This window comes from Chenopodium album, chromosome 8 (genome assembly GCF_948465745.1).
Source record: "Chenopodium album chromosome 8, dcCheAlbu1.1, whole genome shotgun sequence".
Taxonomy (NCBI): Eukaryota; Viridiplantae; Streptophyta; class Magnoliopsida; order Caryophyllales; family Amaranthaceae; genus Chenopodium; species Chenopodium album.
Window position 1 is genome coordinate 1,503,815 of NC_137841.1, and position 63,007 is coordinate 1,566,821.

At 34.8% G+C, this 63,007-nt stretch overlaps 5 protein-coding genes across 5 annotated transcripts; 1 reads left to right on the forward strand and 4 right to left on the reverse strand.

Annotated features, from left to right (window-relative positions):
• Positions 1–11,393: 11,393 nt before the first annotated feature.
• LOC145642555 (putative disease resistance protein RGA3) lies at positions 11,394–13,895 on the forward strand. The gene has a single exon (XM_081693757.1). It carries the CDS (start codon positions 11,394–11,396, stop codon positions 13,893–13,895), a length of 2,502 nt encoding a protein of 833 aa, XP_081549883.1.
• Positions 13,896–19,745: 5,850 nt separating this feature from the next.
• On the reverse strand, positions 19,746–29,121 carry LOC145642556 (uncharacterized). The gene is made up of 6 exons (XM_081693759.1): positions 29,074–29,121; positions 23,706–23,894; positions 22,708–22,848; positions 21,289–21,585; positions 20,993–21,109; positions 19,746–20,409 (listed from the first exon to the last, which is right to left on the reverse strand). Exons 1-6 carry the CDS (start codon positions 29,119–29,121, stop codon positions 20,320–20,322), a joined length of 882 nt encoding a protein of 293 aa, XP_081549885.1. The 3' UTR covers positions 19,746–20,319.
• Positions 29,122–35,529: 6,408 nt separating this feature from the next.
• On the reverse strand, positions 35,530–37,878 carry LOC145642557 (uncharacterized). The gene has a single exon (XM_081693760.1). It carries the CDS (start codon positions 37,876–37,878, stop codon positions 35,530–35,532), a length of 2,349 nt encoding a protein of 782 aa, XP_081549886.1.
• A 1,361-nt stretch (positions 37,879–39,239) lies between these two features.
• LOC145642558 (uncharacterized) lies at positions 39,240–40,498 on the reverse strand. Its single transcript, XM_081693761.1, has 2 exons — positions 39,778–40,498; positions 39,240–39,715 (listed from the first exon to the last, which is right to left on the reverse strand). Exons 1-2 carry the CDS (start codon positions 40,496–40,498, stop codon positions 39,240–39,242), a joined length of 1,197 nt encoding a protein of 398 aa, XP_081549887.1.
• A 9,401-nt stretch (positions 40,499–49,899) lies between these two features.
• On the reverse strand, positions 49,900–54,304 carry LOC145642559 (uncharacterized). Its single transcript, XM_081693762.1, has 6 exons — positions 53,345–54,304; positions 53,015–53,082; positions 51,930–52,641; positions 51,026–51,623; positions 50,011–50,317; positions 49,900–49,918 (listed from the first exon to the last, which is right to left on the reverse strand). Exons 1-6 carry the CDS (start codon positions 54,302–54,304, stop codon positions 49,900–49,902), a joined length of 2,664 nt encoding a protein of 887 aa, XP_081549888.1.
• Positions 54,305–63,007: the final 8,703 nt, after the last annotated feature.

Below are 63,007 nucleotides of genomic sequence, written 5' to 3' on the forward strand. Positions count from 1 at the left end.
TGCAACAATTTAGAAAAGAGGAGAGAGAAAATGGGTAGAGTAGAGTTATGGCTGTTGATGATGTGTGATTTGACTTGAAGAAATTAAAAAAGCTAAGAAAAGAGGAGAGAGAAATGAGTGGAGTAGAGATATGGTTGTTGGTGATGTGTGGTTTGGCTTGGAGAAGAAGCTAAGAAAAAAGGAGAGAGAAGAGTTGTAGTATTTAAAAAAAACAAATAAAAAATAAAAATTGTGGCTGGCCAGCCACATATAAAAATTTGTGAATATTTTAATGTATTGTTTTGTCAAAAAAGGAAATATATCACTTAAAAAAACACGGCCAAAAATGGAAAATGTATCACTTAAAAAAACACAGAGGGAGTAATTACAAAGTGACACATGACGTCGTAACCTATTAAAATCGGTTACCAACATATTAGGGACCAATAAAAGAAGATCCTATAAAAGTGGGATTAAAAACTAATAATCCAAAGGTGGAATTAACAGCAAACCGGGAAAAAGTGAGATTATTAGAATTAAATTTTACTTATTTTTATCGGGTTGGTCAATTAAGTAAATTTTAACACCTTAGGTGTAATAGATTCAGGCCAAATAAGATGAAAATAATGCATCTTTAAGTTGGTTGGCAATTTTGGCATCCATTCTTTGAAAAATTATACTGCAAGTTACGTACCAATCTTATATACTATAAAGTGGGCACGAAGGTTAGAAGAAGTTTATTACGGTAGTAGCATTGAGCAAGAGGGAAAAAGAGAGAAACTCGCCATAAATTTGAGAAATTTTATTCCCAAAAAAAAAAAAAAAAAAAAAAAAAGAAAAAAAAAAATGGAAGATTTGGTACGAATTAAGGACATTGTTCTTTGGGAGAATATGGAAAAACTAATTTATTACGACGGGAGCGTAGCATCTAGAATTAAGCTTGATGAGAATGGGCTGTTACATATGTTGGGATTTTTGGAAGGCAACCTTAATGCTGCTGAGTCGTCTACATTGCAATCAGCCGATTATGTGGACAAATACTTAGAACAAAAGGTTAAACATGTGCTATCTCGTTTGGCACCCTTTGTTCAAGGTAAGCTCACGAACAATAATTATAATTATATATTCAATTATAATCTTGTTATTGAGTGATTTGATGCTTGATTCCATGTTCGATTTTCTGTTTCTGAATGTATCAAGATATACATGTTAAAAAAGCCCTTCTTGAACTATCTTACTCGGTATAAAGCAAATATGCTAATAATAAAAAAAAAATGCGGAAAGACCATAAGGTAGAAAGGTAAAGAACATATAGCTATAGAGAAAAAAACATATCATTAAAATGTAATGAGCATATACTTAGAGTCAAAAGAACATATTTGCACCAAAAAAAGTGAAAATAACATATGTTCGTGTTCTTTGATTATCAGTGTAATGTACTTTATTTGTGACATAATGTTCATTATTTATTGTGCCATGTTGTTTGAATTGTATCTTTAAATTATGGTTGATATATATAAATAATGTTCATTACATAATAATATCATGTTCTTTATTAATATTACAGATATTCTTTAGATATACAAAAAACACATAAAATTGGATGTTTTTACAAAACGACTATATGTTATTTACACAACAGTTGTTTATTCTTTAGAAAATAGCTACATGTTCTTTCCACATTTTTTGTCTGTACCGAGCATGGTACAGACGCCTGTACCTTAAAATTTTTAAATAATCAAAGGTGCTCTTACAATTATGGAAGCTGGCAGTCAGATCACGCAATAAAAAGAATCCATAAGTTTTTCAAACCCTTAAAAAACAAATTACTCAAACTAACACACTAAACAACGCCGGATCACAAAATGTACTAGTCATACTTTTTTTTTTTTTTTTTAACTTGGATTAATGAAGCTAAAGTGTGTAAATTAAATTTTTTTTTTTTTTTTAATTTGCTATCGTTTATAGGTGATCAAATAAAAGGAAAGGCCAAGGTTTTCGAAGAGGAAAACGAAGAGAACCCAGAGAATATCGTCCTGGAACAATTTTTCAAGCTTTTAGAAGAAGAGGTTAGTGATGATGGTAACATTTTTCTTTCCCAAAAGTATATATATCGTACAAATACTTGATGTATGGTCGATTAAGCAATGATTATTAAGTTGGCCATTGAGTTTTTATTAGAGATGACAATGGGTTCTAGATCCCCTACCCTTCTATTCTATATATATGTGTAGACACGGGAATTTTGTTATGATTTACGTGTCAAACTTTTGTTTGTAACGGTGGTAGCATACAATATAATACTATATGTTAATGATCTTAGAACGATATTTCATCATATGTCCCTGAGTTTTTTGTTTATTCATCATATACCCATGAATTTTTTTAAATACGTTTTCATAAAAATACACTATATACCCTTAATGAATGATGATTGTTAATTATGAACTAAAATCTCCTTAAATACAATCCTGTACCCAGAAACCATCCACATTCCTTTTTTTTCTATCCCAAACTACCCTAAATTTCATTTTCTCATCCTCAAAATCAATTATATGGTTATGGTTATTTGGAGTAGAAGAGTGGTTTTTGGGATCAGGGGAGAGATTTAAGGTGGTTTCGATGTATAATTAACCAAATTCTACTCATCTTATTTTCATTAGCGATTTATGGTGAATTTTTGTAAAAAGTTAGGAGTAGATGGTGAATTTGAAAATTTTTATGGGTATATGGTGAATAAACAAAAAAACTCAAGAGTATGTGGTGAAAAAACTATAGAGAATATTTGATAGTTATATTTTTCTCCCACCTATGTCTCTCCGTAAATAAGGTCAATTCTAAGATCATTAGGCTCAGATGTATTAAGTCTCAATAGCCTTAGCTTCTACTTATGAGTTATGACCAAATAATCTAGGTGGATAGTATGAAATATGACGACAAAGCCCCTTACTACAAACACATATACGAAACTCTAGCCCTTTGAACGTTACAGTGAGGAATTGAATTAGGAGATCTACATGTTTAATTTCGCAAAATCGCCTCAAATTGAAGTGAATAATATTAATGATTTATAAGATTGTAAAAAAAAAATGGTATATATATATATATATATTTTGAATGGAAAAAAAATGGTATATATAAGGTTACAAGAGTATACCTTTTTTTTTTTTTTTTTTTTTTTTTTTTTTTTTTTTTTTTTGCAAAATAACAAAAAACTAAAAAACAACCACCAAGACTATCAAGGAGGCATTAGACGTGGAAAAGCCACACCTTGAATGTCCTCATTGATAATTCTACTAAGCTCCATAGGAGTACTACTAAAAATAAGAAGTCTATCCAGTTGAGTCACACCTCGATTAGCAAGCCAGTCAGCCGCACGATTCCCCTCCCGAAACACATGCGCTACCACAACCTCCCAATCATCTTTATTTTACAACTCGTGGCAAAAGTTGATCAAGTGAGCACACTCACCTCTTCCATGGTCATTCGATCTAAGAGCTTGCACACATGCTTGATTATCAAGTTAGATCTCTAGTTTGCTTATGTGAAGGTTGCGGGCTAGTTCCAACCCTCTTGCTAAAGCCATAACCTCAGCTCTATATGCAATGCAATGCCCATAGTTAGCCGAGAAAGCAGAGATAAACTTCCCTCTACAGTTGCGAATGATAGCTCCTCCACCTGCTGGTCCTAGAGAACCCTTCGCTGCACCATCTGAATTCAAGACAAACCAGCCCTGCTGTGGCCTAGACCATGCCACATTGCGCTCGATGCATGGTTGCTTTGTGATGTTCTTCCCCTGCACACAATCAGCCTTCAAACTTCGCCAGGTCTCTTCAAATCGAACCTTGAGGAAGGCTCCTATATCCACAGGATTGTCATTGCTACGACCAAAAACATTGTTGTTTCTCCATCTCCACAACCACCAAAGTGTTACCCCAAAGTATGTAGGCCATTCATCTTCTGCACCTTCATCAGCATACTCTAAATTCGAGGCTAGCCAATTCTGTAAGTCTGCTTAGATAAAAATCAGGAGCATTGCTAAGACCACCAATTTTCTTCCAAACACTCTTAGCAGCAGGACAGTCACGTAAGATGTGCAAACTTGATTCTTGCGCATTACCACAGACAAAGCAATTCGGACTAGCACATAAATTACGCTTAAATCGATTCAAATTACCTAGCAGCCGATCATGACAGGTAAGCCACAAGAAAGCTCTTATGCGTTGTTGAACCGAAGCATTCCAGATTATGCTCCAAATTTCTTCATCAAAATCAGAGCTCTCCTTGCGTATGATTTGAAGAGCAGATTTTATGAAAAATTCACCTTTCGAAGATTTACTCCAATAAAGAAGGTCCTCTACCTCAGGATTATCATTGATCTCATGAGCTTGAATCAGTTTTAGAGTATTCTGATCAAGTAGGTGCCCAAAAATATCCCATCTCCAACCTGTTCCTCTCTCCCACATCTCATCAACCGTGGCTCCTAGCAGCTCCTCTGATATAGGATGAATGGCAGACTCGACTAGAGGGGTCGAAGAAACCTTATTCAATAACTATTGAAAGATTTTTCAAAAATAAAAAATAAAAATAATACTCCATCCGTACGGAGTAATAACTATTGAAAGAATGCAATTGCTTAATTGCCTTTCACATTAGCAACGTGAGAGTTATATACGGATTACAAGAGCGATGTTAGCCTATGATTAAGGTAACAAACTTGGAAAAGATATACATCATATATTCTCTTAACTAATTTAAATTAGAAACATATACAAAATCTGAATATATTGTGAATATATTCTAACACGCCGTCGCGAACGAAATGGGAGGATCATGAACGCTAAAACTGGCTCGGAAATCTTCAAATAATATACGAGGAAGCCATTTCGTAAAGAAGTCTGCAATTTGACATCGGGAAGGAACATGAAGGACTTGTACCTCGCCTTTATTAGCAACTTTTTCCCTGAAAAATAAAATGTCCATTTTAATATGCTTGGTACGTTGATATTGTACCGGATCCTCTAATCAGTAAATGACACTCACATTTTCACAATAAACCAAAGTAGCTTTATGAATAGGAAAATGTAACTCAAGCCATTATAAATTCCGGATCCAACAAGAATTCGATATGACATTAGCTACTCCTCGATATTCAGCTTCAGTACTGGAACGTGACAAAGTTGGTTATCTTTTGGACACCCAAGAAATTGTCACCTAGAAAAACATAATATCCAGACATGTAGCATCTTGTATCCGATCATCCTCCCCAATCAGCATCTGTATAAGATAAGAGCTTGTACTGTTGATGGAGGATTTATACAAGTGTAGACCATTAGATAAAGTACCTGGCCTGCAAGTAGCATAAGATACGCTTAAGAGCACTCATATGCTCGTTCCTGGGATCATGCATGTGAAGACAAATCTGCTAAACAACTAGGAAATGTCAGGTCTAGTACTAGTAAAAGTAAGATACTGTAGTGCACCTGCCAAAATGCTATACTTCGTAGGATCCTCATAAGGGGAATCCTTTGCGGCTATTCAATAAGCTTTGGGTTGGTGTCGAATAGAGTGGGACAAGAGCTACAATTAGCCATTCCAAATCTCTCTATGTTCTCTATGGCATGTTGTTTCTTAGACAAGAAGTGACCATTAGCATTGCGGGACACAACAATCCCCAAAAAGAAATAAAGAGGGCCAATATCCTTCATAGCGAACTCAACACCTAAGAGAGCCATGATGAGGCTGTAAAATTTGAACAATTGCCTGTGTTTCAACTATTCTAGATGGACCAGGGTGTATAAAAAACTTACGGACAAGTCCTGTAATGTGATAGTGTCGAGTGGGCTAGCTTGAGGAAGGAGGCCCAAGAGAAGAGGAAGGAGGTATGACTGGGCATGTAAAAGTTGGCCCAGCAGAAAGGGAAGGGACCATGAAATATATAGGCCATACCTAGTAAAAGCTTTATCTAATAGATCCATTGGAATACTCTATCAAAAGGGAATGATTCTGCTGTGTCATTTTTTTTAAAAAGACACCATAACATGCTGACGTGACATGCTATGATTGGTCAATTTTTCATTTTTTTAATAAATCAAATTATACATGTATTTTGTAAAGAATACAAAACTATAGTATTTTAATTTTGGGTTTTTCTTCTTGGTACCCCTGAGTTCTTGCTAATTCTACATTGTGCCCTTCTAAATCAGGAATTCTATACGGTGCCCTTGAGTTTAGTCGTAGTTGTAAATTGTACCCTTAATTTTAACAATTTAAAAACATAAGTTAACGCATGGTTAAATATTAACCACACTCCCTATAATACAGCTCCTCAACCTTAGTTTGAGAATTAATTCTAACAACTCATCAACATAATAATACTAATTATTAGCACTGGTGAATTTTGTTGGCTCAACTTTATAAGCTCACTTCTTACACATTCCATGAATTTGTCCCTTATTTCATAGATTTAGGTTCTCTCCCACTTTCTGCAGTAATTAAGTTTGCAATGCAAACGAATTATGATCAAAATATAAAGGGAACCAAATCTTATAGTATTATGAACTGCATACTCTTTTCCAGGACTTGGACAAAATGGAAGTTCTTACTGCATCTTTTATGGGAAGAAATGACACTATGTAGTGCATGTTATTGTCTCGTAATTGCGAAATCTGGTTCATTTGCACTTTGTTGTTAAGAGTGTTGCCCACTGCACTTCAAATCCAATTTATTATAGGGAGTGTGGTTATTATATAACCATGCTTTAGCTAATATTTCTAATGCTGAAATTAAGGGTACAATTTACAAAAATGATTGAACTCATGGGCACCGTATAGAATATTTTATTTAGAAGGGCACAACGTAGAATTGGTAATAACTCATGAACGATTGAACGCACCTTCATGATCCTCAATTGGAGCACAATTCGGAGTTGTTTCTGCTATTGGAGGTCGGAGTTGCTGTAATTGGGTAGCTAATTGTTGTAATTGATGGTGAATTGGAGGTTCTAATTGTCGCAATTACTGTTATGTTTTGGTATTGTTGATAAAGTGTGGATGGAAGAAGGTGGTTATTGTTGCGATTGAAGGCTGGAATTGTGTTATTAGATAGCCAATTGCTATAATTGATGGTGGATTGGACGTTCTAAAGGTCGCAATTAATGTTGCCTTTTGGTGTTGTTTAAAGCGTAGATTGAAGATGGCGGTGGTTGCAGGTTGGTGACGGAGAATGGTGCTATTGCGCGTATGCGAGCAGGGCGGATTTATTGCGGTGGACTGGTGATTGATTGCGGCAGGCTGGTGGTTGTAATAGTGCGGTGGTGGGAGTGGCGAGAGGGCTACTGGTAGTTGATGTGCTGTCCGACGGTTGGAGGTGGTTGTTCTGCCACTAGGTGGTGCAACAGTGAGTTGCTGGCCTAGGTATAGTAGTACTGTTATAGGCGATTGGTAGTCTATGGTTTGGGAGTTGATGTTGGTGCGGTGAAACGGCGGGGGTACAAAGAGATTTTCATAATTTATGATTATGTATTTAAAAAAATACATGTATTAAAAAATACTTAATATAAATACAAATTTAATACATCATGAATATTAAAAATAATTCAAAATTATAATCAAAGTATCAAATACGAGCCAATTAAGTTTCGCCACGTCAACATATTGTGGTACCTTTTTTAAAGAATGACATTGTAGAATTTTTAATCAAAAGGGGAAAAAAAAAGTGTTTTTAATTAGATAAACATTTGCTATTGGAGTAATTAAAAAGTCTTTCAGTTACTATGTCTTTTACCTTCATTCTTTTTTTTTTTCTTTCTTTATTTATTTATTTATTTATTTTCTTTTTTTTTTTGTGAAGAGTTTACCTTCATTCTCAATTGCAATAATAAGTTAGTGCTACTATGAAGTACAAGGTTTTAAGCTCATGATCTATAAAATAATGGAAAAATAATACTCCGTGTAAAAAAAAACGTTTAATCACCTATTAATCAAATATTACGTCATTGTTTATATATGTGCCAAAATATATACTAAGATCTTACTGATAGATTTTTTTGACATATGTATTTATATCATCTTACACGTTATTTATGTCTAAACTAAATGTTCAAAAGTATTGCTACTAAATGTTCAAAAGTACACCAATTAGATGTTGGTGTAGTGGTGATTGAGACTACGCTTGGTAGGAAGGACCCGTGGTCGATCTCCCGCAGTAACAATTGGGAGGAGACTGGAACCTAACCATTCAGAACTGATCCCCGAATCCAGATTAGCCCAAAAAATGAAACGGGTAGAACACCAAAAAAAAAAAAAATGTTCATTCAAAAGTATTATCAAAAAACTTTATGGGGCATGTGACAATTTCCTTTCATGTAATAGCTCAATAGTCAATATCCATTTCATCTACTTCTGAATTAAAGAAATTAGTATTGCTACTACAAGGTTTCATTTTATCTCAAAAGTATATGACAATCAATCAGAGGGATGATCCTTTTGTTAGTTGATGAATTCAAACTTAGTTGGAGTATTTTTAGGATTATTGTTTTAGTGTTTTGGTTATGTAAGTAGTGGAGTATTTAGTTGTTGTTAGTGGGTCAAATATAGTTACATGGAAATAGGATATGGTGAATTATGCTTCCATCATTTTAGCTTAATTAGTGGTTTATCATTTATTCTCTATTTTTGTAGTAGTGCAGTACGTTAGTTTTTGGGTGTGAATGTGAATAGATCGAATTAAAAGTTTGAGTTTCTAATTATAGCTTCCGTGCATTATTCTTTTCGTTCCTCTTAAAAATATCAAACATGGTATCAGAGCTTCAGGTTAGGTCCGGAAAGGGAGAAAAATGATAAAAAAGAAAATTCGTGAGTGAAACTAAAAATATCAGTCGTGTTCGTTGTTAGTAAAAGTGTCGTGAGTTTCATCGGGGAAAAAAATAATTAGTCGTATTTCATTATTTATTAGTGTTTGTGAGTGAGTAAGCATGTCAAATGGTGGTATAAACTCATCGTCGAGGTATGGGAAGTCGTGGTCGTGTTGATGGTAGTCGTAGTTATGGCCGAGGTGGTCGTGGTCGTGGTCGTTACAGGTGTTGAAGAAGGTGGAAGTCGTGGTATGAGTAGCATTCAATGCTATTATTATTGCAAGAGGTAAGTCACAAAAATATCGTTTTTGGGATAAGCGAAGAGACGAGCAAGGTGGTGAACAAAACAACTATGCTCAAAAGGTAGAAGAAAAAAAGAGCAAGCTCTTCTAAAATCTAGTCAAATGTGCAGTTACAAGTCGTGTTGAGATTTGAAGTGTCGAATTAAAGTCAAGAGTTTTTTTTTTTTTTTTTTTTTTGTGTTGTGTTCAAGTCGTGTTTGCATGTTCATGGTCGTGGTTGTGTAACTTGTATCTTGGTAGTCCGTAGTCTCCATAAGTTTGAATCAAGGTGGTGTGTTGGTTGATTAATTCAAACTTAGTTGGAGTATTTTTAGGAATATTGTTTTTAGTGTTTTGGTTATTTACGTAGTGGAGTATTTAGTTGTTGTTAGTGGGTCAAATCTTCTATCTATCTATACTTATATACTAAAGTAATCCCCGTAGTTATCCCCTAAGTACACGTGTCATCACCATATAAAAAATTTTCCCGCCAAAATATTTTGTTACTTTTTTCTTTTTTATTTTTTTATTTTATTTTTATTTTTATTTTTATTGATATAAGTTTGTTACTAAATCTAAAGGAGAAGTTTTTGTCTTATATTTAGGGAGTGATATCCAACAATAATAATTTAAATAAAATTAAAAAATATAGTGGTATTGAATGAAATGTTAGGTAAAATTATAAAATACGAGTACTATTAGGATATCATCAAAGAGTTTTTTTTTTTTTTTTTTTTTTTTTTTTTTTTTTTTTTTTTTTTTTTTTTGGTTATCAACCAAAATAACATGAATAATTAGTAATTTTTTTTTTATTAAGAAAAGAGTAGCTTTCATATTACAAATACTAAAATCTAATTAATTCTTCCGTCTCACAATGAGATTAATCTTATGGTATATCACAATGTTTATTGTACTTTTTTATACTACGTATTTTTTTTTTTTTGTACTTCTAATGATTCGTTTTGTACAGTTTCTAATAAACAAATAGTAAAATATTATTGTAAAACCGTGCATAGCACGGGTTTTGAACTAGTATTTAAACTAAATTAAAGTAGCAACCGCTGATGTCATATTTCCCCCAAACCTGTACACGTGTCGACTTATTATGAAAAATTTTCCCGCCCAATTGTATGGCTTATTTTAGAAAAAAATAATAAAAAAAAAATTATCATTAAAGTTACAGCAATAAACTATTATTTCCTAAAATAATGGGATTTGAATTGGTATAGTTGTTTTTGTATCTATCCCAAGTTACTATACATTTTACATAATCAATAATTTAAATTACAAGCAATAAAATAAATTGACTACTATTTTCCTAAAAGGTAGGGATATTAACGGATAGTTGTTTTTCTACTTCGAATTCATATTAATGATTGGTTTGCTTTTAGATAATGATAAATCATATTGCTGGGTTGCTTCTTAATACAAGAATTTTGATTTTTTTTTTATTCAAATCAGAATATTTTTTTAATACAAATTTTTTTATTTTATTTTTTGAAACACTTAATAATACAATAATTTTGTTTTTGTGTGTGTGTGTTTTTTTTTTTTTTTTTTTTTTTTTTAGAAATCATCCACCTTAATATTTTGACATATTATTGAACATTGTTGATGATACTTTTTTTTTCTTTTAAAGTTTGATAAATTGAACTTTGTAATATTTCTCTGTATTTGATAATTTGGGTGTTGTTTCATTTAATTTTAAGTTGGTCACTACAAGTTAATTATATTGAAAGAGTTGATTGTATTGTTAGTAGTATATCACTTAACAACATAGGCTTATGATTCTATCTATGGAGAAAATGTGGAAATATTAAAGTGAAATTAACATTAATTATCCGATTGATGTGTGATTTTGTCATGCTTTACAAACTTAATACGGAGTACTATTTTAAGTAATATATTAATTAGTTATGTAACGTCTCACTCGAGAAGATTATTTGTAGAGTATATGCGAGTTCAACACTACGGAGTACAATTTTATTTCTTAAAACCGTGCATCGCACGGGGCTAATCTAGTATAGTTACATGGAAATAGTATATGGTGAATTATGCTTCCATCATGATTTATCATTTATTCTCTATTTAAATACTAGTGTAGTACGTTAGTTTTGGGTGTGAAAGTGAATAGATCGAATTATAAGTTTGAGTTTCTGTTTTATAGCTTCCGTGCATTATTCTGTTCTTTTTTTTTTTTTTTTTGCTTCGTTAAACTTACCATTACCAATTTATTTAATTTTTAACAGATACCCATTGCAAAGAATCAAGCTCCACCCATGGAAAAGGATGAACAAATGGAGTTGACTATGTTCAAACAAAAGGCATTCACTAATGAAGAAAAGGAATTCAGTAATAATAAGATTTTGCTGGAGATTGCTACAGAACTTTATGCCCGGTACCATAATGATCCACCCCTCTTAAAGAATGTAGCTGCGCTTTTTTCGACGAAACATACAGTACAGGAATGGGAGAACCGTTGTGATACTGTACAGATAAGCATGGGAGATGTATCAAAAACCAATCTGTTCAACATGAAACTTAGTAGCTATGAGCAATTACAGCCAGACATTCAAAAGTGTGTGTGTTATTGTTCATTGTTTCCGAAGGATTATATGTTCAATAAGACCGATCTGATACATCTGTGGGCTTCTCAAGAGCAATTTTTAAATGCGTCAATAAATCCAGAGTCTCTTGGCAATGAATATTTTGCGAAGTTATTGGAAGAAGGGTATTTCTTTGAAATCATTCAAAGAGAAGGGACCGGTGACATAGTTGGCTACAAGATGCACTACATAGTGAACGAGTTTCTCAAGGAAACAGCAAAACCCAACTTTTGTTTAGTTGATGAATCTCCTTGTGAAATCGATGTTGACAATATTTTGCATTTAAGTTTCGTTGTTGACTCTTCTTGGAAATTACCATCATGGATTCTTACTACCAAGAGGTTGCGTTCTCTTCTTTTCTTGCCAATTAGTATATATGAGGATTTGGTTGAAGTTTTTGTCATGGAAGAAATCTTTAGAAGTTGTACCTGCTTACGAGCATTGGATATGGTAGCAGTAAATTGTGAAAGCATTATGATGTGTTCCTTGGGAGAGCTGAAGGATTTAAGGTACCTTAGAGTGGGTTCCTTGGGAAAGCTGCCTGAGAGCGTCACAAGGTTGGAAAATTTGCAGACATTGGACCTCCGGTACTCTAGCGTAATAGAAATGCCACAAAATGTTCACACTTTAAGGCATCTGAGGCACTTGTATGTTGGGAGTACATTGATTGATATGTCATCTCAAATTTGGAAATTAGGATCTCTCAACATATTAGACGAGTTGGTAGTTGGAGATGATAAGGGGTTAGATGTACTACGTCGCCTAAAGCTTGTTGAGAAGTTGACAGTTCGTTTTGGAAAGAAAAATATCCATCATGAAGCATTAAAGGATAACAACTTAATAACTGACTTGTCATTGATATGGTCGTCTTCTTATGAAAAACAAGCTACTGTTGATGATATGTACAATTTCTTACAGCTGCCTACTAGTCTTGAGAACCTAAAAATTCGCGGTTGGAAGGGAGGAAGGTTCGGGGATTTCGCTATCCTCAAGAACCTTGTCTCTTTATGTATTGAAGACTGCAACAGTTGCAAATATCTACCTCACTTGAGTAGTTTGCGTAATCTGAGGTCTCTTCAACTGAGTGATCTTAAGTCCTTGGAGTACATCGATAATAGCGATTGTAGCAGTGAAGATTCTTATTCATACTTTCCATCCTTGAAGTATGTGATGTTGGCTAATTTACAAGAACTCAAGGGTTGGTCGAGTCGAAACAAGGAAGATGAAATCCGATCTAATAGTTTTCATCTTAGAATAAAAGATTGCCCAAAGATGATGTCAATGCCCCGAATTCCAAATCTGGAATCTCTCGATACACATAACATCCATAAGAAGCTGCTCAAATTTCTCATAACAACATCTTTGGAGGCACAAAATTCTTGCATTAATTGGTGGAGGCGAGTTCCTATCCCGCAATTCAAGGCACAAAAATCCATCTATAGTGGGTGGTTTTGGTTGGAACCATTCTCATCATCACTAACTACCACTAGACTGCAGAATGTGGAAATTGTGTCAATTATCGACCTTGATTCGACTCTCACGGTCAGTGGTATCATGAAGTCATTGACAATCAAACGATGTTCAAAACTGAAAAAATTGTACTTCAAACCTGATATGAATTTGCTCCAACAACTTGTGATTCATGACTGCAATGGGCTGCAAGACATTACTAGTGCACTACAACTTTCTTCCCTGAAGAAATTGGAAATCAAGCGTTGTGAAAAGTTGAACTTGGGGGACGACAGCATGAGAGTAGCATGGGAAGGTCTCAAGAGCCTCCAAAACTTGAACTTGATAGGTATCTCCAACTTGGAATCCCTCGAAAACAGCCTCATTTCTCTGAATAAACTTGAGGTACTTTCGCTGAATTCATTTTATGAAGTGAAAACCCTCCCGGAGTGGATTGGGAAACTCACCCACCTTCACCGCCTTTCGATTCAAAACTGTCCATACTTAATGACACTTCCTGAGTCACTTGGTGACCTATCTGCTTTACAAAGGCTTGAGATTCAATGTTGCCCACTGCTCAAACCATTTTCCAATTCTTTAGGTCGCATGGAGTCTTTAAAACATCTTAAGGTTCAACAATGTCCAAAGTTATTTAAAAGATGGAGGACAGATGGTGAGGATTCTTCTATCATACGAAAGGTCCCTAATCTAAATTTTAAAGACTGATGTATGATGTATAGCCTTTTATTTCTATGGAATGTTGTTTTTTTTTTTTTTTTTTTTTTTTTTTTTTTTTTTTTTTTTTTTTTAGTATAATTGTACAATTTTTGGTTTTAGATTACTAATTTCTCAGTTTCTGAATGCCTATGTGGTGTACTCGTGTTTATGTATGATGTAACTCATTTTATATTGGTTTATATGAATAAGCTAATATTACTAGCATACCTCCCTTGCCCAACAATGTTAAAAAATTGTCAATATCACCGGCGTGTTTGACGACTATGCTTTAAAAAATCAATTAACTAGATTAGTACTTTTGGGGTTGCACGATGGCTGGTGATCAATACTTATTCCCAATTTTATATTTCGCAGTTGATGATGACTTTGTTAAGTCACTTGGCTTAGCTTGCTTTATTTTTTCTAAAATGTTTTTTTATATAGTTTTTTTTATTTTATTATTATTATTATTATTATTATTATTATTATTATTATTATTATTATTATTATTATTATTATTATTATTATTATTATTATTATTATTATTATTATTATTATTATTATTATTATATTATTATTATTATTATTATTATTATTATTATTAGATAGATGGTGTCTCTTTTAAATGGTTATTAATTGATAATGTATCATAATATTTTATATTTACCATATATTACCAAAAATATATATGTTAAATTGGTGGTTAGAAAAAAATAAATAAATATAATGATGATGTATTATCTACTGAGATAAGCAAATGTCTTTAATAAGCTATCAATATCTATAAATACTGCTTTATAGGGAATAATCAAAAGTAGTACAATATAAAATTCAACAATATTAATGCCAAAAGCCAAGCTTCTTATTTTTATTTTCATAACTACTTGGTCCTAATTTCTAGATAGCTAGTAAAAGAAAAGGTAGAAAAAAACTGGAAACATATGTGAAATTGGAGGGAAAGTAAGTAGGGTACACAAAAGGCAGTCTTTAGAAAATAAGTTTATATAAGACGAGATCAAATAAAATGGGTAAACCTAAAGAAAATTGAGACAAAATAAAATGAATCAAAAGCCTTAAACTGATCATTTGCAACTGACCATTGACAATAAATTCGATTCTATTGCAATTTCTAATTTGATGCTTAGCTTGTTATACTATATTGGGAATGTAATATGTTAGATTGCAGTCGGTAATATAGAGTAATGTGTAAAGGCTCTCTCCTAGCTGTGAAAAACCTAAGTACGTTATTTTATTTTTCCTGAACAAACCTAAGTAGATTATAAGTGGCTTTATATTTACAGAAAAGTATGTAAATCACAATTACGTAGAAGGATAATTTAATGAGCATATAAACTAAGGGCATGTTCACATATACTGAACTGAGCTGAACTTAACTAAACTGAACTGATTGGAGCTGAATTGAACTGAACTAAACAGATTGGAGATAAACTGAACTGAATAGAGCTGAAATGAATTGTTTATGAGAGAAGGAAATTATAAGCTGAACTGAAGTGAAATGATTGGAGCCGAACTGAACTTGAATTAACCTGAAGTGAACATGCTCTAATTTTAAATTTCAATCGTAAGTTTAAAGTTGTTACTAAGATGATTCTTTAACATGATATCAGAGCCAATATGACATGAATAAAGGTCATGGGTTCAAATCTCATTCTCTCCTCTTACTGTTGTTTACGCGCTATATATGAAGAGGCCATGTTGCATCCACATTTCAAATCAAACATGCTCTCTTGTTGGAGGGCATCAACGAACTTTGCATTTAAATGTGTGGTTCCTATAGACGTGAGTACCTTGCATTATACAGACGTTTCGCAAAAAGAACATATGATACATATGTAAATAACATACAACTGTACTAAAAAGAACACACTATTAAAATATAACGAGCATGTACCAAAAGTAAAATGAACATATTTGCACCAAAAAAAATAGTGAAAAGAACATGTTTTTATGTTCTTTGATTGTCAGTGTAACACCCCGTCCTTTCGGAACTGGAAGCGTTAGCGGAATTACGCTTGAACGGGAGGCTACTTAACTTCGATTAGAAAAGTCAAGCTTAACCTAGGTCTAAAAGTCAAATTTATCTTATTCACACATCCAAATTAAGTTGTTTAAGCTAAGCGCAAACTATGTGAACAAAAGAAAATAGCAAACAAACTTTAACATGGACAAATCAATTACATTCAAAAGCCAAGGGCAGAACAACCCTTCGGCCAAACTAGACTAAATTCAAAATAATGAAACAGTCAACTAACAACAAAGGCATACAAGCCTAAAAGTTAGGTTCTAAACTCTCAATCCCCAACCCAGTGTCACATATATCAAGTAAACAAATGAAACCTGCAAATTATAACAACGTTCTACAATCAGTGGGGAGCAACTAGCAGTTCTCCCTCAAATCAGAAATAGAAGATCTTAGACTTAAATTAAGAGAAAGAAACCATAACAACAATCAACTTGAAAACTCAAATGAAATCACTTTAAACCATACAAACAATGAAATATTTCAAAATAAACTTAAAACAGAAATATCAATATTAAATCACTCAATTTCAATCATAATAATATATAGACTTCAAATAAGTAATAATTTAATAATATAAATATTTCAAACCCAAAACCTTCAAAACAGTAGAACTGACATGGAGGGAACGCTAGTGGCCTTGCAATCCACTTCCTAAGGTTTGTCAAGACGAACCCCCGGTCATCTCACAGAGACCGTGTCTAAGATTGGCCAACTCCCGGTTATGGGTAGATGCCTATAAGGTCTTACACACCCCCGGACGACAACAATTAACCCAGGTTGAGCTACCTAAGACTCGCAATCCAGGTAGTTAGCATGTTCATTAACCATCGGGAAGCAACTCGGCCTCACACCCGATTATGGCCCCACACACAATTCAAAAATCACTTAAAATAGATAACACAATATATTTCACTCAGAAATCTGCAGAGAAGCCAAAAATGGTCTTACACTCAATTCAAACTGCATAAGAAAATCATATTTCTTAAATTCAATTGAAACTCCCTTTCAAAACACACTTCAACTTAATAAAACACAAAAGGTATCGTCTGAGTTTGGGAATATAATTAATTATCGAAATTCAACAATTAAGTGCATTCACAACTCTTGGCGAAGTGATGCTAAAGACAGTGTTATCCTTCTCTAAAGCATTACGATGTCGACAATACAATTACAACCCATACATATTCAAACACACATAGAAATATTTCACTTTAGGGTTTATAATACCCAAAAATTCACACATCACTTATTAACATATAAATTCAACTAACATATAATAGTTATAATAAAAATACCATAAATTCATTTTATTAAACAACAAATCCAAACTAGAATTTCATAAAACAACCAAAACAGGACAGCAACAAGTAACTCCGAAAATCATCATAAAAACCCAACCAAACATGCTTAAAATGCAAAATAAAAATTTAGGCATATACATACACTCATTAGGCATCATATAAAACCATTTTAGACTTAAAATTCAAAAGAGAACATGCCAAATTAAAGTCATATTTACAGCAGCCCCTACACTAATGTACAGCAGTATCAATTATACCAAATCACCCAAAACCCCACCTTAAACATGAAACTAAGCTTAGCCCATTTTAGTACACACTCTAAAAACACAATAGGCCATATTAAACATGCATTTGCGCTTAGAAATCAAGGAATACACAATTGAAAATCACCATCCTTCACACGCCTAGCAGATTAGGGGCAGCAGCTATGTTGCACTAATTTAGGCACTTTAAACTATCTTAAATTATATAAAATCATGCTATATCAATTTAGGGAATATCCTAACATGATGCTAATTCAAATTAGGCAATAAAATAAATCAAGATAATTAATTTAAGACCTTAGAAGATATACTAAACATGCTGTCAGCAATCCAAGAGTTTAGAATATACATGCTCATAAAAAGATAGAATTTTGCATATAAACATGGAATTTTGCTATGATATAAACTCCTCAATAATCCTAACATGATAACCTAGAAGATATATTCAATTGGTCACAAATATAAGATATATACATGCTCATAAGCTCAATCTAACATCACGTTCTTAATTCCCGTTGGCAGCACAACTTGTCTCACAAAATCAGTCATTTGGAGGCCTTAAACACCTCCGAATTTTACCCATAATATATCAAATCGATCGTAAAACAATCCTCTACAATAATATGAAACATAGTCATTGAAATTAAGGCTTAACCACGACCAAAAAGAACTACAGAAACAGCAGTCTCACACATACACATCAGTCACGTACTTCATACTTGTAAGCCCCAAAATCATGTTATAACTTGATTAAAACACATCAAAAACATCATAAAACAATTAGGGATTGATAGTAAATCAAACTAGGCATGAAATTCATGTGTTAAACACATAAAATAAGGCCAAATCCATTCCGAAACCAGACATACTCACTACATACGAAAATTGAAACCATTCCTAACCCTAACATGATTTCCACCCATCAATTCAACCCTAAAACCTAGCATTTCTAATCTAAGGGAAGAAAGGCTAGTTACCTTGATGTATAAGCCACTAAAACAAGAAGAAAAGGATAGCACTACCAAGCACAAACAGCAGCAACAAAACGCACAAACACCAACCCAAGCAACCCTCTTGGAGCCCTTAAAGTTCTTCGGTTTTGACACTTTGAAAGAGGAGGTTTGACCACAAATTGGAGTTTGATGAAGCAGCAAATTAGGCTTAGATTTCCCCCTTGATTTTCCTTTGAAACTCACGAAAAAGATGAAGAGAGAGGAGAGTATATGAAGCGTTTTTTTTTGTGAAGAAAAAGTGATGAAGCTAGCATATAATGTACACGTAAAAAAAAGGAAGGAGAAGTGGAGAAATTGGGCAGCCAAAATTAGGTGTTATTACAATTGATTAGAGGAGGTTACTTAGGGTAAAATTATCAGCCACTAATCCCTCAAAGCTGCTGCAAAAATCAGCCTAAAATAGGCTCAAATGAAGCTCACAAACAAGCCTCATAATACATCGGTCAAAGGTTTTTTTTTTGGGCTTGATTGAATAATTAGTTGAGGCTTAAAAATGGGATAAGGAAAGCTAAACAAAAAGTCTATATTAATCTATTTAGTCATGAAAGTGTTAAGGCGATACCCGACTAATAAACAAAGTCTAATTGGCCCAAAACTAGACTAGGAAAGTGACACTACAAGAAAAAGGGTAATTAGCGACGGCCAATGTAGTCGCAAATCCGTCGCAAAAATGGATTTGCGACTGATTTGCGACTACTTTGGTTCGTTGCTAAAGACCTCGTCGCAAATCCTTTTTTGCGACTAATTTTTGGACAGTCGCAAATTTAGCGACGGATTTGCAACGCCTTTGCAACTACCATTTAGCAACTAACTTTCAAATTTTAGCAACTAAATTATTGTCTGTCGTAAACTATTTGCGATGGATTAGCAACTACTTAGACCAATGTTTTAGGACTACTTTTGCGACGGATTAGCGACTACAAGACCAAACTTTTGCGACTACGAGACTAAACTTTTGCGACTACGGAGACTAGTTTAATTGCGATGGATTTGCGACTACTGAGACTAATGTTTTTTGCGACGGATTAGCAACTACTTACGAAACAAATGTTTGCGACTACAAAACTAATTATTTGTGACAAATTAGCGACTACTGAGACTAATGATTTTGCAACTAACGAATCAGTCTCTAAACCAAATTTGCAGTCGCTAAATATTTGCGACTGGCGATCAATATTTGAGACCATAATTTAGCGACAACCAATATCAATCACAAAAAAAAGGTACCCACGCATAAATTCAAATAACCAAAATGTTAATTTTATTCAAATATCCAAAATATAATCAATTTTGTATCAATGTATTAAAAAACAATATTTAACTCATATGACTAATTGTTCCAAAAGTCACCTCCCATATAAAAAAAAGCTGCTTCAAATAAGAACTAATGACAATGTAAAAGACCAGTTGTTCATAAAATTACCACCAATAAAATAAAAATCACTTAGTTGTATCACGAGAGCGGGTGACTGCAGGCGTAGGAGGCTTATAAGGACGGTAAACTTGTTTTACAAGTGATGCCATTTCCTGCAATGTTTTTTGCATAGCTAATTTTTCCTTCTTCCATGTAGCTTTTTCGATCTCATGATTTTCGACGAATTCCTTAGCACATTTTAAGCTCTCTGCCGCTATTTTTTGGCTTTCTTCCACCTTGTTATGGTTTTCTTTCACCATCTTCTTTAGTTCTTCAACTTGAGAACTTAATTGAGAAATCATGGAAGGAGTGGAAGATGATGCAGTAGATTGAGAAGTAGGATCGCTCTTGTAATACATTTGTGAAGCACTCCCTAAACCGTAGACTTTTCCTTTCTTTTACCCACCTACAACCTCCAAGTAGACTTTGTCGGGGTTTATCTCAATTCCTTTGTTCTTATATTCCTCAAGTTTTTCCATATATTCTCCCTGCATTAAGATATGTATTAGTAACTATGATCTCAAATGTTAAAACTTAAATAAACTAAATACATTTTTAAAATAAAACAACTATAATAAAAATACAAGCAATGACTCGGGACATCGTCCGGGATAAAAACTTGTTTGGACTTCTAAAACACAATTTAATTTAATTGTTATCTTATAGTCTTTCATTTTGGACATCAGATCAGTACATAGCTGTAAAAACTTGCCTTTAGATACCATCTGATTTATTTAGATACCATCAGATTTTGGTTACAAAGTGAAAAGTTAGGTGATGGTCTAAGCAAATGGTATTGATGGCAGTGAGGGTCCAAGCAGTTATTAGTAAAAATTTCGGCAGAGTCTCCTTTGTAAATTGAAGAATTCCCTCCTATAGGGTATGACTTCAAAATAAACCTGTTTCAATTCACATTATGCCATACCACATTAATCATATGATTAATGCCGGCAAATCATTCTCATCCTCCAACTCAATCACACAAACAAATAAACAATCCATTATATCTCCAAACATTAACTACCATATATCTTTTTGTAATCTTAGAAAAATATAGAAGTATACTCATACCATGACTTTTTGAGACTTGTCACCCATCAATTCAACTTCATCATTGCCCACACAAACAGAATGAGTGCTCTCATAGACTTCAGCAGCAGTTGGTGAAATTCCATCCTTTTTCTTTGCCTTGTATTAGAAGAAGTTGTTAGCACTTAAATAAAACAACAAAAAATAGGGGGACATAGACTACAGAGCAATTGTAATAAAGACCAGTTATAGTCATCTATATTAGTGGCTAAAAAGTTTCTACTTGCTTCAATCTTATATTAAAAATCATAAGTTTGCTGCTAAAATCATACACTTACCATTTTTTTAACCACTTGAGGAGTAGATATGCTACCTTGGCGATGGCCAGGGTCAAACTTCTCTAATGTTTGGCCAGATAACCGATTATCTCTTGCTTGGTTAGAACGTTTCACAAAATCACGATGCTTACGCTTATTTATGAATTCAGCTCGAACAGTGTCTGTCATGAAACTAACTTGCTTATGGAGAACCATTTTGAAAACTTGGTTCAATGTACCCCTAAGTCGGTCCCCAGCTTTTTTGTCAAATTCTCTCCTAGCCTTAGCATCGAACTCAGCTCTCCAAGTATATGTACGCTGCACATAATTAACAAGTAAAGTAGATTATTTTAACTCAAAATAGCATATTATACATTAATAATTTTATTTCTGATTTATTTAACATAAAGCAACCCAACTTCAGATTGTTCATTTGGTGGGACAACATATATATAGAGAAACCAAAAAAAGAAACTTAATAGGAACAAAAAAAAAAAAAACTCAATTAACATACTGTTATTCTAGCCCCTAACTTGCTGCCCCACACAACTCAATTACCTAACACCTTATTACAAGAGCGTAATAAGGAATAACTTGCTGCCCCACAACTCAAATTAGGAGCAAACTCAATTAACATACTGTTATTCTAGCCCCTAAGTTGCTCTGATTTTATTATGTTTTTGAGCCTAATTTGCATTGTGGTTATCCTCATCTAATGGTATCCTCATCTAATGGCCAAGGTTGATGTCACATAGATGTTGGGAAATAAAACCGAATTTGACAATGACAACAATACAGTGAATACACCTTATTCAACCCAGATAAGAAGATGAGGGTAGTGGGAAATGTGAAGATATCAAAATCAACATACGTAGTATGTAATTAACACTATTAAAAGTTTCTTAGTCAAGTTAACAGTGAATGACCAAGAAACTTGCATGCTTAATTACAAGTTCTTCACCCCTGACTCCCTGAGTCCTTACCCAAGTAGTTTGCACAACTCACACCAGCTATATGTTCACTAAGAAACCTGAAGTTGAAATGCATAACTCCAGCACCAATTCGCTTTAATGATTTGTTAATATATTTAACTTCATAATAACTCCAAACACATTTCCAATCCAAAAGCAACTCCAATTCTACAAATAAGTGATTCATGATTACACATTATATAGAGGTGAAGTGAATTCAATTCAGACCAAGCAGATACTCAGAAAACAGAATGAGTGAATGCATTTATGCATTCGATGCCGAGTCAAGGTAAATTTTTATATCCAACAAACACTTGATGAATTTAAATTCATCACCTAAAATAAAACCAAATTGAACCACCCCTTGCGTCCTTACCTAGTCATCCCCTGAAAGGAAGAAAAACTCAAAGACAAGGCTTGAAGCTTGACAATCCAGTACAATCTATCTTATATTCTTAGTAATCAGTACATCAATCTGCATAACACCACGAAACCAGCTGATAATATTCAACCCAGAATACATACTAGCAGTTGATAGCAAATTCAGCAACACACATTCCTCATTTATCTCGACAATCCACGTCTTTTTCCTAAGGCAAATAGGGGTACTCTAAGACACAAAAACCATGCTTTACCTTCACATTATCACCCCAACACAACACCACGAAACGGGTTGCATTTCGGATTCCACCCATCAATCATAGTTGAAAGCACTCTAGTAAAACTAATTTCTTACCTTTCCAATAAACAACAGAAATCAATAATCCCAATTTACAACACAACACAGTTATATCAAATTCAAATTCCTAAAACCCTAACAAACTAAATCAAAAGGGTATTACCAGAAATCATCAAAAATCACTAAAATTAGAAATAAATTGAAAAGAATAGCAAACTAACCATGAAAAAATGAAGAAGAAGATGGCACAAGTAGTGGACCCACCAACAAGACCTTTCCCAAAACAGAGACACTTAGTAACACCATTAAAAATCAAATGACTAATCAACAGCAAAAAAATCGCAGCAACTCCGTACAACGTCGAAGCATCAGACCGTACTTAAATTAGGAGCAAACTCAATTAACATACTGTTATTCTAGCAACCACCCACAACCGTTGCCATGACAACCAACCAGCAGCAAATTAGGCTAAAAAACATGATAAAATCAGAGCAAACAAGAATTCAATTATAACTAGCGAGCCTCAATACCCTCTAATGAACAGGAATTCAGAGCAAAACGAGAATTCAATTAACAACAAACCATTCGGGATTTTTACATTGAAAATCATTCGGGATTTTTGCATACTCAATCAATTTTGATTGATTTTTAATTAATTGACTTCAATTAGACCATGGAAACCAAATTAAAATCAATAATTGGACCCAAAAAAAAAAAATCAATGATAACCCTAAAATTCATAGTCGACAAATTACAATAAGCGAAGGGTGGAAGGCATTTAAACTTACCTGGGAAGAGACGTGATGGCGCAGCGGAGCTAAGGAAGGTGAAGAACGACGGTGAGGGGCTGAGGGTTGATTCTCTTTGAAAAACCCTTCTGCGTGTATAAACCCGTACCCTTTCGACTTCCCGGAGATCTTATCGGTAACCGCCTTACAATCCTCGATATCGCCGTACTGCGAAAACGCACTCCTCAACTAACAACACACACAAGGTGAAGAACGACGGTGAGGGCTGAGGGTTGATTCTCTTTGAAAAACTCTTCTGCGTGTATCTTGAGACTTGAGTGATTAATTCTTTTTTTTTCTTTTTTTTGTTTTAAATGATTAAGGATTTTTTTTATTTAGGAAGAGTATGATAGTTCTTGTTTTTGACGGTGAATAAGAGTATAAGACTGATTGATAATTCTTATTTTTTTGGCGGCAATAACCTTTTTTTCCGTTTTTTTTAGGAATAAGGGGTTTTTTTATTTATTTTTTTTATTATACTAAGGGTTTTTTTTTTAATTTCTTTAATAAATATTTAAAATAATAGTAGCGACTACCATGTTAGTTGCAAATTATTACAAGAGCGTCGCAGATTAGCGACCGCATAGCAACTATTATAAATTCGGTTGCAAATTTGTGACTACTCGTCTTTTTCCGTCGCAAAAATATTTTTTGCAACTGATTATTATAGTAGTCGCAAAAATCAGTCGCTAATTAACGACCGCATAGCAACTACTGCAAATTCGGTTGCAAAATTTGCGACTACTCGTCTTTTTCAGTCGCTAAAATTATTTTTGCAACTAATTATTATGGTAGTCGCAAAATTCCGTTGCTAATTCACCTTTTTCTTGTAGTGTGATGTAACGAGAAGCGATTTGAAAGTATGTTTTTTCAATTAAAAAAACAATAATATAGATTACATTATTGATAACTCAATAATAATATAAATAGTAATTACAATAATAATAATGAAAACAATAATTTAAATCATGAAACAAAAAAATATATAAAGTTCATATTTTACAGAAAAGCAATATAAAGAGGCGATATACGAAACCAATAATATTATTAATTTATAATGACCCAATTAATAAAAGGAAATTATAATGAGTTTTATAAATATAAATTAAAGAATAGTTCGTAAACAATATCAAGTCGATAATCAAGTCGACGGAATCACCCAATACAACTTTATACATCGATATTGATACGATTGAACGTAAAACATCTTTAAAATCATAGAATCATTTTATACCTATCAAATTGGCACTTCAGTCAAGGAATCACCCAGGATGACCCGTATTAATTGTGATAAGTTAAATATTGAAATTACATAATTTTTTTAGAAACACTTACTGAATTGATGCTTAAGCTTAAGGAATCACCCTTTAAAGCTAATATCAATTCAGATAAGTCAAATACAATTTGAAATGATTAAAACTCAAATATAGAACCCTTTTAAATAATAACTTTCAAACGTCTTGTCAAAATATTATAATTAGGGTTTCAAAAGCTTGGGATTACCCTTATATTAAAATAACGAAATCAACATTTCAATTTAGAAATTGATATTTAAATTAGAAATTAGGTTTACTAGGTTTAAATGCACATAAAATAATGGTTCAAAAATACGGGGTGTTACAGTCAGTGTAATGTAATTTTATTTCTGATATAATGTTCATTGTTTATTGCGAAATGTTATTTGAATTTTGTCTTAAAATTATGATCGATATATATACATAAAGTTCATAACATAATAATATCATGTTCTTTATTAATATTACATATATTCTTTAGATTTAAAAAAAAATAGCATAAAATTGGATTTTCTTTACTAGATGGTTTTATATTCTTTACAAAATAGCAACATGTTCTTTCCACGTCAAGCAACGTACAGAATGTTGTACCTTAAAATTTTCATCTCTTTTCGGTATCTCATATGGTTACAAAAGTAAGATTCTTATATTACAATGACACGGTAAAAGGAAATTATTGCCAAGAAGCTTAGTATCAGAAGCTTTTAAAACAAAGGTCTGAATTTTGGTCACTTTGCCTTTATTCTCCAACATGAATTGAAGGTAATTGTCACTCAACAAATTGAGTAGAACTTAATGTCTAACTTGTTGAGCAGCTTTCCTATGCTTTTCCACTGAAAATTAAAGTATTAGTTCCTAAAGTGCGTGGTAAGCAATGAATTGAATGAAACATAATCAAAATAATAACTTGCCCAAGTTCATTTTGCATAAATGCTTTTTAAGAAAGATAAAGGTTGTCAAGAATAAATGTTAAAAGATTGATCGGAGCAAGAAATATGTAAACAAAGAATAAACATTAGTTATTAATATTATCCGGTAGATTTTTTTATAAAATTCTTTTACAAAACTTGAGGCATTTCTTCAAAAGAATAGACCTAATTTAATGTTTTGAAAGATCAAGTGTAGTCCCAATTTATAAACAAAATTAACTAGTGTATAAGCCGAGTGTTGTCCCGGCTTGCTACTTTTTTTTAGTTTTCCAACTACTAATTTTTTTAAAGACATTTAATAGTTTAAACTTCCTCCGTTTTTATTTTATTGCACCATTAGGGCTGTTACACTATTCACTTAATCTTTTTTTTATTATTATTTACCATCATTTGTGATTTATCCATTAGGAAAAATAGATTCATGTAGGACCTAGTTAGATTCGTCTCGAAATCTTCTTTTCAAATATCAAATTTTTATAATTTTTTACAAAAGTTTAATAGAAGATATTAATAGCTAAAGTAATGTATTGGAAAGCGTGAAATCCCTCATGGTGCAATAAAAAAACGGAAATTTCATGAAATGCCCCTGAGTTATTTTTTTATTCACCAAATACCCATCAAAACTTTCAAATTCACCAAATACTCCTGAGTTTAAGAAAAATGTCATCAAATGCCCTTAATGACTAACGGCGGTTAACACCGTTAGTCATTAATGACAAATATGCCACGTGGCAGCCTCTAAGTGGTTGTTGTAATATTAATTAATTAATTATTAAAAAAACTTTTAAAATAAATAAAAAAAACTTTTAAAATAGAAAAAAAATTATAAAAAAAAAAAAAATTACCCTTACCACCCAAGACCCACCCCACCCCCAACGGCTGACCACCGGCCACCACCCCCAGACCCTGCGCCGGTGGTCCATTTTCGCCGGCGACGGCAGCCCCCCACCCCCCGACACCCCCCTCCCCTACCCCAGCCCCTTCTCCCTCCGTTTCCCCTCCCCTTAAACCCTTCCCCCACCTCGAAAAACCCCCCTCCCTTCACGGCTGGCGCCCAAACCCCACCCCGGCGCCGGCGAACCAATTTCGCCCCACCCCCTTTCCCCCCTAAACCACCACCTAAAAAACCAAAAAACCCTTTAATCGAAAAAACCCCAAATCGAAATCTAGGGTTTCGATTTGGGGGGTTTTCGGTTTTTAAGGTGGTGGTTTAGGGGGAAAAGGGGGTGGGGGTGGGGATGGCGGGGGTTGGGGCGAAAAAGGTTCGCCGGCGCCGGGGAGGGGGTTTGGACGCCGGCCGCGAAGGGGGGGGGTTTCGAGGGATGGGGAGGGGTTTAAGGGGAGGGGAAACGGAGGGAGAGGGGGTTGGGGGTAGGGGAGGGGGTGTCGGCGTCGCCGGCGACCGGTTCCGGCTGGGAGATGGCGGCCGGCGCCGGCGCCGTCTGCAGGGGTGGTGGGGCGGGGCGGGTCTAGGGGGTGGTGGCCGGTGGGGGTATTTTTTTTAAAAAAATTTAAGTTTTTTTTTTTTTTTTTAAAAGTTTTTTTAATAATTTATTTATTTATATTACAACAACCAATTGGATGCTGCCACGTGGCGTATTAGTCATTAATGACTAACGGTGTTAACCGCCGTTAGTCATTAAGGGCATTTGGTGAAATTTTTTTAAACTCAGGAGTATTTGGTGAATTTGAAAGTTTTGATGGGTATTTGGTGAATAAAAAAATAACTCAGGGCATTTCATGAAATTTCCGATAAAAAAATAAAATAAAAAAATAAAAAAGAATGGGGGAAGCACGTGATTTCAATACTTTTGTAGTATAACATTAATTTGTGTGCAAGATTATAACGTAAGTAACAATTAGTTAGACGGTTAAACAATGACTTTTCTTCTAAAAGGTTGAGTGTTCAAACCTTTTTATCCAAAATTTTTTTAATTTAGTTGAGGCATCATATAGTGTAATTGTTGGTCACGTGGGTGATGTGACATATTGAGGAATTGAGTATATGACGTGGCGCAATGAGAAGCCAACGTGGCATATATACGTTTTTATGAACGCTTTTTAATATATTAGTATAGATATGTATGTCTAACATCTAAGATCGCTACTTGGTAGTGATTGTTGACATCATATTAGTATATATATGTATGTGTAACGTCTAAGATCGCTACTTGTTGTGATCGTTGACATTGAAATTTTGTTAATTTTTCGGTGTAAAATCTATGTAAATGTTCCAATATTTGTTTAGATGAGGATAGGTTGGCGGGGTGTAATCAAGGATGGAATTGTCCTTGAACCAAATTAACCGGTCCGATCTATGGATTGAACTTTTTTTTTTTATTTTCTTCGGTGTTCAATCCAATCAAGTGTCCAAAAACCCTCCAAAATTCAGTTTTGGAACGGACTAGTTTTTTTATTAAAATTTTACATAAATTCCTTAAATAAAATTAAATTATCTTCTACTAAGTTATTTTTAATTTTATGAGCTTTTTATATTAGACTAACTAAAAAAAATATTAAAAAGTTATTTATTAATTATTTAGCAAAATTCCTATGTAACTATATTTTTCTCAATGCATCAATCACAAAAAGACGATTAAATGATTTTGTGAATATATAGTGCAAAATTACAAATGTTGCGATTAAAAATGAATGGAGTAAGTGCGAAATTATGGAATATGTAGATTTTGTTATATACACTGGGGTGCACCGTACATCCAATTAAACCAAAATTAGTTTTTGCTTTTCATTTAATGATTAAATGAAAAACAATCATCAAAATGAGAACAAATACTTAGGAGTGTATATAACAATCTCTCAAAATACGGAGTATCAATTTGGCAACTCTTTCATGACATCAGACATCCTTTATCTTAAGTAAAGAAAAAAGGGCCTTGTAAATTGTGATTTTCTTGAAGTCTACTTTACTTCCTTTGCCAAAATAAAGAAATTCATTCCTCCTTGCTCAAATTTCATTATTATCCTTATTTCAAGTTCAAATCCTATTCTCTATTTCACGACCAATTCTGTTTTAATTTGATCAGTTGCTCCATTTTCTATATTTAATTACATTTTATTTGGCCTTTTGTTCTGTTTCTTTTTTTCTATTTTACAAAAAACATACAAAAATATAAACAACCTAACCATCTTGTTTGGGTCTAGTTTCTTCAATACTAGATTAAATCCAGCCATGTCATCATCGTCGAAGTCATCTTCGTACGTACCGGCTGAACGTCTTAATTTCCTAGTGAAATATGGTTCGAGTTTAGCGGCAGTCCTACGGCAGCGTAGGAAGGAGAAAAAGTTAAAGACTAGGACAATTAATGATCCTAATAATAAAGCTGTTGAAGACATAAAAAGGTTGAAGGAAGAACTAAAGACTGCGAAACAAAGCCTAGTACCACCTTCTTACTCCTTGGATGAGAGGGGTGGTAAAAGAGTCATTGAAAAAGTTGAAGGTATGATTAAAGAATTGATTGATGTTGACAGTGAACATGAGCAGTCCTACAAGGACTTGCTTGATGAGCTTGACGAGATGAAGGATAATCGCCGTATTAATCTCGATTCTGAAAAGGCGCAGGCCTTTGGTGGTACTGGCTCTGGGTTGTCGTATTTGGATCAACTGCTGCCGTTTGATGACAATAGTAGTCGTTTTGAGGAAGCATTTAATAAGCTTTCTAATGAAGAAAGAAGATTTTTGATACTTTGCAAATATATTGCGAAACTGTTCATTAGTGATTTACCGCAGAATATGGAGGTCAGCAAAGGAGTAGTAATTAAATGGTCGATTTGGTTAGGTCCATTGTATTTAGGAATATTACCAAAGGATTCCGTGATTGTAGAACAATTTCTGAATGATCTTATAGCAAAGCCTTCATTCAACCTGATGCGCGCTAGCAGAAGTAGCAGGATTATAATAAGCAAAGACTTTGTCAAGTCATTATCATCACTTGGTATTCCCGTTGATTCAATCCGGCTCAGTATTATAAAAGTACCCGAACTCAAAAGGCAAAAACTACAATCATTCTGCATGGTGATCAACAATAGCACATGCAAGTTGAATGAGCAGGTGTTCAATATAATTGATGAAGCCGGCTTTATTGTTAAGATTCAGCATAAGACTAGTGGTGTAATTGGGGTACATCTCGGTAATTTTCAGCGTGGCATGGGCCATGTTGTGGTGGAAGACACCTTTATAAGTGAATTCGATGATTTCTTGAAGAAGGAGAAACATATTATGTTTCTGAGCCTTCAAGGGATATCCAGAATTCATGAGCTGCCAGAATCAGTTTGCAAGCTTGGAGAGCTCAGGGTATTGGATCTCAGATCATGTCAAGACTTAAAGTCACTTCCCAAAGATATTGGGAATTTAAACAGCCTTATATTTTTGGACTTATCCGAGTGTTATCAGTTGGATCACATTCCCAAGGGAATCACCAAACTGACCAGGCTTAAAATACTCCTGGGCTTCATAATTGTTTCTGATAACCCGCCGCAGCCTAAAGATCCAAATCATCATTTTGGTGAATTCGACGATTTAAAACACTTGACAATGCTCATCAAATTGACCATTCGCACTCGAAGAATGAGCTTTCCCACAAACCAAGATCTCCAGACTCTCAACTCAATGCCAGAGCTCAGGAAATTGAAAGTCACTTGGGTGAAAAGCATTGTAGTCCAATCGAATCCTACTGCTGACGAGTCAAGAAGCGACGAGGATATTATTTACACAGAGGGACTCCCCAAAACTTTGCAGAAACTAGAGCTCCAGGCTGCTCCTGACTCCACAGCTTCACGACTGCTAAGCCTAATTAGTAAGAGAAGCCATTATCGTAACCTCGAAAAGCTCTACATCAGAGGAGGTACTCTTCAAACGAAGCTGTACCCCAATCATTATTGCTTCCCTCATGTTAAGATATTGCGTCTTCGGTATTTGCCTCTTCTTCATATGAATTGGCATGATTTTCAGCTTTCGTTTCCAAACTTGAGTTACCTTCAGGTTGTTGAATGTCCCAACCTTATCTTCTTCCCATGCGACCAATATGGTGATTGGATTCAGTCGGAGTCATCTTGGTAATCAAGGTACATAATGATACTCCATTTTATTCCATACTATCTTTAAGGCTTGTTTTCGCTTATCGATGACAAGTAATTTCTCACTCGCTCTCATGCGTATATTACAATCAATAGCTAAATAAGGTTTTTTCTTGTATTATATATATTTCATAACAATAAAAGCATGTTTAAATTACTAATTTGTACTCTGTATTATATATACTGTATTAATTTCATCAATTTATGTTGCTTGTTTTTTCCCTTATTCTATATTCGTGTACGTTAGAGTAAATTACTCTTGAATAATCTCTTTGTATTTTATTATTTGCTACATTTCTTTATACGCGGAGTTGTAGTAGGAATAGAAAAAAATAATAAAATATAGAAAAATTACACTTTAATTATCCCCACTATTGACGATATAATTTTAATAATCCCAACTATGCTGTGAGTTTGCCTCCAATGGTTCCAATAACTGGAAACCTGCCGAAGAGTTTTTTTTGGGTTTTAATAACCACGTGTCAACACGTGATTTGTCAAATAAAGTAAAATATAAAAACTTAAAAAAAAAAAAAATCTAACCACCTTCCCCCATTGCCAAACCCTAACCCCAACCCTAAACACGCAAGAAATCGTCCAACCACCTCCCTAGGGCCTGTTCTGATTTACTGAATTGAGATTAACTAAATTGAACTGAAGTGAACTGAACTCAACTGAGCTGCACTGATGAATTGTTTATTAGAGAAAGAAACTAGGAACTGAACTTAACTGAAATTAAGCTGAAAAGATCGATCAGGTCCTTAGTCACCGAAAGTCCGAAATCGGCCAGCCGACCTTCTACCACCCAATCTGACCTACCCTCGACCCCCAAAACCACATATTGCTGACTGCACGTATCCAAGAAACACCGCAACATTAACATTCAACACGAGCAGACCCCTCAATCTTCCCTCTCACTGTCGGTGATCGTGATTTGCTTTGTGCTTGCGGATTATTGTTGATGCTTGTGCACCCTACCCTCGTCGCGCGAGCTCACAACGAGGTTAGGTCAAAATTGGGGCTACTATGCGAATTATATTGTGGTTGCGATTGGTGGTCGCCAAAATTACTGGGCTGCAATTTTGGTATAGTTTTGGTGCGGCTATGACAGTGGAGTTGATTTAGTGGCCAGATTGGTGATAGACAAGTAACGGCAGCAGTTTGGTGGTTGGGCATGTGGTCAACTACTGCTGGGTGGTGATTATAGTGGTTTTGGTGTTGTCGTGGCAGTTGTTGTAGAGCGCTGGTGGCGTTGTTTGGATTGGGGAAGGTGGTTCAGGGAAAGGGGAGGGTTTGGGTGGTCAAGACGGTGCCGCCAGCACCAGGTAGTGGGTGGTGATGGCGTTGCTGCCGGCAGGGGGGAGGGTTTTTTTCCGTTTTTTTAATGTTTTGTTTAATTTGGACCAATCATGTTTTAACACATGTCATGATAATCTGTTATAACATGTGGTTGACTAGGTCTTGACCGGTTGAAACTATTGGAGGCAAACATATAGCATACTTAGAATTATTATATAATAAATCTTAGTTGAGATGATTAGAAGTAAATCATTCATAGTTGAGATTATTAAAGTGTATTTATCCTAAGATATAATGTAAGTGGGTAAAGTTATTGAAAAATAAAAAAAAATCTAAAAAATGAAATTGAGTATAAATTTAAATTTAGCATAGAGTAAGCAGAGAACAATTAAGATTACTTGCGCAATTTTTTTAATAAATTATACGACCATCGTTTTGATCTGTAATAGTGTTAGTGGTTAACAATAAATTAATGTGAATAGATATTTTAAAGCCTAAATGAACATGGTTCACACAATTTTGTTGTGGACAACTAATATTAGAGACACTATATATGGTTGATTTTTTTTTTTTTTTTTTTGATGAAAAAAGGTCACTATATTAAATTCAAAGTTATTATGGTGAAATAAAAGTCATTGTGGCGTTATAAAAGCTATAAGAGGTTAAATTTTATTTTTTAAATGAATTTTTTTAAGTACTAGTCTATCTGGTCAATATGAATAATAAAGGTTACTATCAAGGTTATTAAAATCGGGATTCTACTTTGAATCGGAAGGGCCTCCCAGAATCGAATCGTAAAATTAAATCGTAGAGTCGTACGATTCTACGGACGTGCATAATCAAAACGTTATATCAAAATTTTATTGAAAAATATTTAAATCCTTAGTTTAAAACCTAATTTTAATAGAAAGTAGTTGTTTATCCACTAATTAAGCAACCAATAATTAACAATATATACTTATAAATAACTTTGTAGGCATGTTTTAAACTTGTAAGGTTGTTGCTAGTTAAGAGAAAAATGTAAAATCGGGTAGAATCGTAAATCGAATTGTATGACATACGTAAATCGTAAAATCGTAAGATTCTAAGATAAAAATGGGGTTAAATTTAGGATCACTATAAATTCAATATAATGTCATACTTTAGGTTCTCAATAAAATTTAAGGTCATACAAGTTTAAATAAGAAAAGTTAATATGTCAAATTATAGGTTCCTACATTAAAATTAGGGTCACTATATTCAATGTAACAACAATTGCGTGCATATAGACTTCAGGTAGACGGAAGTTTTTTTCATAAACAACTGTTCAACTTGATGAACAACTTTCCTAATATTTTTAACTGTATATCAAAGTATTAATCCCTAAAGTACATGGTAAGCAATGAAATGAATGAAAGATATAATAACCTCTCCAAGTTATCTTTACAAAAGAAGATAAAGGTTGTAAAGAATAAAATTTAATTTTAGCATAAAGTAAGCTGAGAATAATTAAGATTACTTGCGCAATTTTTTGTGTGTTTCAAGCTTTAAGCTTTTCCTTAGCTTCAGTGAGAATGATCAAGCGTCGGTGGCCGTATACCCATGGCTAAAAGATAACCATGTTATTATTGCAGGTAGCATTGTCAAAATGGTTTGACATTTCAGTTTGAAAACGGTTCAAGTGACCTAGGGTTGTTTTCAATTTGGTTCAAATTATTATTGATTTGGTATGGTTTCGTTTATTTTTGTGCGGTTTTAATTTGGGCTGGCTTGTAACGATTCGGGTAGTACACAGTTCGCAGCAAGCGAGTTGCAGTTTGTAACAATTCGAGTAAACGATTTTTAATCCAACTCAAATGGTTTTGGGTTAACAATGGTTCAGTTCTTTTTCGATTAGGTGTTTATCGGGGTCGATTCTCATATGGTTTAACATTATTCGGATCAGGTCAAATTTTAGTTTACTAAATATATGATTTGGAGTTTCAAATTATTGTTTTTTAATCAATAAGATTCTCATTTAATTGGATCGTTCAATTTCGGGTAGTTAAACCATACTGAAGTAATAATGTACTTCGTAGTAAATTAGCGTGGATGGTTAACTTTCATTTAAAATTTCTTTGAACGTGATTTTTAATCTTCCTTTTAAAGTTCATACGTTTAAAATAAGATGATAAGATAAATTCTACCGAGACTACCTATTTAAAAAAGTAAGCAGTTTGTAAAACAATTTTGTATATTAGCGGTTCGAATTATTTTAACTGTTCGATTTGTAAATGCTTCGGTTGGTAAGCAATTCGGTTTGTAAAAGTTTGGTTTATAAACGATTCGGTGTAAAAGGTTTTTAACCTAACTCAAACAATTCCGGGTTAGAAACAGTTCGGTTCTTTTTCAGTTTGATTCTATTTCAATTTGGTTTAAAACATGTACGGTTCCTATACATTTCAATATTATTTGGATCAGTTCAGTTTTGGATTAACTAAACTATGGTATAGATTGATTATCAGTTTCAAATAATCAGTTCTGTTCTCATTTGGATTGCTCGGTTTTGAACAGTTAAACGGTTTTGATTTAAAATTTGACATTGCTAAGATATAAAGATAGAGGAATACCCAGTCAATTCTCCAGATAAACAAAATTTGTTTATCTGAGGGTATAATTGTCTTTTCAAGTAGTAGTGGAGGAGTATATGCGTCTTTTCATGTACTAGCTGAGGGGTACATGTGTAATTTCCTCACCAAACAGTAAAAGCAAAAGACAAATAGTAATTGGACAACTCACCAAAAGTACTGAATAAATGACCCTGCTTTTTCAATATATTTACAAAAATGCCATCAGATTAACAAAAATTCGTTTATCTGGCAGATTAACTTGTATTTTCCCATAAAGATATAGGTTTTTTTTTATTATTATTATTATTAAAGGGAGCAGTAACTCGTAACACTATTGCTCATAAGCCAATGCAATGTTACAAATTGTTGTCATCTCATTCGCATCATTATACATAACAAACAGCAAACAAGTATGAATAATGTATACTGGAATACAATCGAAAGCATAATATGACCTATAATGGAGGATATATATAATTGTGTTGTATACTTGTACATAAATCCTACATATTAGTAAAATTTATTTAGCAATGCCTCTAGATAGGGAAATAGATTATCAAGCAATAAACTCACTAACAATAATTAAACGAATATGCATGTATATGTGAGGGTACAAATCTCACTTGTCGATGATAAGTTTAGCAGAGCGTAAACCTTTTTTCTCAGGGAGTGGGAGGCGAAAACCAAGATGACTCATGAAAAGCCACACCAATGTTATAAGCTCTCCGCCTTTGCTCAAACTGGCAAAGTTGTATCTAGGCGAGGATCGTATGGCAGCGTAGCACAACATTTCTACCCAAACTTTGCTTATTATCTCCCACTTGTTGTCTCCAAACATCATCAATTGCTTAGCTAAGCAACACGCTTCATCGAATACAGATTGGCTGTCGTTGGACTTGGATACTTGAGCTGCAATTCTATCGTCTAATTTTTCATGAACCACATAATTACAAAAATTTTGCATTAGATCTCGAGTTATTTTACTTGCTTTATCAAATGCACTGGTTACATCCTTTACCGTGCTTTTATACTGAACATCAGACTTACTCACTAGCTGTGGCACCAAATCCTGACGTCTTAATAAAATGTAAACCATGTAGTCAGAGAGTTGCTTACTAAGTCTGCGACGTGGCTCGCACGTGTCAGACTCTATCCAGTAGCAGATATCAGTAGCAAGGTGCCAAGTTAGCACGCTTTCGCTATAATCTTCAACATCTGTAGTCCAAGGACGCAAGTACTCGGATACGAGGCAGTATTCCTCTTCCAATACCAAATTACCTCTAGCTGAACATACTTCTTTTATACCCTTATTATCTCCTCTGACTAGTTTGGCCTTCTGTTGTAGCTCTGTGAAGATGAATTCGAGATAAGAAACCTTAATTGGACTTCTTTCCACGTATAGCCAGTCAATCAAGCAATCTTTGATCTGCTTTATATAAATCAAATCGAGGAATATATCAAGGGCTTTCCACCTGAAGCTGCAGCTCAACAAGTTGTAGTTTAATGTGGATCGACACCACCTTTTAGCATCGCAGTCTCTGCACCGAGTTGACCAATTCAGCAAAACTAGCAAACATTTTCTGAGCAGTCGGTTAACTAGTATTGATGGATTGGCCGGCATAAGATTTGTCACCTTGATGATGAACCAATCGGAATGTATGAACCTAAGAAGGGAGACTATGTCGAGAAATATGGCACCCCCGAGTAAGGTAAAGGACACTCCAACATCAACGCGCTTGTAATTTTGATTACTACGATGGATAGCCAAGAAGAACAAAAAGGATGCCAAAATTAATGAGAAGAAGCAAACAAGGCGCAACAAACCTCGTTTCTTGTTTATTAAATACACCTTTGTATGCAAGATATCATAAATCAAATTGAGCTCAGCTGCTATGATCTTGATACTTATAAGGATATATTGCTCGACAAAGAGTTGCTCAACAAGCTTTTCATCATCCTTTAGGTTCAAGACATCATCTGCTAGCATGCCTTTAAAATTATCATACAGTTTAAAGGCATAATTGACAATATCCTCAACATTATAGGATGACTTATCGTGATCCGAATTGGCCTCATTGTGAACCGAATTATCACGATTGATGTTGGTACGATTGACACTACCATCCGTATTGGCCTCAATGTCACGATTTACACTCTCTTCCGTATTTATCTCATTGTGATCCAAGACACTACCATCCGTATTGGCCTCATTGTCACGATTGACACTCTCTTCGGCATTTATCTCATTGTGATCCAAGACACCATTGACAATCTCTGCATCAGCAGTGGCCTCATTGTGATCCGAGGCACAATCGACAATCTCTTCATCAGTAGTGGCGGCCTCATTCTGATTCGAATCACCAACATAGGCAACTTCAAATCTAGACGGAATATAAGAAGCTTCAGCGGAGTAATACTCATCAGCCCATTTATTGATGGAAGTAATTGGTTCTTCCCCAAGATTGGCTCTAATACCTTCTTTGCTGGCAAGATACAAAGCACATGTTCGCTCAGCGTACTTGATAAACCCGTCGATAAACATCAAGGCCATGGGAAGCCAAAGACGATTATGTCTACCTCTAGTCATAGACAAGACAAAGACATAAATAGTGACCGCCGTTTGGGAGACCAGCTGAAGTGCGTGGCGATGCCACAGCTCGTTGTCTTCGAGAGCCAGAGCAGTGATCGTGTCTGGCCCTCCAAGGTGCAGCAGAAGAAAGGGTGCCCAAAATGCTAGGATGTCTGCTCTCGAATCATTATCATCACTTTGGTGGCTACGACTGATGAGTCCAATGACTAAGAGCGCGACCGAATCAGCACACAAATAAAGCAGCCAAAGGAACTTCAATAGAAATCCGTTTGCGCTGCTTTTTCTTAGGGGTGCAAGAAATGCGAGTAATGCCTGGATAACCAAACTTACAAGCATCAATGTCGGGACTTCCAGCTTTTCCCATGTGTTTTGCGTCATCTTCTTCCCTGCCAAAGTACCACGTAGTACTGTAGTTGCTAAGAACTCTTAGTAGTAAGAGCTTTAAGTGGTGCAAAGTGAAAAATTTAGTGTTTTATATTATGTTTTTGGCGTAAATGTTTGGGTGCTTTGTGGATATGAACTCCTAAACCTATTTTTTACAGAGTAATTGGTTAAGCTCAATAGTTTTAATAATTTGTTTAATTCAATTTTTGACACATTGCTTTACATTTATTAGCTTAGCTTACCCCCTTTTCTCCCAACCATTACCCAATCTCTTTGATTTTATTTTTTTTCTTTTGTTACACTCAACCCCATTATTTAATAGTATTAGTAAGTTTTGTGCATGGTGGTGTGGCCAAGTTGATTTATAAGAGAATCTTAATTCATTTGTATGAATGACCTCTATTTTTGCTAAGAATAACCTCATTTTGTAAAGTAACTCAAATTTAATATACGTAAACGAGTAATGTCAACTAACTAAATTAAAAATTCATTTGTTCGTTGGCTGGAATACCCTATTATTTAAATTTGTTTTTAGTTATGATAAAATAACTTCATATATTTAAAATTGTAATCTCATTTTACCATTAAAGTATCCTCATATACGTTAAGGTAACCTCGTTTAGGTTCTGTTCACATATACTGAACTGAGTTGAACTGAACTGAATTGATTGGAGTCAAGCTAAAATGAACTGAACTAAACTGAATTGATTGGAGTTGAACTGAATTAAACTAAACTGGACTAAACTGAGCTAAAATGAATATTTTATAAGAGAAGGAAATTAGGAGCAGAACTGAACTAAACTGAACTGATTGAAGCTAAACTGAACTGAAATTAAGCTAAAGTGAACATGCCCTTATTCATGATCATTTAGCCTCCTAATTCAATTAATTACATTACATGTGAATTAACATCATATGACTAGGTATATATAATTTGTCACTTTTTAAGATATGATGTACTACACTGTGAATAAATGACGTTACTCATATAGGAGTAGCTCCTTAATTTTACAAAATATTTAAATCTCTCAACTCTTAATGACATGAAACACTTACATGTGTTATTCAAATTGCTATAAAACACATATGGTAAGTCCATTATGTGTAATCATGTACATAGGAAAAAAAATCAATGTCGGCACTACCGATCTCTTCGTTATAGAAGCAATAAATACTTCACAAAATGTCTTTAAGTTCCTACAAATAATGGTGTCTCATTATTTTTATTTTTATTTTACAAGAAGAACTACAAAAGAACACAGAAAACCTAAAAACCAAGAAACAAGCTAAAAGCACCAAAACAGAAAACGACGACGGCGAGCTTGAACCGCCAACCAGTGCGCAGGAGCGACCCACTAACGAGGAACTTTCCGAAGTTCACAAGAAACAAAATTCTGAATAGTTGATCGGATATCTTGAAGCATCCATAGACTATGAATATCCCCGCCCCTTCCATCCTGCAGGAGGGAAAACAAAGGCATGCAATCCGTGTAAATCAACAGCTTCCTAAAACCTCGTCGATTAGCCGCTCGAAGACCCCAAAGACAAGCCTTTAATTCAGAATGGAGTGGCGAACTTGAAAGAAAATCTCTACAACTTCCACCCCAAATCAGGGCAGAGTCAGTTCCGCGAAAAATCCAACCTGCCCCGGCTGTGCAATCTTGAACCCTACAGGCCCCGTCAAACACAAGGCAAACATCATAGGAAGAGGGGGTAGAACCACGGAGGCAACAAGAAACAACTTTCCCCCTTGATCTCGAGAAAGGACGGCTAACCGAAGAATGCGTCAAAGATCGAAACTCCTGCGCCAAAAGACTCCTAGAAATCCAATCTGCATGAAATGCAGTACAAGAGCCGGAGATAAAACAGCTTGACGAAAGATTTTATGATTACGAGCCAACCAAATAGCCCAAAAGAAAGCCACCAGGTGAACTAATCCTTCCCAATTCCTTGAACTACGAAAGCCTAAAGCCAAATCAACAAACTCTTCAGTGAAAGGTTTGTCGTGCCGACAAAGAAGAGAAGAACCAATTTGAGTGGAATTCCAAATAGTACAAACAAAGGAACAATCTCGAAACAAATGATCCAACGTTTCCGGATCCCTGTAACAGAAAACACATGTTGGATTTATCGAAATTCCCTTAGTCTGAAGAACACTCGAAAGAGGCAAAGAATTATTGAGAAGCTTCCAAGCAAAACAAAAAAGTTTCGAAAGAATAAGCAGACTCCAAAAGTGTCTCCACCAAGAACCCGGACTAGAAGAAGAATTACCCGAACTAATAGGCTGATTAAACAACGTAGCATAAGCAGACTTGGTTGAGAAATGACCATCCCGAGAAAATTTCCAATACACGAAATCATCCATTGGTCTAGAAGGCCGTTCCAGAGCCAGAATGCGAGTAGCAGTAGACGCCTCAAAAAGTCTATGAATCGCATTTGAGTCCCACGCGTAGGTACGCGGATTAATGATAGAAGAAACATGAGACGGGAGGTCCGTCTCACCAGAGATCCTACGAAAAACCGGAGGATCACCAGGAAGCCAAGAGTCCTGAAGAATATGAACCCGAGATCCCGATCTAACCTTCCAAGCTACGCCATTAGCCAAAACAGACATGCCTGAAACTAAACTACAACAGCCCCAAGAGGAACGAGGAATATTCCGGGTCTGAAAAGGTTTAAGGAAGGATATTTGGCTGTAAGCAACCTAGAAACTAAGAGCTGAGGATGATGATGAATACGCCAACACTGACAAGCCAAAAGCACAGCATTAAAGCTACTCAGCTTACGAATTCCTAATCCTCCTAAACCCTTTGGCAAATGTAAGAGAGATTTCGACCGAAGAGCCAAACCCCGAGAATGGGAATCAGATTTCCACCAAAATCGAGCTAGAATATTATCCACCTTAGAGTAGATCGAAGATGGAACTTTAAACACTGAGAGAATATGATTAAAGGAAGCTATCAAAACTGAGTTAATGATCACTAGCTTCGCAGCGGAAGAAAGACCCACCGAGGCTAAGGCTGAGAGACGATGCACTACTTTGTCAATAATAAAGCTGAAATTAGAAACTTTACTACGACTTGTCTGCACTAGTAAACCCAAATATGAACCTAAAGAAGGTTTACTCTGCAACCTAAGACTACTAGCTTAGAAAGATATTGTTGGTAATCCTGAGGAGTATTTGGACTGAACTTAACAAATGACTTCTGCAAATTTATAATTTGACCCGACAAACTACAAAACTCCGATAAAAGAGCAATCAGGTTGTCACAAACCTCAGGAGAAACTTGCAAAAAAAGCAAGGAGTCATCAGCAAAAAATAAACGAGAAATCGAAGGTGCACCTCGAGAAATACAGATTCCTTTGACCAAAGATTCCCTCTCTGCTTTCCGAAGCATAGCTGAAAACACTTCCATGCAAAGAACGAACAAATAAGAAGAGAGAGGGTCAGCTTGTCGAAGGCCACAGTTAGGTCGGAATGAAGGAGAAGGATTCCCATTAACCAAGATCTGATAAGAAACCGTAGAAACACACTGGCGAATGAGCTGAATCCAATAAGGCGGAAAACCGTACTCCTGAAGCAACCTAAAAAGAAAGTCCCACCTAACCCTGTCATATGCCTTGTTCATATCCAACTTAATTGCAGCAAAAAAACTCTTTCTCGCTTTTGATCTATTCATATAAGAAAGGACTTCATGAGCTACCAATGCATTATCCGAAAGGAGACAGCCCGGAACAAACGCATTTTGAAAATCTGCAACCAGAGTCGGTAGAATTAAACGAAGACGACCAGTTTGGCACTTAGCCACACACATGTAAATCACATTGCAGAGGCCAATCAGACGAAATTGAGAAATTGATTCTGGATTGTCTACCTTCGGAAGTAAATTAAGGAAAGTGCAATTCTAATCTTTTAGCATATAACCATGAGCAAAGAAATGCTTCACTGCTAAAATCACCGAAGGACCTACAACATCCCAGTGAGATTTGAAAAAAAACCAAAGGAAAACCATATGGGCCAGGAGACTTATTATCATCAATACTGAAAATTGCATTTCTTATTTCTTCCACAGAAAAAGGATCCATAAGAAGGCGACGTTGATCCGAGGAGAGAGAAGGCAATTGTAGACTCTCCCACCAATCCGAATCATAAGAGGTGGTCCCCTGTTTAACTGAATCTCTGGTGTCTCATTTACTTACACAACTATACAAGTACGGAGTATAAATTAGATATTACAATCAATTACTTCCTACTTGTATAAAACTAGAAACATAATTAGACTTTTTCACTATTCACATATTAACTTTGTATAACTATACATAATTTTTACTAAAATAATAAAAAAAATATATATATATTTTCACATAAATTATGTTGTTGGATGGATATTAATATATTAATTTATGATATAATTTTTTAAAAATGTTTCATTAATATTTAATTATATAAAAATAAGGTCAAATAAGTGCATTAAAATAAGTGCAAAGTTGACTATATGTCAGTTATTCTTGGACGAAGGGAGTAAAAAATTATCCTAGGAAATATAATTAGTAAAAAGGGTAACACTGGTGACAAAAGGGGGAAAAAATTATGATTAAAATAATACTCTCTAAGTCCCATAACACATAAAAAATTTTACATATTCCCGGGTGTACGGTACACCCATGAGTATTTTGTACTCATTTTGACGATTGTTTTTCATTTAGTTGTCAAATGAAGAGCAAAACCTAACTTTGGGTTAGTTGGGTGTATGGTACACCGGGATGTATATAAAAATTTTTACAGAATACATGAGATAATGTTGGTCATTTTTTAGTTATTTATGTTTTAGCTTTGACCATAATTTTTTACTAACATAATAAAAAAAACATATTTTGTTAGATAAATATTGATATAAAGTTTCATAATATAATTTTAAGATTAATTTTTATTAATATATAATTATATAAAAATAAACTTAAACTAGTGCATTGACATGTATGCAATGTTAACTAGGTCATGTATTATGGGACAAAGAGAGTAAAATGTTTACATATGGAGAAATATAAATGCAAAAGGCAAGGACAGGCCAATGGGCTCACATGGGCCTAAAACGGGTGGAAGACTAAGCTAGGCCTAAATAATATACATGGGCCTGATTAATTAGTATATTACACTGTGAATTAATATGCAACTAATCTTATAAATCCTTCGCAGAACGGTTCGGTTTAGTTTTTTATTAAAAAAATGAAAAGTAAACAAGAAGTTAGGATAATCTTCTCTCAAAACTATACCCTAACTTATCAGACTAAATAAAAAAAAAGAAAATTTTCTGTCTATAAACAAATCGATATCTTGGTAAGCTTGCATAAAATGGCCCAAAGAAACAACATAGTCTGCCACTCTATTACCCTCTATATAAATATGACGCGAATCAACATAGATGAAATTTCGAATCAGCTCCTTAACGTCCTCCATTAATTTGGTCTACCTATACCGCTATACGAATTCTTCTTCTAGTTGCACTTTTCTTTACCTTGTAAAATAAAAAATAAAATATTCCCCGTTTTCTTTGTGCTGAAATAAAATTATTCTTGACCACCTTTATTGCTTTATCTTTTATAAAACCATTTTGTGCAAAATAAGCAAGGTAACTAGAGACTTGAGAGCAACTACATGTTTCATTCCTTACTACTTACTTCAAGAATTAATACTTTAATTTGCAGTAAAAACCAAAAAAAAAATATTCGAAAGGTATGGTATTCATATTATGTTAAATTGTCAATTTTACTCAAGCTGTTGAAGTGATGAGTAATGGTTACCTTACCTTCATTATGAAAAAAAAAAAAAAAAAAAAAAAAAACAATTGGACAACTTTTTTGTACTGTGTTCCGAGCTTTTTCTACGTACTGTACTTCTTTGCCCTAAGCTACTCCTTTAATTGGCTTCAGTGACATTGATCAAGAAATTTTTTATTTGGACAATTGGACGTCTATTTCATGCTTTGTTTAAATTTTATTCTTGCCTCTATCAGAAAGCATTTTTGCAAATATAACTTGGGCAAGTTATTAATTACTTCATGTTTAACTCAATATCTTACTTTCCATGTACCTTAGAACTTTATACTTTGATTTTAGTTAGTTACACTGGAGCTATTGAGTGATGATTGCCTTTACTTTACATTCGTTGGAAAATAAAGGCAAAGTATCCAAATTTAGACATTTTTATTTTGTGTGTTAAGCTTTTGCTACCGTACTTCTTGGCCCTAAGCTTTTTCTTTACCGGCTAAGGCCCTGTTCTATTCACCTTAGAAAAAAAATATTCAGTTCAGTAAAAATAAGTTCAGTTCAGTAAAATTAATTTCAGTTCTGTAAAAATAATCTTAGTTCTGTAAAAATAATTTCAGTTTAGTAAAAATAAGTTCAGTTCAGTAAAATTCATTTTTCTTAAAAAAGAATTATAATAGAAAATCGGTAAAAATAATTTCAGTTCAGCAAAAATAATTTCAATTCAGTAAAATTAATTTAAGTTCAGTAAAAATAATTTAAGTTCAGTAAAAATAATTTCAGTTCAGCAAAATTAAGGTGAAGAGAACAGGGCCTAAGATTGCACAATATGATGAGTAAACATTGTTACTGGAAGATGGAGAAAGAAGAAGTTGATTATTGGCAATTTTGCTCATTATGTAATATAAATGAGCTATAAAGATTAAGGGTGTGGTCATATTTACAGAACTGAGTTGAACAAAACTGAACTGATTGGAGCTGAACTGAACTAAATAGAGTTGAAATGAATATTTAATGAGAGAAGGAAATTAAAAGCTGAAGTGACTTTTAATTTATTTGACGCTATTAACAAATTCTGTTTTGACTAGCTTTTGTGAAATTTTGATAGATTTATCTCAAGACTGTGTTACAAATTAAAATATATAAAGTTTTTATAAGGGAAATTTTTAAATTACCACCAAAAAATATAACCATTTTCGAACTAACCACACATTAAATTTTTTATTTTAAATTACCACCCCTTAAATTAAATAAATGCTTACATTATCACCCATTTCAAAATCCGCTCACCTAACACTTATTTTGACCCTTATGACTAATTTTTTTCCCCGATTTTTCTCTTTAAAAACGCTCTCCTAACTTCTATTTACATTTTTTCTCTTTGAAATTTGGTTGAATATGGTGATGGAAATGTGAATTAAAGTATAGAGAGCGTTTTTAAAGAGAAAATCGGGGAAAAAATAAGTCAAAAGGGTTTAAATAAGTGTTAGGTGGGGCCTACAGACGGAAAATCCACCGGATTTTTGAAATGGGTGGTAATCTGAGCATTTATTTAATTTAAGGGCAGTAATTTAAAATAATTAAACGGATGGTTAGTTCAAAAATGGTTACATTTTTTGGTTTGAGATATAATTAACGATATTAACAGTGGAATGAATGTATTTACATACACACATACAAAGAACACAAATTATTATATGTGGCTGAAGTTATTCGAGTTACTTCGTCAGAGATTATTACTCAAAGGGTTCGGTCAGGGGTGACTCGATCGAGGGGTTCGGTCATAGGGTACTCTGTCATGGGTTACTTGAAGGTTACTCATTCAGGGTTTACTCGAGGGCTGAGGTTACTTGGTCAAGGGTCAGGTTACTTGAGGGGTTACTCGGTTAGAGTTAAACACTGACATCCATACATAATACAACATATACACTTATTATTATTATTATTATTATTATTATTATTATTATTATTATTATTATTATTATTATTATTATTATTATTATTATTATTATTATTATTATTACGAAAAAAATTGGGTAAGTCGGACTTACGGTGAGTTCAATATATTTGACATTGACAATCTAATGTGAAATATCTAAAATTAGATTATTAATGTCAGATATTATATTATTAATGTGAGATATATTGGACTCACGGTGAGTCCGTTCTCACGAAAAAGCTTTCCTTATTATAATCATCATCGATCCTTGTTGTTAGTTTAGATGAACTACTACGAGAGGGGGGGGTGAATAGTAGTAGGTTCCAATCGCGGAACTTAAGCGGAAATAAACAATAAAAACATAAAGAAAACTTAAGCACACAGCAAGTTTACGAGGAAACCATCCAGTGCCTAACTGGAAGTAAAACCTCGGCCCTATTGGGACTTATGAACAAATTCCACTATAATAGGACAACCTATTACACAGACCTTTGCTTTGCAAGTTCCACCACGGACACTTGACTCTATGATAGGACACTTCCTACCAGACCTAAGACACTTCTCAGGACCCTTTTTCTCCCCTTACCCAGGACACTTCCTAGGTGACCCAAGACACTTCTCAGGTTCCTTTCACTCTCTGTGCACTCACAGTCTTCACTCGAATTTTAGAGAATTCAAACTCATACACTTGCGTGAATTTAAGAGAATTCACGATCTCACCCCAAAACCAATTACAACTCAAAGACACACTCTAACACATAAATGGAAAGCTACACATGAAACCCGAAATCAAAATGATAAAGCTTAAACCTTTTGGCAAACTTACTCTTAAGCACTAAGTGGTTTTCACGCTTAAAACTCTCACTTTGCTAAGCTGAAATACTTCTATATTTATAGGAGTTCCTCAGCTTCTCAAACTAGGGTTTTCGCAAACAAGATAGATCAAACACAAATCTGATCTTATCCTCTTTAAAACCGAATCCAAACAGATTTAAATTCGTTTTTATAAAAACCAAATTTTATCAAATTTGTTTTTGTTAAAAGATAAGATTTTATAAAAAAGATAAAACCAAGTTAAACCAGATTTTATGAGATAAAACTCATTAAGTACTTTTTTATAAAATTCATAATTATCTTTTACGAATTAGTTAGTTTGCCAAGCTTTATCTGGTTTCTAATAAGTTCCAGGCATATCTATCATTTATATGTTTACATCATCCTACGAAAACAAACTTATCTTTTACACAACTATAAGTTATGAAGTCCATCTTCTTCGGTTGATATCTTGATCTTTGTGTTGATCCTTGATTGTTGAGGCTTGCCCCAGCATTACACCAGAACCAGGTCGTTACACCCGTTTGAAGTTCCTGTTGAGAAACTTCGGGAAGTTCCATTGCTGGAACTCTTCTTCTGTTCTTTACTTGTCCTCATGGATCTTCCAAAGTTCCTTTGTTCCAGTTCCTACTTCAGCCCTCTACGCTTACTGAATCTGCCAACATCACAACACTAGAAAATCCTTATTAAAAGGAAGTTTGCTCAATTCTTAGTATCATCATCAAAACCTCATAAGGGTCAACAATTTCCCCCTTTTTGATGATGACAAACTGAGCAAACTTCTGAGGATGATAAGTAGAGAAACAGAAGGTTAATTTTTTCATTTTTCAATTTTTTTCTTTTTTTTCATATAAGCAAAACAAAGAAACAAAACAGAACATAAGTAACAGAAAGAAAACAAATAGAAAGCAAGGAAAATTTTTAGAGAAGAGAAACCTTTGTTACTTACTCAACTGGAACTAGAACAACTTCAGCTTTCAAGTTTGCTCCTGCTTTTCCCCCTTTTGGCATCATCAAAAACTTGACTTTTCAAAGTTTTATTCATCTACTCACAGCCCCACAGGCAATTCATCGAATGTGGGAAGCTGGAAGCAGCGCTGGCTAGCTCTCTTAAGCTAGTACTTTCACACAAATTTTCCTGTTTATTCTCAACAATACAAGCAAGTATAGACAAAGTTCCATACTATTTAACAAAACCAACCATCCAGAGTACTTTAAAATATTACAGACCAAGTTCCAAAATATTCAAAAGCAAAGGAGTTCAAAAACATCCAAATAAAAACAGATCATTGTTCCAAAAACCATTAGAAAATATAAAGCTAGGGGATGGCTAGGGTAGTCTGCATAGGTGATCAAGCGTCAAGCGCTTGTAAAATTTTCTCAAGATCAGCTTTGTTGTCCTCTTGAGCTTTCTTCATTTTTGCTTCAAGGCTTGAGATGGCTTTGTGGAACTCCTTGGCCTGAGCACCGCCAGTCCTCTCCATAGCCTTTATCTTCCCTGACAAGTCAAGGAGCTGTCCTTCAACCTGCATAAGTCTATTAGATAAATCAGCTATTAGCTCATCAGCTCCTCCATCTCCTTCACTCAACTCCAAGGGATCAGCAGCACTGGTCCTACCCTGAGTTCCACCAGAGAGCCTTCTGCTCTTCCTGACAGGAACTCTCACCTGTGAGTCCTCGTCCTTTTCTTTCCTTTTCTGAGCAGCTTCATACCTCACACACTTCCCCCTCACTACAGCAATACTCAAACCTCTCAGAGTGGTTTCATTGATCACATTTTCTCCTTTCTCCCTTATATGCCCATAAAAATCCCTCAATTGCACACCTAAATCTTCAAACACAGAAGCAAGAATCGCAGCATATCCAACTTTTATCTCTTTTTCTATGCAGTGCTCTAAGTGTTGGATCATAATTGCTGGGAAATTAATTTTGATCTTCTTAGACATGCAAAAGATTAGGGCCATATCTAAGTAGCACAATTCATTTTTCTTTTGAGTCCTTGGAACCAAGGACTTCTTTACCAAATTAAACAGCAATTTGTGCAACGGAGAGAGATCATTGTGATTCATCACGCTAACACCCTTTTTACCCCCTAAGTAATTTATGATTTCAGTTTTAGTATGCCCTGCTACCTTAACAGTCACAGCCCCTTTCATGTAAGTATCAAACCCCTCACATGAAACTTGCAAAATAGACCCTATTCTAGCAGCATCAAACTCAACATTAACACCATTAATTTTGCTATAACACACACCATCCTCAAATTCACATTCCTTACAGAATTCATCCATAGCCAGTGGATACAAATAATTTTTAGCTTTAACAGTAAACATGAAATCCCAACCCTGGAACTTAAGCAGATCTAGAAGTTCAAAATTCACCTTATTACACCATGCATCATCAATTCTATAGCCTACAACATACCTGTCAGCAAATTTTCCCAGTGCCTTCTCATCTTCTTCCCCCTCAGAATGTTCTTTCTCTTCCTCGGGTTCCTCGTCCCTCGCCATCATATCAATTTCAAGAATTTGATCTTCGAGTGACTTTTCCGTTTTTTCGGCTTTCCTCTTCTTCCATAACCCGATTCGATCAAGAACATTGGGTAAACTTCCAGTAGAGGAAGTTGCAGTGTCCTCAACGGCTTTTGGCTTGGTATTTTTTGGTTCTGAGGTGGTTTGAAGTAGCACAATAGGAATTTCTTGGCTGAGTGGTTGTGGGCTAGGTGATCTGGGAGGTGATAGCTCTTCTTGGTTCTTAGGGTTTTCTTCGGCCATGGTTGGTTGAGGTTTAGCTTTAGAAATTTTTGTGTGGTTTAGCTGTAGAAATTTTATGGTCAGGGTAGTTCTAGAGTTTAATTGATGTGATGGTAAGTTAATGGGGTTGGTTGGGTAGTTTTTATAAGGGAGTAAATTTTTGAAGCGGTGTATTGAAGTGGAAGGGTTTAGTTTAGGAACAATGAATTTTATCTTGTTTTGAAAACTAATCCGGATGGAATTTTTTACAAATCAAGAATTTATCTTTTCACACTATATTTAATAAGAGATAATTCCAGAAGATAAATCTTCTCGAAAAGAAAAACTGATTTTTCAAAAATATAATTTATGGAACAAGTCACATACAAGTCTACATTGCTTTGAATAGTATGTACAGTTTTAAATAAGAGTTACTTGCACTGACCTCCAAGAGTTTACCAACGGTGACATTCCCGTTATGTTTATCACACCAAATTTGTGGTAGATGTTTTATTCTTCTAATTGATCTTGTTAATTGACAATGCCATATCTAGGAACTTCAGTTGCAATCAATTCAGCTTGATCATCCCAAGTTCCAGTCTCATGTTCTCAAAGCGTTCTCTGCTCAAAGGCTTAGTTAGAATATCAGCAATTTGATTATCAGTAGGACAAAATTCCAACTTAATATAGCCTTTTTCCACATTATCTTTTAAGAAGTGGTGTCTAATGTGGATGTGCTTAACCTTAGAGTGTTGCACTGGATCTTTAGAAATACAGATAACACTAGTATTATCACAATAAATTGGAACACATTCAAATTTTAAACCAAAATCACATATTTGTTGTTTTATCCACAGCATTTGTGAACAACAAGCTGCAGCAGCTACATATTCAGCTTCTGCTGTGGACAAGGCAACTGTATTCTGTTTCTTGGAACCCCAAGAAACTAAGCATGATCCAAGAAATTGAGTCATACCTGATGTGCTCTTCCTATTCACTAAATCACCTGCATAGTCAGCATCCGTGTATCCAACTAAATCAATTGATTCATTCCTTGGATAGTAGAGACATAAATCATCAGTTCCTTTGAGGTATCTAAGTATCCTCTTAACTGCCTTGAGATGAGATTCCTTTGGATTTGCTTGGAACCTCGCACATAAGCCTACACTGAAGGATATATCAGGTCTACTAGCAGTTAGATATAATAAGGAACCTATCATACCTCTATACATCTTCTGATCTATGCAAGTTCCAGCTATGTCTTCATCCAGTCTGGCGTTGGTTCCCATAGGTGTTCTTATAGTTTTGGAACTTTCCATCTTATATTTCTTTATGAGTTCCTTCACATACTTTTGTTGGTGAATCATTATTCCTTTCTCAGTTTGCTTAATTTGCAATCCAAGAAAGAAGTTTAGCTCACCCATCATGCTCATCTCGAACTCACCACTCATAAGGTCAGCAAAATACTTCACCAAAAATTCATTAGTTGCACCAAAAATAATATCATCTACATATATTTGTACAACTAAAATGTCAGTTCCTTTAGATTTCAAAAACAAAGTTTTGTCTATTTTGCCTCTTTTAAAATCATTATCTAACAGGAACTTGGACAACCTCTCATACCATGCCCTTGGTGCTTGTTTTAGCCCATAGAGAGCTTTATCAAGTTTATAGACATGATTTGAGAAATCTGGATCTTCAAATCCAGGAGGTTGTTCCACATAGACGTCCTCTTTTAATAGACCATTTAAAAATGCACATTTGACGTCCATCTGAAACAACTTAATCTCCATAAAAGCTGCAAAAGCAATAAGAATGCGTATAGCTTCTAACCTGGCAACTGGAGCAAATGTCTCATCAAAGTCTATGCCTTCTTGTTGATTGTATCCCTTGACAACCAGTCTAGCCTTGTTTCTTACTATGATTCCATGTTCATCAAGCTTGTTTCTGAACACCCACTTTAGACCTATGACCTTCTGGTGTTCCGGTCTAGGAACTAGGTGCCAAACTTTGTTTCGCTCGAATTCTCCTAGTTCAGCTTGCATGGCTATGATCCAATCTGCATCTTGTAAGGCTTCATCACAGTTCTTTGGTTCCAAAGTAGATAGGAATGAGAAAAATGCACAGAATTTCCTTAGCTGTGACCTGGTCTGAGTTCCTTTGGTTATATCACTCATAATTATATCCACTGGATGAGACTTTTGATATTTCCAACGTTTAGGGGTAAAGTCTTTGACTGGATACAGCTTTTCAGGTTCAGCATCACTGTTTCCTGTCACTTGATTCAGTGGTTCCTGATTCTCAGGTTCCGGATTCTCAGGCTCAGGATGTTCCTCTTGTGGAACTTCTGTTTCAGTTGCAGTTTGGTTTTCAGCTCCTGGATTCTTGTTTTGCTGCTTCATGGATATTGTTGATTCCTCATCAGGGTCATGTCTTCTTACTAACCCTATCTCGAAATCATCATCATCCTGTACATCAATCACAAAATCAGTTTCATCAAAAATTATATGTACAGACTCTTCAACACACATTGTTCTTTTATTATAGACTCTGTAAGCTTTACTATTTGAGGCATATCCTAAGAATATAGCCTCATCACTTCTTTCATCAAACTTTCCCAAGTTTCTCTTTCCATTATTGTGTACAAAACATCTGCAACCAAAAGATCTAAAGTAAGAAATATTTGGTTTTCTTCCTTTAATTAGTTCATAAGGTGTTTTGTTGGTTATTGCTCTAATAGAAACTCTATTCAATATGTAACATGCTGTGTTTACTGCTTCTGCCCAGAAGTTCCTAGGCAGTCCACTGGAAATCAGCATAGTCCTCGCCATGTCTTCCAAGCTTCTGTTTTTCCGTTCAACTACTCCATTTTGTTGTGGAGTCCTGGGAGCAGAGAAGTTGTGGTCCATCCCATGTTCATCACAAAACTCATCAAACTTTGAGTTTTCGAACTCAGTTCCATGATCTGACCTTAGGTGGATCAATTGATGACCTGTTCTTCTCTGTTCTTTCTTCACAAAAGCAACAAAGTGATCAAACGTATCATCCTTGCTTACCAGAAAGAAAACCCAGGTATATCTGGAAAAATCATCTACAATAACCATCACATACCTTTTTCCACTTCTGCTTTGTATTCTTATAGGTCCACACAAATCCATATGGATAAGTTCCAATGGTTTTGTGGTGCTTACCATATTCTTAGATTTGAAAGATATTCGTGTCTGCTTACCTCTAACACATGCACTGCAGACTTTTTCTTTTAGGAACTTGATGGTTGGAAGTCCTTCCACAAGTTCTTTTGATCTAAGTTTATCTAGCAAAGAAAAACTAGCATGGCCAAATCGTTTGTGCCATAATAAGGGATCATTCTCAATGACACTAAGACAAGTTAAACTACTACTTGGAACTTCGTTAAGATCCACAATATATGTGTTCCCTTTTCTGGTTCCTTCAAGGATAATATTGTTAGTGTCATTGTTAATGATTCTACAAAAATTAGAAGTAAAGCTAACTGAGTTACCTCTATCACAAAATTGAGAAATACTTAACAAGTTGTGTTTAAGGCCCTCGACTAAAAAGACATTTTCAATAGCATTGGAACTTGACCTTCCTACTTTACCTATAGCAATGATTTCACCTTTCTTATTATCACCAAAGGTCACAGTTCCACCGTAGTAGGCATCCAGTGAGAGAAATTTAGATTTGTCTCCAGTCATGTGCTTAGAACAACCACTGTCGAGGTACCAAGTGTTGTTCCCCCTCACTGGAACCTGCATGAAAACTAAGCGTTAATTTCTGGAACCCAGGTTTCCTTGGGTTCCATTGTTTTGGAAGAAGATTCAGATTTCTTCAACCATACCTGTTCAGCATGCTCAGTATTCTTAAGAGTATCTTTATTTCTTTTAGGACAAGCAGCTTTAAGATGTCCTGTACTACCACAATAGTAACATAGTTTTTGACTGGGTAGATCCACATACTTCTTGTTTCTCCTAGACTTATTCTTATAACCTAGTCCTTCTTTATTCTTGTTATGGATGTTAGCTATCCAAGAAGGAATTCCATTGTTAATTACTTCTTTACCTCTCCTGGCTTTGACAAGTTCCTCCTCCAAGGTTTGATTTTTTATTTTAACTTCTTCCAAATCAGATTTTAATTTCTCAAAATTAGGAAGTTGGCTTGCTATAAGAACTTCAGAGTCAGGAGTATCAATTCCAAGTTTCAGTTGAGCTAACTCTACATTTAACAGAATATTATCGTGTTTCAGTTTTTCAACTTGTTCTTTTAGAAGGACATTTCTATCATATAAATCAAAGAATCTAGTTTGTATGTCAGTTTTCATATTATCTACCCATTCACTATGTTCTTTGTAAATATTTAAAGCTTTATCAGTTTGGAACTTCGACCTGTTTAGTTCTTTATTATCATCTTGAAGTTCCAGAATAATGTCCATAAGATTTTCCTTTCTTAAGTGTTTAAGTTGTCGATAGTCATACCATACCTCAGATTCAAGTTCCTTCAGGCGTGCTTCATCATCTGCTTTGGCCATTAGACATAAGTTGGCTGTTTCCTCTACGGATTCTCCTTCTCCTTCATCTTCTGAATCAGAGTTTCCCCATGCAGCCATCATGGCTTTTCTCACATCTTCCTTGGAGAATGATGGTTTGTAATACTTGTTTTGTTCCTTCCCTTTGTACTTTGATTTTTCATCCTCCTTAGGTTGAGGACAATCTCTGATGAGATGGTCCTTGGAACCACAGCCAAAGCATTTAATCTCCCTGGAACTTGGCTGTCCTCTCCTGTTCTTCTCTCCTCTCTTTCCCAGCATCCTCCTGAACCTTCGTACCAGCATGGCTGTCTCTATGTCATCATTTTCAGACTCACTTGATTCATAAGCCTTTAGAGCAAGGCTTTTGTTCTTTGAACTTTCAGTATTAGCTCCAAGATGAAGTTCATGAGTAAGCAGGGAACCATTGAGCTGTTCAAGGTTGAACTTGGTGAAGTCCTTGGATTCTTGTAAAGCAGTGACCTTGGATCTCCATCTCTCATCTTGAGGAAGGCTTCTAAGGACTTTCCTTACCTGTTCATCAATGGGTATGGACCTTCCTAAAGATTCTAACTCATTGACAATGTTAGTAAATCTAGTGAACATATCCTGAATGGATTCTTTGTGTAGCATTTCAAATCTTTCATATTTAGACATTAGTAAATCAATTTTGGAACGTTTAACTTCATTCGTTCCTTCATGTGTTACTTGTAGTAAATCCCAAATCTGCTTTGCAGACTTACAACCCATGATCCTATTGTGCTCATGAGGTCCTAGTCCACAATGCAAGATTTTCACAGCTTGAGCATTTAACTCAAATTTTTCATAATCTTCCTTATCAAATTCAGCTAGTGGTTTAGGGATTACCTCTTTGTTTGCATTGGTTTTTGTTACCTCGAAGTCACCGTTAAGCTTTTGCTACCGTACTTCTTGGCCCTAAGCTTTTTCTTTACCGGCTAAGGCCCTGTTCTATTCACCTTAGAAAAAAAATATTCAGTTCAGTAAAAATAAGTTCAGTTCAGTAAAATTAATTTCAGTTCTGTAAAAATAATCTTAGTTCTGTAAAAATAATTTCAGTTTAGTAAAAATAAGTTCAGTTCAGTAAAATTCATTTTTCTTAAAAAAGAATTATAATAGAAAATCGGTAAAAATAATTTCAGTTCAGCAAAAATAATTTCAATTCAGTAAAATTAATTTAAGTTCAGTAAAAATAATTTAAGTTCAGTAAAAATAATTTCAGTTCAGCAAAATTAAGGTGAAGAGAACAGGGCCTAAGATTGCACAATATGATGAGTAAACATTGTTACTGGAAGATGGAGAAAGAAGAAGTTGATTATTGGCAATTTTGCTCATTATGTAATATAAATGAGCTATAAAGATTAAGGGTGTGGTCATATTTACAGAACTGAGTTGAACAAAACTGAACTGATTGGAGCTGAACTGAACTAAATAGAGTTGAAATGAATATTTAATGAGAGAAGGAAATTAAAAGCTGAAGTGACTTTTAATTTATTTGACGCTATTAACAAATTCTGTTTTGACTAGCTTTTGTGAAATTTTGATAGATTTATCTCAAGACTGTGTTACAAATTAAAATATATAAAGTTTTTATAAGGGAAATTTTTAAATTACCACCAAAAAATATAACCATTTTCGAACTAACCACACATTAAATTTTTTATTTTAAATTACCACCCCTTAAATTAAATAAATGCTTACATTATCACCCATTTCAAAATCCGCTCACCTAACACTTATTTTGACCCTTATGACTAATTTTTTTCCCCGATTTTTCTCTTTAAAAACGCTCTCCTAACTTCTATTTACATTTTTTCTCTTTGAAATTTGGTTGAATATGGTGATGGAAATGTGAATTAAAGTATAGAGAGCGTTTTTAAAGAGAAAATCGGGGAAAAAATAAGTCAAAAGGGTTTAAATAAGTGTTAGGTGGGGCCTACAGACGGAAAATCCACCGGATTTTTGAAATGGGTGGTAATCTGAGCATTTATTTAATTTAAGGGCAGTAATTTAAAATAATTAAACGGATGGTTAGTTCAAAAATGGTTACATTTTTTGGTTTGAGATATAATTAACGATATTAACAGTGGAATGAATGTATTTACATACACACATACAAAGAACACAAATTATTATATGTGGCTGAAGTTATTCGAGTTACTTCGTCAGAGATTATTACTCAAAGGGTTCGGTCAGGGGTGACTCGATCGAGGGGTTCGGTCATAGGGTACTCTGTCATGGGTTACTTGAAGGTTACTCATTCAGGGTTTACTCGAGGGCTGAGGTTACTTGGTCAAGGGTCAGGTTACTTGAGGGGTTACTCGGTTAGAGTTAAACACTGACATCCATACATAATACAACATATACACTTATTATTATTATTATTATTATTATTATTATTATTATTATTATTATTATTATTATTATTATTATTATTATTATTATTACGAAAAAAATTGGGTAAGTCGGACTTACGGTGAGTTCAATATATTTGACATTGACAATCTAATGTGAAATATCTAAAATTAGATTATTAATGTCAGATATTATATTATTAATGTGAGATATATTGGACTCACGGTGAGTCCGTTCTCACGAAAAAGCTTTCCTTATTATAATCATCATCGATCCTTGTTGTTAGTTTAGATGAACTACTACGAGAGGGGGGGGTGAATAGTAGTAGGTTCCAATCGCGGAACTTAAGCGGAAATAAACAATAAAAACATAAAGAAAACTTAAGCACACAGCAAGTTTACGAGGAAACCATCCAGTGCCTAACTGGAAGTAAAACCTCGGCCCTATTGGGACTTATGAACAAATTCCACTATAATAGGACAACCTATTACACAGACCTTTGCTTTGCAAGTTCCACCACGGACACTTGACTCTATGATAGGACACTTCCTACCAGACCTAAGACACTTCTCAGGACCCTTTTTCTCCCCTTACCCAGGACACTTCCTAGGTGACCCAAGACACTTCTCAGGTTCCTTTCACTCTCTGTGCACTCACAGTCTTCACTCGAATTTTAGAGAATTCAAACTCATACACTTGCGTGAATTTAAGAGAATTCACGATCTCACCCCAAAACCAATTACAACTCAAAGACACACTCTAACACATAAATGGAAAGCTACACATGAAACCCGAAATCAAAATGATAAAGCTTAAACCTTTTGGCAAACTTACTCTTAAGCACTAAGTGGTTTTCACGCTTAAAACTCTCACTTTGCTAAGCTGAAATACTTCTATATTTATAGGAGTTCCTCAGCTTCTCAAACTAGGGTTTTCGCAAACAAGATAGATCAAACACAAATCTGATCTTATCCTCTTTAAAACCGAATCCAAACAGATTTAAATTCGTTTTTATAAAAACCAAATTTTATCAAATTTGTTTTTGTTAAAAGATAAGATTTTATAAAAAAGATAAAACCAAGTTAAACCAGATTTTATGAGATAAAACTCATTAAGTACTTTTTAATAAAATTCATAATTATCTTTTACGAATTAGTTAGTTTGCCAAGCTTTATCTGGTTTCTAATAAGTTCCAGGCATATCTATCATTTATATGTTTACATCATCCTACGAAAACAAACTTATCTTTTACACAACTATAAGTTATGAAGTCCATCTTCTTCGGTTGATATCTTGATCTTTGTGTTGATCCTTGATTGTTGAGGCTTGCCCCAGCATTACACCAGAACCAGGTCGTTACACCCGTTTGAAGTTCCTGTTGAGAAACTTCGGGAAGTTCCATTGCTGGAACTCTTCTTCTGTTCTTTACTTGTCCTCATGGATCTTCCAAAGTTCCTTTGTTCCAGTTCCTACTTCAGCCCTCTACGCTTACTGAATCTGCCAACATCACAACACTAGAAAATCCTTATTAAAAGGAAGTTTGCTCAATTCTTAGTATCATCATCAAAACCTCATAAGGGTCAACAATTTCCCCCTTTTTGATGATGACAAACTGAGCAAACTTCTGAGGATGATAAGTAGAGAAACAGAAGGTTAATTTTTTCATTTTTCAATTTTTTTCTTTTTTTTCATATAAGCAAAACAAAGAAACAAAACAGAACATAAGTAACAGAAAGAAAACAAATAGAAAGCAAGGAAAATTTTTAGAGAAGAGAAACCTTTGTTACTTACTCAACTGGAACTAGAACAACTTCAGCTTTCAAGTTTGCTCCTGCTTTTCCCCCTTTTGGCATCATCAAAAACTTGACTTTTCAAAGTTTTATTCATCTACTCACAGCCCCACAGGCAATTCATCGAATGTGGGAAGCTGGAAGCAGCGCTGGCTAGCTCTCTTAAGCTAGTACTTTCACACAAATTTTCCTGTTTATTCTCAACAATGCAAGCAAGTATAGACAAAGTTCCATACTATTTAACAAAACCAACCATCCAGAGTACTTTAAAATATTACAGACCAAGTTCCAAAATATTCAAAAGCAAAGGAGTTCAAAAACATCCAAATAAAAACAGATCATTGTTCCAAAAACCATTAGAAAATATAAAGCTAGGGGATGGCTAGGGTAGTCTGCATAGGTGATCAAGCGTCAAGCGCTTGTAAAATTTTCTCAAGATCAGCTTTGTTGTCCTCTTGAGCTTTCTTCATTTTTGCTTCAAGGCTTGAGATGGCTTTGTGGAACTCCTTGGCCTGAGCACCGCCAGTCCTCTCCATAGCCTTTATCTTCCCTGACAAGTCAAGGAGCTGTCCTTCAACCTGCATAAGTTTATTAGATAAATCAGCTATTAGCTCATCAGCTCCTCCATCTCCTTCACTCAACTCCAAGGGATCAGCAGCACTGGTCCTACCCTGAGTTCCACCAGAGAGCCTTCTGCTCTTCCTGACAGGAACTCTCACCTGTGAGTCCTCGTCCTTTTCTTTCCTTTTCTGAGCAGCTTCATACCTCACACACTTCCCCCTCACTACAGCAATACTCAAACCTCTCAGAGTGGTTTCATTGATCACATTTTCTCCTTTCTATCTTATATGCCCATAAAAATCCCTCAATTGCACACCTAAATCTTCAAACACAGAAGCAAGAATCGCAGCATATCCAACTTTTATCTCTTTTTCTATGCAGTGCTCTAAGTGTTGGATCATAATTGCTGGGAAATTAATTTTGATCTTCTTAGACATGCAAAAGATTAGGGCCATATCTAAGTAGCACAATTCATTTTTCTTTTGAGTCCTTGGAACCAAGGACTTCTTTACCAAATTAAACAGCAATTTGTGCAACGGAGAGAGATCATTGTGATTCATCACGCTAACACCCTTTTTACCCCCTAAGTAATTTATGATTTCAGTTTTAGTATGCCCTGCTACCTTAACAGTCACAGCCCCTTTCATGTAAGTATCAAACCCCTCACATGAAACTTGCAAAATAGACCCTATTCTAGCAGCATCAAACTCAACATTAACACCATTAATTTTGCTATAACACACACCATCCTCAAATTCACATTCCTTACAGAATTCATCCATAGCCAGTGGATACAAATAATTTTTAGCTTTAACAGTAAACATGAAATCCCAACCCTGGAACTTAAGCAGATCTAGAAGTTCAAAATTCACCTTATTACACCATGCATCATCAATTCTATAGCCTACAACATACCTGTCAGCAAATTTTCCCAGTGCCTTCTCATCTTCTTCCCCCTCAGAATGTTCTTTCTCTTCCTCGGGTTCCTCGTCCCTCGCCATCATATCAATTTCAAGAATTTGATCTTCGAGTGACTTTTCCGTTTTTTCGGCTTTCCTCTTCTTCCATAACCCGATTCGATCAAGAACATTGGGTAAACTTCCAGTAGAGGAAGTTGCAGTGTCCTCAACGGCTTTTGGCTTGGTATTTTTTGGTTCTGAGGTGGTTTGAAGTAGCACAATAGGAATTTCTTGGCTGAGTGGTTGTGGGCTAGGTGATCTGGGAGGTGATAGCTCTTCTTGGTTCTTAGGGTTTTCTTCGGCCATGGTTGGTTGAGGTTTAGCTTTAGAAATTTTTGTGTGGTTTAGCTGTAGAAATTTTATGGTCAGGGTAGTTCTAGAGTTTAATTGATGTGATGGTAAGTTAATGGGGTTGGTTGGGTAGTTTTTATAAGGGAGTAAATTTTTGAAGCGGTGTATTGAAGTGGAAGGGTTTAGTTTAGGAACAATGAATTTTATCTTGTTTTGAAAACTAATCCGGATGGAATTTTTTACAAATCAAGAATTTATCTTTTCACACTATATTTAATAAGAGATAATTCCAGAAGATAAATCTTCTCGAAAAGAAAAACTGATTTTTCAAAAATATAATTTATGGAACAAGTCACATACAAGTCTACATTGCTTTGAATAGTATGTACAGTTTTAAATAAGAGTTACTTGCACTGACCTCCAAGAGTTTACCAACGGTGACATTCCCGTTATGTTTATCACACCAAATTTGTGGTAGATGTTTTATTCTTCTAATTGATCTTGTTAATTGACAATGCCATATCTAGGAACTTCAGTTGCAATCAATTCAGCTTGATCATCCCAAGTTCCAGTCTCATGTTCTCAAAGCGTTCTCTGCTCAAAGGCTTAGTTAGAATATCAGCAATTTGATTATCAGTAGGACAAAATTCCAACTTAATATAGCCTTTTTCCACATTATCTTTTAAGAAGTGGTGTCTAATGTGGATGTGCTTAACCTTAGAGTGTTGCACTGGATCTTTAGAAATACAGATAACACTAGTATTATCACAATAAATTGGAACACATTCAAATTTTAAACCAAAATCACATATTTGTTGTTTTATCCACAGCATTTGTGAACAACAAGCTGCAGCAGCTACATATTCAGCTTCTGCTGTGGACAAGGCAACTGTATTCTGTTTCTTGGAACCCCAAGAAACTAAGCATGATCCAAGAAATTGAGTCATACCTGATGTGCTCTTCCTATTCACTAAATCACCTGCATAGTCAGCATCCGTGTATCCAACTAAATCAATTGATTCATTCCTTGGATAGTAGAGACATAAATCATCAGTTCCTTTGAGGTATCTAAGTATCCTCTTAACTGCCTTGAGATGAGATTCCTTTGGATTTGCTTGGAACCTCGCACATAAGCCTACACTGAAGGATATATCAGGTCTACTAGCAGTTAGATATAATAAGGAACCTATCATACCTCTATACATCTTCTGATCTATGCAAGTTCCAGCTATGTCTTCATCCAGTCTGGCGTTGGTTCCCATAGGTGTTCTTATAGTTTTGGAACTTTCCATCTTATATTTCTTTATGAGTTCCTTCACATACTTTTGTTGGTGAATCATTATTCCTTTCTCAGTTTGCTTAATTTGCAATCCAAGAAAGAAGTTTAGCTCACCCATCATGCTCATCTCGAACTCACCACTCATAAGGTCAGCAAAATACTTCACCAAAAATTCATTAGTTGCACCAAAAATAATATCATCTACATATATTTGTACAACTAAAATGTCAGTTCCTTTAGATTTCAAAAACAAAGTTTTGTCTATTTTGCCTCTTTTAAAATCATTATCTAACAGGAACTTGGACAACCTCTCATACCATGCCCTTGGTGCTTGTTTTAGCCCATAGAGAGCTTTATCAAGTTTATAGACATGATTTGAGAAATCTGGATCTTCAAATCCAGGAGGTTGTTCCACATAGACGTCCTCTTTTAATAGACCATTTAAAAATGCACATTTGACGTCCATCTGAAACAACTTAATCTCCAAAAAAAGCTGCAAAAGCAATAAGAATGCGTATAGCTTCTAACCTGGCAACTGGAGCAAATGTCTCATCAAAGTCTATGCCTTCTTGTTGATTGTATCCCTTGACAACCAGTCTAGCCTTGTTTCTTACTATGATTCCATGTTCATCAAGCTTGTTTCTGAACACCCACTTTAGACCTATGACCTTCTGGTGTTCCGGTCTAGGAACTAGGTGCCAAACTTTGTTTCGCTCGAATTCTCCTAGTTCAGCTTGCATGGCTATGATCCAATCTGCATCTTGTAAGGCTTCATCACAGTTCTTTGGTTCCAAAGTAGATAGGAATGAGAAAAATGCACAGAATTTCCTTAGCTGTGACCTGGTCTGAGTTCCTTTGGTTATATCACTCATAATTATATCCACTGGATGAGACTTTTGATATTTCCAACGTTTAGGGGTAAAGTCTTTGACTGGATACAGCTTTTCAGGTTCAGCATCACTGTTTCCTGTCACTTGATTCAGTGGTTCCTGATTCTCAGGTTCCGGATTCTCAGGCTCAGGATGTTCCTCTTGTGGAACTTCTGTTTCAGTTGCAGTTTGGTTTTCAGCTCCTGGATTCTTGTTTTGCTGCTTCATGGATATTGTTGATTCCTCATCAGGGTCATGTCTTCTTACTAACCCTATCTCGAAATCATCATCATCCTGTACATCAATCACAAAATCAGTTTCATCAAAAATTATATGTACAGACTCTTCAACACACATTGTTCTTTTATTATAGACTCTGTAAGCTTTACTATTTGAGGCATATCCTAAGAATATAGCCTCATCACTTCTTTCATCAAACTTTCCCAAGTTTCTCTTTCCATTATTGTGTACAAACATCTGCAACCAAAAGATCTAAAGTAAGAAATATTTGGTTTTCTTCCTTTAATTAGTTCATAAGGTGTTTTGTTGGTTATTGCTCTAATAGAAACTCTATTCAATATGTAACATGCTGTGTTTACTGCTTCTGCCCAGAAGTTCCTAGGCAGTCCACTGGAAATCAGCATAGTCCTCGCCATGTCTTCCAAGCTTCTGTTTTTCCGTTCAACTACTCCATTTTGTTGTGGAGTCCTGGGAGCAGAGAAGTTGTGGTCCATCCCATGTTCATCACAAAACTCATCAAACTTTGAGTTTTCGAACTCAGTTCCATGATCTGACCTTAGGTGGATCAATTGATGACCTGTTCTTCTCTGTTCTTTCTTCACAAAAGCAACAAAGTGATCAAACGTATCATCCTTGCTTACCAGAAAGAAAACCCAGGTATATCTGGAAAAATCATCTACAATAACCATCACATACCTTTTTCCACTTCTGCTTTGTATTCTTATAGGTCCACACAAATCCATATGGATAAGTTCCAATGGTTTTGTGGTGCTTACCATATTCTTAGATTTGAAAGATATTCGTGTCTGCTTACCTCTAACACATGCACTGCAGACTTTTTCTTTTAGGAACTTGATGGTTGGAAGTCCTTCCACAAGTTCTTTTGATCTAAGTTTATCTAGCAAAGAAAAACTAGCATGGCCAAATCGTTTGTGCCATAATAAGGG

Bases quoted from the DNA above. Each gene is read 5' to 3' on its own strand.
- LOC145642555 (XM_081693757.1), top strand. From the start codon at position 11,394: ATGGAAAAGGATGAACAAATGGAGTTGACTATGTTCAAACAAAAGGCA.
- LOC145642556 (XM_081693759.1), bottom strand. From the start codon at position 29,121: ATGGCTGGATTTAATCTAGTATTGAAGAAACTAGACCCAAACAAGATG. The intron at 22,849-23,705 runs GTAAGTTTAAAT...TTTGTGTCTTAG, and splicing joins GCCATCACGTCTCTTCCCAG to AGTACCCCTATTTGCCTTAG. The intron at 21,110-21,288 runs GTAAGTGTATGA...TTCTAATACAAG, and splicing joins CTCAAGTGGTTAAAAAAATG to GCAAAGAAAAAGGATGGAAT.
- LOC145642557 (XM_081693760.1), bottom strand. From the start codon at position 37,878: ATGACGCAAAACACATGGGAAAAGCTGGAAGTCCCGACATTGATGCTT.
- LOC145642558 (XM_081693761.1), bottom strand. From the start codon at position 40,498: ATGTCTGTTTTGGCTAATGGCGTAGCTTGGAAGGTTAGATCGGGATCT. The intron at 39,716-39,777 runs GTAATCATAAAA...CATTTCATGCAG, and splicing joins TTGGGCTATTTGGTTGGCTC to ATTGGATTTCTAGGAGTCTT.
- LOC145642559 (XM_081693762.1), bottom strand. From the start codon at position 54,304: ATGTTCACTAGATTTACTAACATTGTCAATGAGTTAGAATCTTTAGGA. The intron at 52,642-53,014 runs GTATGGTTGAAG...TAATTTTTGTAG, and splicing joins ATACTGAGCATGCTGAACAG to AATCATTAACAATGACACTA. The intron at 51,624-51,929 runs GTAAACACAGCA...ATTGATGTACAG, and splicing joins GGAACTTCTGGGCAGAAGCA to GATGATGATGATTTCGAGAT.